The sequence below is a fragment of the Nicotiana tabacum genome, chromosome 8 (assembly GCF_000715075.1).
Source record: "Nicotiana tabacum cultivar K326 chromosome 8, ASM71507v2, whole genome shotgun sequence".
NCBI lineage: Eukaryota > Viridiplantae > Streptophyta > Magnoliopsida > Solanales > Solanaceae > Nicotiana > Nicotiana tabacum.
In genome coordinates this window covers 30,793,502-30,865,590 of record NC_134087.1, presented here as the reverse complement: position 1 = coordinate 30,865,590, position 72,089 = coordinate 30,793,502, and the positions used below count along the sequence as shown (strand labels likewise).

The 72,089-nt window shown below is 39.0% G+C and overlaps 3 protein-coding genes across 6 annotated transcripts; 2 read left to right on the top strand and 1 right to left on the bottom strand.

The window, feature by feature from the left end:
* Window positions 1–10,888: 10,888 nt before the first annotated feature.
* Window positions 10,889–11,836, top strand: LOC107759154 (methyl-CpG-binding domain-containing protein 4). Its single transcript, XM_016577026.2, has 2 exons — window positions 10,889–11,012; window positions 11,175–11,836. Exons 1-2 carry the CDS (start codon window positions 10,983–10,985, stop codon window positions 11,649–11,651), a joined length of 507 nt encoding a protein of 168 aa, XP_016432512.1. The 5' UTR covers window positions 10,889–10,982; the 3' UTR covers window positions 11,652–11,836.
* Window positions 11,837–26,393: 14,557 nt separating this feature from the next.
* LOC107822860 (auxin-binding protein T92) lies at window positions 26,394–34,860 on the top strand. 4 transcript variants are annotated; one of them, XR_001656490.2, is made up of 6 exons: window positions 26,394–26,573; window positions 26,841–26,947; window positions 27,394–27,597; window positions 28,322–28,389; window positions 29,100–29,272; window positions 29,344–29,580. XR_001656490.2 is itself a non-coding variant. In XM_016649435.2 (5 exons), the coding sequence occupies exons 1-5, from the start codon at window positions 26,459–26,461 to the stop codon at window positions 29,206–29,208; spliced, it is 603 nt and encodes a 200-aa protein (XP_016504921.1). In that variant the 5' UTR covers window positions 26,394–26,458; the 3' UTR covers window positions 29,209–29,580. The 4 variants fall into 4 exon arrangements, 3 of the variants coding, with proteins under 3 accessions (XP_016504921.1, XP_075075257.1, XP_075075256.1); XM_016649435.2 differs by having other exon boundaries at window positions 29,100–29,580; XM_075219156.1 differs by lacking the exons at window positions 26,394–26,573; window positions 26,841–26,947; window positions 27,394–27,597; window positions 28,322–28,389 and adding exons at window positions 28,396–28,572; window positions 32,532–34,860 and having other exon boundaries at window positions 29,100–32,436.
* A 386-nt stretch (window positions 34,861–35,246) lies between these two features.
* On the bottom strand, window positions 35,247–40,081 carry LOC107822858 (RNA demethylase ALKBH10B-like). The gene is made up of 7 exons (XM_016649432.2): window positions 39,407–40,081; window positions 37,799–37,923; window positions 37,571–37,688; window positions 37,008–37,118; window positions 36,769–36,884; window positions 36,519–36,673; window positions 35,247–36,199 (listed from the first exon to the last, which is right to left on the bottom strand). Exons 1-7 carry the CDS (start codon window positions 39,939–39,941, stop codon window positions 35,737–35,739), a joined length of 1,623 nt encoding a protein of 540 aa, XP_016504918.1. The 5' UTR covers window positions 39,942–40,081; the 3' UTR covers window positions 35,247–35,736.
* Between the last annotated feature and the right edge of the window lie 32,008 nt (window positions 40,082–72,089).

Sequence of the window (72,089 nt, the reverse complement as noted above, 5' to 3'; positions counted from 1 at the left end):
GGCACCCACTATAGAAATGATTCGGGACATCACATTCCCCACGTTGATGGGGTACCCCTCCATAATGGAAGCAACCAAAACAGCCCTGTAGAGAGGAAGGGTCTGGTCATAGGTAATAGGACCTAACCGGCTGCACACAAATGTCTCCCAACCCCTTGCCTCAAAGTTCAAGGTCCCCCGTAATATTTTGACCCCCACAGTCAACCAATCAGGAACGGTACCCGGGATTGCCAGGTACTGAGCTAAACATGGATGGACCTCCTCGCCCATCTCCATCTTTGCCATATATAGAGTCTCATCCTCCTCGTTGAAGCCCAAATATTCATTTATTGACTTCCCATCGAACAAAACTTTCAAATTACGAACTTTGGTCACTTTGGAGCCCTTTTTGATGTGGGCTACATTGCAATAAAACTCTTTGACCAAATGCTCGTTGGCATCGACACAGTCATCTAAGAAGTGTTCCCAACCCACTCGAGTTCTGAATTGTCTTTGCACATTAGGGTTGAGGGGTAATTGATCTCTGTCAATGAAACTCTGCTCCGGTATCAACTTTCTCACCGGCCACCACTCACTAAACTTGTGGTATGCCACCTGGATCACAAACCTATCCTCCCAAACATTGGGCTTTCTAGTTCGGGCAATGCCTCCAACCTGAGGCTCACCACCCTCAGCTACCTCCTCATCCCCCTGTACCTCCTCCTTACCTCCGCCTGCACCCTCCCCGGATAATGAAGTTGTGGGGGAGGAGGAGTATTCACCATTTCCGGCTGCTGAGCCCTCAGACGACTCAGTAGAAACATGCCCTTGTGCTTGGGCAGTGGGTGATGAGGGAGGGGTGTCTCTATGTCTGGCCCTCTCCGGATACGGGATGTATTCTAGGACTGAGTCTGAAGATATCTCCCGAGAGGGCTCGTACTCACTCCCCGACATGTCAATGGCTCTGTTAGACACTTTTATAGCCTTCCTCATGTTCTTGATGATGTGCCTAGCTTGGGGAGTGAGTTTGACCATTTTCTGTTTTCCACCCCGGGAAGATTCACCTCTTCTGGGTTGTTTTGACCCATTGCCTCGTTGTTTAACCATTATCTACAAACACAATCATCTAGCATTGTTAGTATCAACAGAAGCAGTGGGAACATTGGTGCAGAAAGAATTGCAGAACAGACTTAAAATGTTGCAGACAGGTTGCAGGAATTGCCCAGTGCAGACCGCACAAAATGGAGTGCGGCCTCACTGGGGCCAGTACGGTCCGCACAAAAACTACTGCGGTCCGCACTGGGATGGGGTTCAAACTACCCATCCTTTGAATCTGAGCAGTGCAGCCCGCACAAAATGGTATCGCGGTCGCACTAGGCCAGTGCGGACTGCACAAAGTATAGTGCGGCCGCACTGCCCACGAGTTATCTTTCAGAAGTTCATCAGTGTGGTCCGTACAAAATGGCACTGCGGACTGCACTAGGGCACCGTGGACCGCATAGAAACGACCGTAGTCCGCACTATGTGCCCAGACTTGGCACTGAGTAAGGGTTCATCATATTTTGCTTTTAAGTCCAAATTCGTCCCTAATTTATGTCCCTACATGTTTACCCAGTCCAGTACACTAACTAAGTAGATAAGAATCAAAAATCTAACTACCCTAACCTAAAAAATTAAGACATTACGGGAGAAGGAAGAAATAAAAACTAAGAAAAAATGAAAGTTAAATGCAAGTGACAGAATTAAACAAGTAAAGAGGAAGATTAAAGTACCAGATTGTGAGGTGAATTGAATCAAATGAGTTTCAACAAGTAATTATGTGCAAGTGAGAAGATGAACAGTGTATAATTTCTCAGAGGTTTCAAATTTGCGAAAAGGGTAACAGGGGGTCCTCAGGGTCTATTTATAGAAAAGCCCCTGGGGCCTAGCCTCACCTACCAGTGCGGACCGCACAAAATGGACCGCGGTCCGCACTGCCTTGTTTAGCACAAGTTTGAGAAGGAAACCTTCTGCGGTCCACACAAAACAGACTGCAGCTGCAGAGGTGCACCGCGGACCGCACAAAATGTAGTGCAGCCGCGGTGGCAAACTTCAGAGAAGCTTCATCATACCCATGCCAGTGCGGTCCGCACAGAATGTACTGTGGCCGCACTAGAAACTTCAGAGACCTGCACATTTGCCATCATGCCTTACACTGCATCAACATAACCCTACAACATCTCACAACCAATTATCCTAAAAATCAATCCTATACTACAAAGAAAATCAAAAAAATGACAAGAAGAAAAAGACATGGGTTGCCTCCCAAGAAGCGCCTGATTTAACGTCGCGACAAGACGCATATTACCACCACATCACTTGAGATGAAGGAGCGCCACCACGTGGCTGTCACCAAACTTTCTAAGATAATGCTTTACCCGGTGCCCAAGAAAACTCCTCACCCTTTTGACAAAAGTAGGGGGAGGAAGCCTTGAAATCACCTCTATCTTGGCTTTATCAACTTCAATCCCTCGCTTTGAAATCTTGTGACCCAACACTATAACCTCTTCAACCATGAAATGGCATTTTTCCCAATTGAGTACGAGGTTTGTGTCTTCACATCGGGCCAATACTCTATCCAAATTTCTCAAACATTCTTCAAAGGAATCACCAACCACACTGAAATCATCCATGAATACCTCCAATATATCTTCCACCATGTCGGTGAAAATAGCCATCATGCATCTTTGGAATGTCGCCGGAGCATTACACAACCCGAACGGCATCCTAGAGAAAGCAAATGTGCCATACGGACAAGTGAATGTGGTCTTTTCCTGATCTTCCGGAGCAATCAAGATTTGATTATACCCCGAGTATTCATCCAAAAAGCAATAAAAACACACCTCGCAAGACGATCAAGCATTTGGTCAAGGAATGGCAATGGGAAATGGTCCTTTCAGGTCACTTTGTTTAGCTTCCGGTAGTCCATGCAAACCCTCCAACCTGTGACTATCCGAGTAGGAATAAGTTCATTGTTGTCATTGGTCACCACAGTCATACCACCCTTCTTCGGTACACATTGCACCGGAGAAGTCCATGAGCTATCAGAAATGGGTACACAACCCCAACATCCAACCATTTGATCACTTCTTTCTTCACCACTTCTTTCATAGCCTCATTCAATCTTCTTTGATGCTCAAGGAAGGCTTTGCATCATCTTCCAAGATAATTTTGTGCATACAAAATGCGGGGCTTATTCCCCGAATGTCAGCTAGAGTCCATCCAATTGCCCCTTTTTTGCTTTCGAAGCACCGCCAAAGTGGCCTCAACCTGCATGTTAGTAAGGCAAGAAGAAAGAATAACTGGAAAAGTAGAGTTTGATCCCAAGAATTCATACCTGAGGTGTGGAGGAAGTGGTTTTAACTCCAACACTGGTGGCTCCTCAGTTGATGGTTTTGTTGGTGGAGTTTTCCGGTTTTCAAGATCCAAAGACAATTTTCATTGGTGGAGCCCATCCCATGTAAGGCATTCATGCACTCCACTCTACTTGCATCCTCATTGATATCAAGATTTAATAGCACAGCCTCAATAGGATCCTCCACGTTGATCATAGCATTGGTATCATCAATTATCACTAATGTGACGAGGTCAACAAAAGAGCACACCTCGGTGCTATTGGGTTGTTTCATAGATTTGCAAACATGGAAGATGACCTTTTCATCACCCACTCGGAAAGTGAGCTCACCCGCTTCAACATCAACCAATGCCTTCCCCGTTGCAAGGAAAGGCCTTCCTAAGATAATAGGAACCTCATAGTCCACCTCATAATCCAGAATTACAAAATTGGCCGGCAATATGAATTTGTCCACCCGGACAAGCACATCATCAATAATGCCCAAAGATCGCTTCATCGATCGATCCTCCATTTGAAGTCTCATTGAAGTTGGTCTAGGTTGCCTGATACCCAAAGTTTTGAAAACCGTGTATGGCATCAAATTGATACTAGCTCCCAAGTCACATAGAGCCTCGGCAAAATCCACACTCCCAATGGTGCCAAGAATGGTGAAAGCACCGGGATCTTCAAGCTTCGGGGCCATTGAATGCACTATAGCACTAACTTGGTGAGTCATCTTTATAGTTTCACAATCTATAGAACGCTTCTTTGTAACCAAGTCTTTCATGAATTTTGCATAACCCGACATTTGTTCAAGTGCCTCCACCAAAGGCACATTAATAGATAAGCTCTTCATCATGTCAATGAACTTTTTAAATTGATTATCATTCTTTTGTTTCACGAGCCTTTGAGGATAAGGTGGAGGTGGCCTTGGCAAAGGAGCCTTGGCTTTTGGCACAACCGACTCCGGCATGTCAATGATGTGTTCCCTAGACGGGTTCACATCATTTTGGGTTTCCACCTCGACTTCTTGAATATCAATCCTCACTTCATTGTTCACATTTTCATCAACCACATCTTCAACTACCAAAGGGACTTCGTCATCTTGCAACTCAACATTATCATCCACGACTTGCTTTTGCTTAGAGGCATTGGCATCACCGCCTCTCCCACTTTTTGTTGTGACCGCCATAATATGACCCACCCTTTGGGTTCACTCCCATATCACTTGGTAGAGCACCCTTCGGGCGAGTATTCAATGACTGAGATATTTGACCTAATTGCACATCCAAGTTTCGGATAGAGGTGTTGTGAGAAGCTAATTGTGCATCCGAATCCGCATTCCTCTTCATCATCTGCTCGAACATCATTTTAGCTCTACTCATATCATTACCAGAAGAACTAGGACCTTGAGAAGGGAAAAGGGCTGGATTGTTCGGTTGTTGGTACATTGGAGGCCTTTGAAAGCCTTGCCCCCGGTTGCCTTAGTTTCCATTGTTATTCCACCCGCCTTGATTGTTATTGTTTCCCCAATTGTTGTTATTTCCATTCCAATTGCCTTGGTTGTTGTTTTGATTACCCCAATTGTTATTTTGGTTGTTGTTGTCCCAATTACCACCACCTTGTTGTTGATTGCTCCAATTACCTTAGGGTCGCCATTGTTGGTTTGAAGAGTTGCCTCTATTGCCTTGATAGTTGTTGACATATTGTACCTCTTCACTTTGAACATCATAACCATCATTTTGAAACCCATCACATGTATCATCATATTGCTCAGAATTCCGTTGATTTTGTTGCCTCCTTTGCCTTCTCTTGTTGACAAGCATACTAACACCCTTCATGGCATTCACTTGGCGAGGATTCTGAACTTTTTGCAACTACGCCTTAGCCAATTGGTTCATAGTAGTAGTAAGCTCAGCTATCACTTGCCCGTGATCATGTAATTCCTTGTGCAAATGGATAACCGTAGGGTCACCTTGAGGCACATTTGCTACTCTGCCATGCTGAAGAAGTGTCCGCCATTTCATCAAGTACATCACATGCCTCATCATAAGAAAGCTTCATAAAATTGCCCCTAGCTAATTGGTTAACAATGCATTGATTTGTAGTATTTATGCCCCGGTAGAAGGTTTGTTGGATCATGGCCTTGGTCATATCATTATTTGGGCACTCCTTCACCATCGTTCTATACCGCTCTCAAATCTCATGCAAAGGTTCTGTTAGCTCTTGCTTGAAGGCTAATATTTCATCTCGAAGTGCCGCCATATGACTAGGAGAGAAGAATTTGGTAATAAACTTATCCGCCAACTCATCCCAAGTTGTGATGGAATGGTTGGGGAGTCTCTCGAGCTAGTCTAATTCCTTCCCCCGAAGTGAGAACGGGAAAAGTCTCAAACTCATTGCATCCTCGGATACATTCGTCTGCTTGCTCCCCCAACATGTATCTACGAACCCCTTGAGATGTTTGTAGGCATTTTGATTCGCAGCGCCTGTGAAGTACCCACGCTGCTCAAGTAAGGTCAATATCACATTGGTTATCTAAAAGTTTCCCGCCCGGATTCTGGGTGGGACAATAGCACTTGCATAACCCTGGTTCGGAAGTAGTCTGGGAGCCACTCTTGGAGGTGGCGGAGGAGGGTCTAGAATATTGCCATTTGGATTCGCATTGGCATTGCGGCCTCTACGTTGTCCTTGAGGTGAAAGAGGCACCTCATCTTGCTCAAGATCATCTACCTCCTCCCCCGCTATCACGTTTCCAAGAGGGTCATTAGCGTTGTTTAAAGCCATGTTGGTACCTGAGTAGTGACACAAAAAAGTAAGTAACAAAGAAGGAAAGAAGAACAATACACAAAACTAACTAAATAGATAGCCAAAACCGTTAGATCCCCGGCAACGACGCTAAAAGGTTTATCGCAGCCTACTCCTCACTACTAAAAAGTAGGAAGAGAGGGTCGCAATAGCTTTTACCCGATTTGTGGGTCGGGATCGATTTCCACAGAGAGCTAGGAATGGAGTCGAGTATCTATTTAGGTTGGAATTGCGTATTTGTTCCAAATATCACTTCTAATCATTTTTGGGTTTTCTTTATATTCTACTATTATCAAACTACAAATTACAATTGCTACTAGATTAACTACGAGTAAATTGCTACAAGTTGTATCTAATAGTTTAAAAGGTACTAGAGTAGTGACATCCTCCTAGGTGGCCAATTGACGGGTAATTGAACCTAAGGCACAATTGACATGATTGGGGAATATGCTATAACTGTTGCACAATTTTACCCACTCTCACACCTCTCGGCAGAGAGAGTGATTTTGCCCAATTGACTTTCGCAAGACCAATAGGGTAGGCAAATTTGCTCAAACAACTTGGGTTCAAGTCGGGTATTACTCTCTCGAGGTTTAACTCTTTAGTTGGGACTATCAATTCTCTTGAGTCCATCCCAATTCCTTGTTGGGTCCATTTCAGAGACTTAGGCTCTCTTTCTCAAGAAGAACCCAAGTCAACTTAGCACAAACTAGTATTTGCAACCACTAATTCATAGATTAAACCATGAAATTGACCCAAATAACAAACACCCATAGTCAATCTAACCTTAAATCACAACACCCATCAATTACCCACACTAGGGTTGAGCCACAACCCTAGCTAATGGGTCTAGCTACTCATGCTTGAAGAGAAAAACAGAGAAATAGATGAAGATAAAGACATATTAATTAATTGCTAAGGTAAATACAAAGATTCAATGATAAAAACTAAGTAAAAATGCCCAAAAATTGCTAAGAAAAGTCTTCTCACGAGCGCAGCTAATGTTTGATAATATCTGATACCCTAAAAATGGAAAAAGGTTCTATTTATACTAAGCTAGAAAAACTGGACAAAATTGTCCCTACGGGGTCAGTGCGGCCGCACTAGGCTCTTGACTCTGCAAATTCAACTCTCTGAACCCAGGCTTCGCGGACCGCACAGAATGGACTGCGGCCGCGGAGGCATCTAATGCGGTCCGCACAAACATGACCGCGGACCGCATAGGCTTGATCTTCAGAACTTGGCATCTCTCTGAACTTTGGTTCTGCGGACCGCACAGACTGGTAGTGCGGCCGCGGTGCCTTCAGTGCAGGTCGCACAATATCTACTACGGCCGCACTGCTTTAATGCTTGAAAAATCAACTCTCTGAATCTCCCTAGTGCGGACTGCACAAAGTGTAGTGCGGCCGCACTAGGCCTGTTTCTCCTGAGTTTTGTCTTACCTTTGGTACTTGTGCCGGTTTCACTCTTTTTGAGCCGATCTTTAACATCTCGTCACTTTGTTGATCAAACCTGCAATCAAGCACAACTTATGATCCTTTTGGGACTATTTTGTATGAATTTATAATCAAAACGTAAGCAAGAAGGAGCATGAAATGCGTCAAAATCCCTAGTTATCACCGTCGAACGTTCTTTTGTAAAGGTCGTGATTTATGATGCTATACTTGGCTGCCTGCATTCGAAGCTTTTTGGCTTCCTTTTTATCTTGTTGGAGTGTTCCCTCCTGCAAATAAGTCATGATGCGGTTGCGCCAATCCCAAGTCAAGTTTATAGAATGTACCTCAATTTGGTCTATTGACGAGTGGAGGAGGGTGACCATACTCTCCTTGGTGATATTTTTGGTTGTTGCTACCAGTTTGGCGAGGCCATCCGCTTCGATGTTTTGCGCCTGGGGTATCTAGTCGAGTCGGCATTCATCGAATTCTGGTAGTAGCTTATGGATTTCTACCCGATATTTTTGTAGCCTTTGCTCCTTGATTTGGAAAGTCCCAGTAACTTGGTTAAAGACGAGTTGTGAGTCGCATCTGAGGATGACTCGTCGTGTACCATATTTGAGGGCTAGTTTTAGTCCTGCAATTACGGCCTCATACTCGACCTCGTTGTTAGTCATTCCGGGGCACTGTATGGATTAGCGAATCACTTCGCCTGTTGGGACTTCAAGTATGAGTCCCAGTCCAGACCCCGACGCATTAGATGCGCCGTCGGTGTAGAAGACCCAGAGATCGGGTTGCCCAGGGGAGGTGCGAAGTGCTTCCTGCTCGACCTCGGACAATATTTCTGCACTAAAGTCGGCGACGAAGTTGGCGAGTACCTGCGACTTTATCGTTGTTCGCGACTGATATGTTATATCGGCTCGCTCAATTCTATGTCCCACTTGACTAATCGTCCCGACAATTCGGATTTCTGCAGGATGCTCCTGAGGTGGAAAGTCATCACCACTGATATGGGGTGATATTGAAAATACGGTCTAAGCTTGCTTATCCGTTGCCATGATTGTCAAATTTGGACCCATAGAGTTCTCTCCCTCTTTTATCAATACAAACTAGAATAAATGCAAAATATCATTACCTTCATGATTTTGCAAACTGGGAATCTTAACATGTTAAGTCAATAAATACACGATATTTTCTCATTCGGAAGTCGATAATGCAGACAAATTTGGATATAGCTTTGTTGTCATTAGAAAGATTGTTGATTTAATGGGATTAATTGGTCACTAATTAGTATCTTAATTAGTAACAATGTCAATTTTCGATTTTGTAACAAAGTTATTAATAATTTTAAACTAAAATATGTATAGTGATATGGATTTGGGTGCACCCACGGCCGCACGTCCACCCTATAAACTCGTTGGGTTCTATACGGAGTAAGCAATGCATCCCATCATAACTGCGATCCAAATGATTTCCATCATTGCACTCACTACAAGGAGGCAACAAACTTTGTTTGGTAACAAAGCTAAGGTGGCATTTGTTTTAAGGGAAAAAACCCCAGCTTAATCTTAACACAATGCAAAAAATTAATCCAAATTCCAAACCCCACCAAGAATATAGTATTATTTTTTCTTTCGACGAATCTCCATTTTTTTTTTTCATTTTATGATAATTTTTCGATTTCAGTCTGTGCAAACCTATTTCTTTTTTGTTCGTTTCAAAAAGAATAACTCCTTTTTTAATTTAAAAATAATTTAGCTTAAACTTACAATTCTAACCTTAATGATAAGCTTTTATATCCACACAAATACTCTGGGCCCCTTTTTAACATGTTTAAGACCATAAATTTCAAAAGTTTTCATTTTTTCTTAAACTCTATGTCCAGTCAAACCGGTTCACATAAATTAGTACAGAGGGTTTATATGGTACTTTTTCATTTCTCGAGATTTAAATTATGTATATTTTGATCAATATTTTAAAATATAGTATCTTTTATCACTGACATGAGAAAAATTACAACTTATAGTAATTTTTGTATAATTTTTAAATATCTAAAATTTAATTTTTAAAATATTAAATTGATCTAATCTAACTTAGCTTTAAAGATTAGCTAAAATAATTCTCAAGAAATAAAAAGTAGCACATGAATTAGGACAGTGGGAGCTTCTGTGTTTTGAGACACATTTACTAGCACAACAAAGCTATATCCCAAGCCATATAATATCACCTTATCCCATTAATTTTTTTGTTGTTTTGTATCAAATCTCTTAAGAAATTTTATTTTGAATGAAATTTTTTGAAAATAAAATATTAGATATTTTAACAGAATTACTTTCTTTTGTTCAAATGGTGTGAGCGGTGAGAGGTGTGAGCGACTGGCTGTGGTGGGTACGAGGAGAGGTAGAGGGAGACCTAAGAAGTATTGGGGAGAGGTGATCAGGCAGGATATGGCGCGACTTAGGGTTATTGAGGACATGGCCCTAAACAGGGAATTATGGAGATCGAGCATTAAGGTTGTAGGTTAGGGAAAATTGTGATTTTTTTTCCTACAGCGCACTAGAGTGAGACTAGCCAGTTAGGAATTAGTCTTAGGATGCTATTGATCAGCTACTGATGATGGGCTTTATCTGCTGTTTATTAGTATACCTTACATCTTTCTCGTATTTCCTATATCTCTTATATTGCTGTTATTTTGTTATTTTATGGTATTTATGTTATGTTATGGATTTTATGGTATTTTATGTTATTTTATTATGAGTCTATTGATAGTACTAATATAGTGTCTCTTGTTGCCTTCTTGAGCCGAGGGTCTCCTGGAAACAGCCTCTCTGCCCCTCGGGGTATAGGTAAGGTCTGCGTATATATTACCCTCCCCAGACCCCACTTGTGGGATTACACTGGGTTGTTATTGTTGTTGTTGTTGTTGTTCAAATGGTAAAGAGTTATAGCTTGTTTGGCCAAGTTACTAGAATTATCTTATTTTGAGAAGTGTTATTTCTCAAAGTGCTTTTTTCAAAAATACTTTTGGTGAGAAGCGATTTGTGTTTGGTTAATTAATTTGAAAAATACTTTTGAACAGGAATTAGTGTTTGGCCAAGCTTTTGAAAAGTGATTCTAAGCATTTTTTGGAAAAACTAATTTTTTTTCTCCAAAATTGCTTCTTCTTTTACTTTTTTTTCTTCTAAAAGTTTGTTCAGATATTTTTTTAATATATATTGAATTATTTCATCGAATAAACTATGCTGTAATTTCCATACGTTTGTCCTTTTGCTATTGTTTTTTGTTTTTTTGCCGTATCCGTCTTACCTATTTTGTGTCACTTAAAAAAGAAACAAAGCAGCTCCACTACCAGAGGTAACGGTGGCTTGTCGTTTTGACTACACTCAAAAATGGCGAAAGACTCTCCAAAACCTCCCAAGGTAAATTTCTTATCAATATCTCTGCCGATTTACTGTTTTGGAATAGTAAAAAGTAAACGGGTTCTTCTGGGTTTTGCTGGAATTTTTTCATAAACAGAGATCTGGGATTTCACCATTATCTTTGCATTTTTTAAGGTGATTTTTTTTTTAATTATGTGACAGCCGTCGAATCCATCGGTAAGCATATGGGCAGCACAATGTGGAAAATGCTTCAAATGGAGAATGATTTCAACACAAGAAGAGTTTGAAGAAATCAGAAGTAAATTTATTGAAGAACCCTTTTTCTGCAACAAAAAGCCTAATGTTTCTTGTGAGGATCCAGCAGATATTGAGTACGATTCATCTCGAACTTGGGTTATTGACAAACCCAATACGCCTAAAACCCCAAATGGGTTTAAGCGAAATATGACCCTGAGGAGAGATTATTCTAAAATGGATATTTATTATGTTACTCCTCCAGGGAAAAGAGTAAGATCTTCTACTGAGTTGGGCACTTTTCTTCAGCAAAATCCTGAGTTCAGCGATTTATCAGTTTCAGATTTCAGCTTTACCAGCCCCAAAGTTATGGATGACACTATACCCTCTAGCGCTGTTCTTGCTAACTCCAACAAGAAGGCTGCAACTAGTATCACTAAATGAGGTAGTGGACGTAGTAGGTTTTTTTGTTGTGTTCTGTTGGTGCAGTTTTCACAGTCATGTTATTTGTTTGCTGCCAATTTTTCACAATAGCATAGTTTTCTTGTAGAACATCTTTCACAAATGTGACTGTTCCACTTTTACAATGTTCTTGAATGGTTGGAAGAGCTTATTTTTATTTTGTATAATATTAGTCTGACATGAGTATGGTTAGTGAGGATTGATACCCCAACTTGTTTGGGACTGACCAGAGATAGAGGCTGTGAATTCTTCTCAACAGAAAATGTTTTTTTTTTTTTTCGGTTTTTGGTAGGAAAACCCAAATCTTGGAATATACTAGTCTACTGGATGGTAAAACTCAGACCTGAATAATGACATTCTTAAAAATATTGAAGCAAAATATGTAACTTCGCCTGTGTACTGTTTGCAAGGAGCATAGAAAGAGAATTGCTTGAAGGGGAGCCTTGGCGTAACTGGTAACGTTATTGACACATGTGACTAGGAGATCACCGGTTCGAGTCGTAGAAATAGCCTCTTGCAGAATTGCAGGGTAAGGTTACATACAATAGACCGAGCTTAATGCACCGGGCTACCTTTATAGAGAGAGAACTGCTAGGAACAACATAGAAAGCTAAGATCACAACATGGTTATGGAATGAATCAGGGGCCAAGATTCTCCCAATTTGCAAACTCGTTTCAGTCTTTCAACTCTTGTCAGATTGAAAAAAGAACAATATGACTATATGAGCATTCTTGCATTCTCAAGCTCCATGTCGATCTCTCATAAAATATTCAATTCCCACTCTTCTACTGATGAGAGCTCACTAGAATGGGATCATCTTGTGTGTTGTTCGTAAAGCTCACTTGTATATAGCCTGCTCTCAGAAGGACTAGTTGAGAACACCATCATCGATCACCTATACTGCAGAAAACTTGCAAGTTTTTCTGTAGGTTGGCCTGTTCTTTTCTTCTGTCTGAAAGAGTCATCGCTTGCATCTTCTTCATTTCCAGTTATCTACATACTGGACATTGGATACTTCCAGTTTGACAGGGTTTACACCCTCACAATTTAACTGTGAACATTCCTCTTCCTCCTTAAGCTCACTAGCAGGGGAAGTGTCAGATCAGTTGGCAGCAGAGTTCATACTATGAAGCATGTATCTGCAAGTTTAGCATCTCACATTTCATCTTCTTCACTTGCAGTTTTATGCAGGCATTTCTTATTCTCCTTAAATTTATAAATATGCTGTTTCATACATCAAGTTGTGTATAGAAAGAAAGTTCGTTCTTGTTCAAAGAGATAAAGTCATGCGACCCTTCAAGATAGGGGCTTCGGTCATGTTAGAATCTATGTCAAATCTTCCACTTCCAGGCAGCTTACTTCTCACTCTCAGTAACGTCTGTTCTGCCTCATGATATTGAACTGATCAAGCTCTGCAGATCAAAACATGTAAAGATTGCAGAAGTACTAGTACAAAATTAAATATGATCTCAACCAAAGCACCTCAGTCCAATCACCTTATAACTGTTGTGCTACTTATTGTTTTACGTTTCTCCGTATTAAAATCACCATAAAGGAAACTTATATGCCAGACGGAGATCCACAACAGCAGAACTGCATATCCGAAGATACGTGTATATCTCTTTTTTCTTGCTTAAAATAGGAAGAATCGAAAGAAGACCGAAGCAACGCCAAGTAGTGACGAAGCCAGGAATTTCATTTAGGGTGTTCAAATTTGAAATAAGTAAAAAAAAAAAATTCTCGATAAAGGGTGTTCAATATATGTTATATACTATTAAAATCTAATATTTTACCTATATATACAGTGTAATTTAAGGATTGGAGTTATTATGTGGAATAGTTAAAGGTGTTCAAATACCACTTGTTAAAAGTATCTCATACACAAGTTTGCTCATTATCTGTTGAGTTCCACATCGGGTGGGAGTTAACAAATGGAAGTCTTTATATGGTATTGACCAATCCTCACAACATGAGTTAACTTACGAGGTTAAGTTAGGTCCAAAATCAATTTCGTTGACATAGATTCAACCCAGCACGAGGGTCCAAATGTGTGGTGGAGCATAGGAGTATTGGAAGAAGAACGAGCTTGTCATAAATTCGTTGTTGTCAATGCAAAATTATTCTTGAAGAGGAAAAAACAGTATATTACGCATTAGATAGATGTTTTAGCCTTTTTGGCCATAAGTGTTTTTTTTTTTTTTTTTTGCCAAAAGCATTTTTGGCAAAAAATTGAGGTGTTTGGTCAAGCTTTTGGAAGGAAAAAAATACTTTTGAGGAGAAGCAGAAGTAGTTTTCGAGAAGCAGAAAAAAGTAGCTTCTCTCCAAAAATACTTTTTCCATAAGCACTTTTGAGAAAAATACACTTAGAAGCAGTTTTTTAAAGCTTGGCCAAATACTAATTGCTGCTCAAAAGTGTTTTTCAAACTAATTAGCCAAACACAAACTACTTTTTACCAAAAGTATTTTTGAGAAAAGCATTTTTTGAAAAAAAAAAAGCACTTATCAAAATAATCTGATTTTTGCGTCTTGGCCAAACGGGCTAGAAAGCTCTGTGTAAAGTAAACGATCATGCACCTAAGCAAGATGTTAACAAATTTCTATTTTTTTTCTTCCTGAGGTGGATAATATTTTATGGTATTTTCTCATTTTGATTAGTGAATTATTAATATGTACAAAATTTAGTTCTTATCATTTTAAATAATAATAATAATAATAATACTCACGAGGCTATAAATTTTATTTTCTTTTTTTAGTAAATAACGTCAATTCAAATGTTGTACTTTTTCTGTTCATTTTATATGACACGATTACCTTAGGATGTCAAACATTTTTAACAAATTGGGATTTAATATGTTGATAAAATATAATTTCTAAATCGATGTAAGATATTATTTAAAAATATAAAAAATCAATATATTATTATTTGGGAAATTTTTGTTCCTATACCATATAGGAAACTATATTACCAAATATGTTCATAGTTTGCATATTACCCTTCATGCTAATAGTATTTCTACATAATATATACAATGCATTAAATAAGAAATCATTATAGTTGTAGGATTCCTTATTTATGCGCGTTAAAAATGGGGAATTAAATATTTTCCAGATCTTCCAACGCAAATCACGCACAGTAATCACTATCGTCGACTTCTTTACAAAATTTTCGTTCTCTGTTTTTTGCGCTAAACTCTGTTTCAACATTTTCTCTAATTTCACAAATCAAAATCGACAAAATCTTCTACAATTCTTCTACAACAAAAGCAATTATGACGAAAATACAAAGCAAAGGAAAAGAGAGCAGCAATTCCACCATTGACAACCATTAAAAAGCTTTGAAGCTTTGAATTCAAATTTTGTGTTTTCAAAAATCATTATTTGTTTGGATTGGGTGTTGTTGAAAATAATTAGGAATATGGTTTGAAGTTTATATCTCAATTTTGAGGGGTTTTGGTGAAGATTAGACTTTGTTTTGACTGAATTTCAGATTGAAACTCGAAGAAGAAGAAGAAGAAGAAGAAGAAGAAGAAGAAGAAGAAGAAGAAGAAGAAGAAGAAGAAGAAGAAGAAGAAGAAGAAGAAGAAGAAGAAGAAGAAGAAGAAGAAGAAGAAGAAGAAGAAGAATATGGCAGAAATTGTAGAAAAATTGTAGATAAATTGTAGAAAAATTGTAGACAGATGTTTATTTATTTTTCTTTTATTCATTTACATATTGTATGAAAGTTGAACAACATTGTATAAAAATTGTATTTAAGTGGATGATTTAGTACTGTTTTGGACAAAAATATGTATCAAAAATGTGAAACATACATTTCAGGGGAAGCATTTCGAGTCCAAATATGTACCCAGTTTGTAGATATTTTGTAGATAAATTGTAGATTATTTGTATTCTGATTGTAAATGCTTTATTTTCTGTTTTCACAAATAAAAAGATGACTAAAACTTCTACAAATCTTCTGAAAAAACGCAATTATGTCAAAAATCTCAATTATGCTACAATTGAATGGGAATTAGGATATTAAAATTCAATGTACCCAGTTTGTAGATATTTTGTAGATTATTTGTATTCTGATTGTAGATGCTTTATTTTCTGTTTTCACAAATAAAAAAATGACTAAAACTTCTACAAATCTTCTGAAATAACGCAATTATGTCAAAAATTCCAATTATGCTACAATTGAATGGGAATTGGGATATTAAAATTCAATGTACCCAGTTTGTAGATATTTTGTAGATAAATTATAGATTATTTATATTCTGATTGTAGATGCTTTGTTTTCTGTTTTCACAAATCAAAAATGACTAAAACTTCTACAAATCTTCTACAAAAAATACAATTATGTCGAAAATCCCAATTATGCTACAATTGAATGAGAATTGGGATATTAAAATTCAATGTACCCAGTTTGTAGATATTTTATCGGTAAATTGTAGATTATTTGTATTTTGATTGTAGATGCTTTGTTTTCTGTTTTCATAAATCAAAAACGACTAAAACTTCTACAAATCTTCTGCAAAAAACGCAATTATGTCGAAAATCCCGATTATGCTACAATTCTGTGATTCTCCTATATGCTCTTGTTACTCCTTACGAAACTGCTATGCTAAATATGGAATCCAAAAAAAATATTTCTACAATTTTTCTTTAATTTAACTACAATTTTTCTATAATTTCTGCAATATACGTCTTCCTCTTCTTCTTCTTCTTCCTCTTCTTCTTCTTCTTCTTCTTCTTCTTCGACGAATTTCAATCTGAAATTCAGCCAAAACCAAGTCTAATCTTCATCAAAACCCCTCAAAATTGAGATATAAACTCCAAACCATATTCTCAATTATTTACAACAACACCCAATCCAAACAAATAATGATTTTTGAAAATCCAAATTTGAATTCAAAGCTTCAAAGTTTTTTAATGGCTGTCAATGATGGAATTGCTCTCTTTTCCTTTCCTCTTATATTACTAAAGGAACCCGAAATCATAACCATCAAAAGTTATTGATGTGTATGAAACTTTGAAGATTTGACTTCAATTTTGACTGGTTGTAGAAGAAAAAACCTTGATTTTGGACGTTAATGGTAGAGGGTTTCAATTATTTTTCTGGATTTAGCAGAAGGTTTCAATTGTTTTTTCTGGTTTCTAGGTGTGTGGTGATACGTGGGTAGGGTGTGGGGTTGGGAGAGAGAAACGTAGGGGGATTTGGAGGAATATACGGTACCATAAATGTAGGAGTGATATAAGGTACAATTAATGTACAGTTAAAAAATCTTATGGTATAGAATTGGTAATTAGGTGTTACACCCCAAGTTTTCATACGTGAGAGTATGTCGTAAGTCATTGATGTAAACTCGGAAATGAGATTCTATTTGGAAGCAAATAAAGTAAGTTAATTATGTTACCTTGGAGGTTACAAATATTTAATATTATGAATAACGAGTACCAAGAGGGTTGGAAATCTTAGAAGCTAAACCAATTGAAGAAAATAAGTTTCGTCGAAAGTCGACAAGTTTCGAATGTTATAACATGTACTTTGGGGTGAGACTAGGGTTATTAACATGATAAGGAGGTTATTTTATGAGTTATTTTAGTCGTATGATATTCATTTTCTACATTTTGAAGGCAAGCAAGTTGTGGAACAAGAGTTGGCAAAGGTCATCACAAGTTACATTCATAAATTTGCTGAAATTTAGGTCAAATGTATCTGAAAATTTCTCCAAATATACTTGGAATCATGGGGTGTTATACCTACCAAATTGAAGATCTACAAGTCTAGTTTCTAACGCATTAAACCGTTCATCAATACGACATCGGAGTAGAGACATATTCGCGTTTTCGCGAGACCGCGCAAGCAGCTCCCAATGGGACCCACTTAGGTGGTGGTTGACCTACTTCAATTTATAAACGATTTGGACGCCTATTTTTGCTCATTTTTCAACTAAAATTCGTCTCCAAACCTCTCCTAACCCTCCTAAACATATACCATAAGGGTTTGAAGTGATTCCAAAGTGATTACACCATATTTCAACATCAAAACTTAGTTCTAGTGAAGAACAACACCTCTTTGAGGTGGTGTTGTCATTGAGGATTTTTGTGGGCTGTATTTGGATGAAATTCCAAGTTGTTGTTGCTGTCTAAGGTGAGTATAACAGCCTACTAATTGTGCTTAATCTTGCTTGTATGTTGGTTAAGTTGTTAGGATGTTAAACTACAAGATAATACTTGGACTAGCTTAAGTCACTTCTATGGTGTTGTATTGCTATTAACGGTTGTTGTAAACTGAATATAACTTGGATTTTGACTTGAAGTTACTGTAGGAGGTATTTATATTGTGTTCTTACTTGTTCCTAAGGTTATCTTGATGTTGATTAAGTTAAATGGATGGGCAAGACATGAACTAGTGAATAAAGTTGCTAATTGAGGATAGTTGAAGTTGTGGATTATTTTCGTTGTTATAAATATATGGTTTAAGGCTGGAATCATTGGTTAATGACTTCATTATAATGTTAATGATACTTTTATGTTGAAGTAAGAAGTCTATAAGGATTGATAAGGGGTATACGGATTCCAATCGGAGCTTGCCGCTCGTCGTAATGTAGTTGTGACTTGTTGTTGTTATATGGTGTCTTGATATTGATAATTATGTATTGATGGATTACTCTGGTCATTGTTGTTTGTATATGGTATTGGAGGAGGCCCTTGTTACAAGATAGATGCTGCCCAAATTTACGTAAACGAGCTACTAGCTTAAGTTATAGACTTAGCCTTTGCTCAGCACTGATTTTGAATCTCTTTATACTATGATAGATTGAGTTGACTTGTTTGAAGAGTTACTTGGAAGGGATTAGGGACTCAACAGGTTTAAGGTATGTTAAGGCACTTTCTTCTTTCTTTTGGCATGATCTAAAATGAAATGAACATAAACGATACGCTATTTCATAATGACTCTACTCCTAGCAACTAAGGTTGTCCATGTTGTTCTTTCCTTATAAAATTATTCTAAACAAGTGTGTATGATCCTTAAATCCTACTAAGGTTCATATTGATGGTAGGGATGTCCATAATGTTCTTAAGTCACTCCAAAAGGTTTAGAATATGATTCCATGAGTCGAGCATGCGTTATGTATATGTATCTATTTTACTCTACCGAGCCGCGCTATAGTCGGCCGGGTACAACACATATTATGCAACCACTGATCAATTGGGTTTACTGAGCTCAACGTGGCCGGGTACGATTCTACCGAACCTTATGATGGTCGGGTACGCTTTTACCGAGTCCTCTTTGAGGCCGGGTACAATATGATGATGATGATGCCCATAGAGGCGAATGTTTTAAAAAGTTTATGTATATATATGTATTATGCATTTCATATCAGTAACCCCCAGAGGCACTCAGATGTTACAGGTTGTATCTCCTCTATCTCTCTCTTTACATTACTGTTCTTGTTTATGCTTTCCTGCCTAACATACTCGGTACTTTATTCGTACTGACGTCCCTTTTGCCTGGGGACGCTGCGTTTCATGCCCGCAGGTCCCGATTGATAGGTTGACAGTCCTCATAGTAGGCTATCAGCTCAGCGAAGGTGTTGGTGCACTTCACTTGCTCCGGAGTTGCCTATTTGGTCAGTATGCTTTGGATATATATTGATTGGTATGGCGGAGCCCTGTCCCGACCTTTATGATTTTATGTACTCTTAGAGGCTTGTAGACAAATATCAGGTGTATGGATACTTGTATGGCCTTGTCGGCCTATGTTTCGAGTTTACTAATGGTCATGTCGGCCTTATAGGCCCGTATGTCACATATATAAGTTTGTATATCATGTTGGGTCTTCATATGTTGAGTATTCCCTTATGTTTTATTCTTGTTATCTCATGAGGGGTTTTCTAGCTCATTTACTCATGATAATATGATAAGAAAGATATGTTGCGTTGGTACTCGGTTGAGTAAGGCACCGGGTGCCCGTCGCGGCCCTTCGGTTTGGGTCATGACAGAAGTGGTATCAGAGCAGTTCTATCCTAAAGAGTCTACAAGCCGTGTCTAGTAGAGTCTTGTTTATGGGTGTGTTGTGCACCACACTTATAAGCAGGAGGCTACAGGGCATTTAGGTCTGTCACTCTTTCTTCTTACTCTAGATCGTGCAGTAGAGCTCAGTTGTAAGAATTCAAACTCCTAAATTCGACTTTAGTCGTAATACAACGATACCTACTTCCACAAAGATAGTTGGTAAGAGATTGCATGTGGATGTGAAAGAGTTGAGTCAGAGGAACTCGATTTCACATCATGCTTATGATGAGTAAATATGAGGTCTTCAACAGATCATGTGTGTACTAAGATGTGTATGCTTCTTAATAAGGAGCCTTAAGGCACGGATATCTATTCACGAATATGGTGAAAATCTATGAGGAATTCAGAAGCTAGATACAAGTTTTAACAAGTAAAAGAAGTAAGGTGAAGAGGGGTACGAGGCACCCAGATAATGAAGATTATCAATATTTTCAAATCAGGCAGAGAAATATAAGTATTTTGGTACCTTCATCAATGACAGAGGTAAGTACAATTGGCCACACCCATCTCAGTTATGTTCTATGGGAGCTAACATATATTATTTAAGAGAAAGATGGGATATCAGGATCCAGTTGGAGTTAGAGTAACCCAAAAATTGTGGATAGGTTGTTATCATTAACTAACGTTTCTGAAAGATGGTGCAAATGTGGTAATAGATCTCCTTCTAAGACACCTATATGGTGAACTCTAGAGTAGTACAATCAGATACGAATACTGGAATATTCAAAAATTTCAGAAGATAGGCAGTGGGATCCTAGAAGGGACAAATATTTACCTTAGTATGACTCTAGCCCCGAGTAAAAAAGAAGAATGTTAGGCATTCCCAAGAGCCAGTGAGATGAAGCTAGGGGAGCTTATAGGGAAAGAACTTTTTGTTGAAGTTTTCAGAATAAAGTGATCGACAAAAAAATATTATCCGGAGAATAAGAAGAAAATAAATAAAGCATCATGAGTAAGATGTGATAGGGGTGATAACAGTAAATCAAAATATGACACGATGACAGAGTCTATAGTCAAAGTGAAGGAAAATACAAGAGGTGACAAACCTTAAGGCAATAAAAGAGTATAAGCCATAAAGTCATATTCTTATTTCGAGAAATGAGATGGTGACTTCAACGTGATTACCAGGAGGAAAGGTTAGACCCTAGAGTAATAAAAATCAGTATGGGTTGGTGAACAAGATAAAACCGAACATGAATTAGGGACCGAAGGATTTGATAATGGTCGACATCGTGAGAATTTCAAAGATCGTGCTCCTACAATAATAGAATATACAACAGACGAATAACATTTAAAGGTTATTTAGGAAGTCGCTTACCTAAAGCAAGCACTCTGAGCAGAGTTAATCTTAAGGGACTAAGTGTGCCAGTTACCGTAGGTGTCACCTTCGTGCTTAAGAAATTTAGTTATCCCTGGTATAGAAGGTTACCATAAGGTTATTAAGGTTCATTGATAATGTGAAAAGACGCCAAATATGAAAAGGTAAAACAACTATAGGTAGATCGTCATAGTACTAAATCTTAGTACTCCCCTAAAGGGGGGAATATGGTGTGATATGATATTAAGTCGGAGTTAAGCGGTTCAGTTAACTATGGAATGGTAAAGGAAGAATGTGGTATAAAGGAGAAAGGGATGATGTTGCATTTATACAGTTCCTGCAGATATGTTGCGACTCCAGAACATTATACAAGCACGACACCGGGGAGAGGCAGTAAAAGTTTTCGGCCAGGATGTTATTAATAAATAAGTGTGAATGGACACTTGATACATCGGGAGCTAGTGGCGAGAGATAAGTTAAGACAAAGGATATATCCCAAGAGGGATTATGCAGAATATATATATATATATATATATATATATATATATATATATATATGAGAATGGACCAACGAGTAATTAGTAGTTGATTTAGGAAGAGCCCAGTTATGGCTAGACAAGAGGTCATAGATAAATCAATAGATCATGCAAGATAAATGTAGTGAACCGCAACATAGTGAATTCAGTCTCGCAGATACGAGATCGCAATCATTTGAAAAAAAAAATCAGATAGGAGTTGAGGCAATTAAAGGTACCATTTTTAAGGTTTATAAAAATAAGAGAGAGTGTCACTAAGGAGACAATAAAAATTTGAGCTTAGAAGTAACCCTACGAGCACAAAGGCATAAATTTATGTAACTAAGAATTATTATAGGCGAGTAAGAATAACGAAAATTACCTTCGGGTGTATGATATATCAAGCTCGCAACTTTACAAGAGCCAGAAGGTCTCCCTAAGTACTACAATGAAAGACTAGCTGAGGAAATAAGGAAGAAGGTTTCCACCTAAGCATAGTGAGCTAAAGAGTAAATGATCCTGTAATAACAGTCTCACTACAATATTGTATACACTCCATAAGAAAGTGGCACCTATCATGGCTAATGAATGGTAAAAAAAAGCCATCAAAAGTGATGTTTGAGATCATATGAGGTACAGGAAATATAGTATTCGTGGGCAAAATGACAAGCCAAGTATTCATGCAACAAGTGATAGAACGACCAGCAAAAGTAATTGCTTACATTTAAGGACAACTGAGAAGGCACGAAAGGAAATTTATGGTGCTAGCAAGTTAAAGGAAGGTTGCGAGTAGTATAAATAGATCGGTGTAGGTCCTAAGGTAAAGTATTGTAGAGCAACAAGGTTTTAGGTTGATAGGAGTAAGGATATGAAAAGGTGAGTGAGAAGGTGACGAGAATATGTATGTCCTCGGGATTAAACCCATCAAAACAAGGGAGCTGATGATTTCCATATGTAATAAAAAGCTTGGTACAGCCTGAATGAACACAGAGGAGTCTGAGACTAGGTGCATTTAGAAGAGATGGAATGTTGCCCTGGCGGTAGAATAAGGGTGTAATTGTGATAGATAAGAGGATGATTCTTAGGCCTTTGATTGAGTAATGATTTAACGAGAAAGGGATTTCATTAATTGCACGGGATTAGAATACCCTCATAAGATGAATCGCGTTGGGATGCAATGAAATACGGTTATTGAAGTATAGTATTATCCCTAGGTGGATCAGGAAAATCACTTCATATGTTCCCCGATAAGATGTGAGCCCTAGTGACAATGTATTACGTAAGAGGTTGCAAGTTATCAGTGATAGATTATAGATCAATATTAAGGTGAATAAACAATAGATGGTTACAAGTTCCAAAGTTCGAGATGAGATTTGTTTGTTATTCTTAGATGAATAATAATGAGGAAGCACTAAAGGACTTAGATTTATACAAATAGGATAAGCAGCGAGAGAGTAACCTGGAGTTAGGTAGCAAACCTCGGTAATAATAAACCGAAGTAAGTTTTATGGTATAGTATAACCTACCTAGATGTAGTAAATCCATAAGGATAGATATACAAGGCTATGAAACAAGAGGTAAAAATAGTCTTAAGTTCGATAAAGTACCAAGCGAAAGACATCAGTACACCTATAGATGCCTAGAGGGACAGCTTGTCATAATTTTGTATATGTTCATAAAGTGAGGCTTAGAGATTGGCTAAAAGATGGAGGAAAAAGAGAAGACTAGTCGCTAGGCGCTCATACAAGGACACAGTCGTACATACTGCATGACATAAGGTATCAAATGTTACGATGTTGGAAGGATTCCAACCACATGTCATGGTGTGACAAAGAGGCCTAAAAGGGGAGAATGCCCAAGCGTTTGGATTTATTCACAAAACAGTTGCTTAGATGGAAAGATGAGCATTAAAGTATTCGTAAGAGCCATAGTTTATGAAACTGATAAGTGCATCAGTCAACATTCGAGGACGAATGTTCCAAAGGGGGGAATGATGTTACACCCCAAGTTTTCATATGTGAGAGTATGTCATAAGTCATTGATGTAAGCTCGGAAATGAGATTCTATTTGGAAGAAAATAAAGTAAGTTAATCATGTTACCTTGGAGGTTACAAATATTTAAGATCATGAATAACGAGTACCAAGAGGGTTGGAAATCTTAGAAGCTAAACCAATTGAAGAAAATAAGTTTCGTCGAAAGTCGACAAGTTTCGAATGTAATAATATGTACTTTGGGGTGAGACTAGGGTTATTAACATGATAAGGAGGTTATTCTATGAGTTATTTTAGTCGTATGATATTCATTTTCTACATTTTTAAGGCAAGCAAGTTGTGGAACAAGAGTTGGTAAAGGTCATCACAAGTTACATTCATAAATTTGCTGAAATTTAGGTCAAATGTATCTGAGAATTTCTCCAAATATACTTGGAATCATGGGGTGTTCTACCTACCAAATTGAAGGTCTACGAGTCTACTTTCTAATTCATTAAACCATTTGTCAATACGACATCGGAGTAGAGAGATATTTGCATTTTTGCGAGACTGCGCAAGCAGCTCCCAACGGGACCCACTTAGGCGGTGGTTGACCTACTTCAATTTATAAACGATTTGGACGCCTATTTTTGCTCATTTTTTAACTAAAATTCGTCTCCAAATCTCTACTAACCCTCCTAAACATATACCACAAGGGTTTGAAGTGATTCCAAAGTGATTACACCATATTTTAATATCAAAACTTAGTTATAGTGAAGAACAACACCTCTTTGAGGTGGTGTTGTCATTGAGGATTGTTGTGGGTTGTATTTGGATGAAATTCCAAGTTGTTGCTGCTGTCTAAGGTGAGTATAATAGCCTACTAATTGTGCTTAATCTTTCTTGTATGTTGGTTAAGTTGTTAGGATGATAAACTACAAGATAATACTTGGATTAGCTTAAGTCACTTCTATGGTGTTGTATTGCTATTAAGGGTTGTTGTAAACTGAATATAACTTGGATTTTGACTTGAAGTTACTGTATAAGGTATGTATATTGTGATCTTGCTTGTGCCTAAGGTTATCTTGATGTTGATTAAGTTAAATGGATGGGCTAGACATGAACTAGTGAATAAAGTTGCTAATTGAGGATAGTTGAAGTTGTGGATTATTTTCGTTGTTATAAATATATGGTTTAAGGCTGGAATCATTGGTTAATGAATTCAATATCATGTTAATGATACTTTTATATTGAAGTAAGAAGTCTATAAGGATTGATAAGGGGTATACGGATTCCATCGGAGCTTGCCGCTCGTCGTAATGTTGTTGTGACTTGTTGTTGTTATATGGTGTCTTGATATTGATAATTATGTATTGATGGATTGCTCTGGTAATTGTTGTTGGTATATGGTATTGGAGGAGGCCCTTGTTACAAGGGAGATGCTGCCCAAATTTACGTAAACGAGCTACTAGCTTAAGTTATAGACTTAGCCTTTGCTCAGCACTGATTTTGAATCTCCTTATACTATGATAGATTGAGTTGACTTGTTTGAAGAGTTGCTTGGAAAGGATTAGGGACTCAACGGGTTTAAGGTATATTAAGGCACTTTCTTCTTTCTTTTGGCATGATCTAAAGTGAAATGAACATAAACGATACGCCATTTCATAATGACTCTACTCCTAGCAACTAAGGTTGTTCATGTTGTTCTTTCCTTATAAAATTATTCTAAACAAGTGTGTATGATCCTTAAATCCTACTAAGGTTCATATTTATGGTAGGGATGTCCATAATATTCTTAAGTCACTCCAAAAGGTTTAGAATGTGATTCCATGAGTCGAGCATGCGTTATGTATATGTATCTATTTTACTCTACTGAGTCGCGCTATAGTCGGCCGGGTACGGCACATATTGTGAAACCACTGATCAGTTGGGTTTACCGAGCTCCACGTGGCCGGGTACGATTCAACCGAACCTTATGATGGTCGGGTACGCTTTTACCGAGTCCTCTTTGAGGCCGGGTACGATATGATGATGATGATGCCCACAGAGGCGAATATTTTAAAAAGTTTATGTATATATATGTATTATGCATTTCATATCAGTAACTCCTAGAGGCACTCAGATGTTACAAGTTGTATCTCCTCTATATCTCCCTTTACATTACTGTTCTTGTTTATGCTTTCCTGCCTAACATACTCGGTACTTTATTCGTACTGACGTCCCTTTTGCCTGGGGACGCTGCGTTTCATGCCCGCAGGTCCCGATTGATAGGTTGACAGTCCTCCTAGTAGGCTATCAGCTCAGCGAAGGTGTTGGTGCAGTCCACTTGCTCCGGAGTTGCCTATTTGGTCAGTATGCTTTGGATATATATTGATTGGTATGGCGGAGCCCTGTCCCGACCTTTATGATTTTATGTACTCTTAGAGGCTTGTAGACAGATATCAGGTGTATGGATACTTGTATGGCCTTGTCGGCCTATGTTTCGAGTTTACTAATGGTCATGTCGGCCTTATAGGCCCGTATGTCACATATATAAGTTTGTATATCATGTTGGGTCTTCATATGTTGAGTATTCCCTTATGTTTTATTCTTGTTATCTCATGACGGGTTTTCTGGCTCATTTACTCATGATAATATGATAAGAAAGATATGTTGCGTTGGTACTCGGTTGAGTAAGGCACCGGGTGCCCGTCGCGGCCCTTCGGTTTGGGTCGTGACATTAGGTATACTAAATATAATTATATCAAACCTTAAACATTGAGGGTAATATAGTTTTTATATGGCATAAGAATATAAAAATTCCTTATTATTTTGGTTTTTTAACACAAACTAATGCAAAAAGCCCATCACTCGTCAAGCGGCCCATTTCGAACCCTTTCTACTGGATCTTTCTCGACGTTTTCTCCAAACAACAGGTAAGGTGATGAGAGTGGAGTTTAGTTTGCAGATTTATAGTGTGACAATGGCCCGCCACATCATCATACTAGTTGCTGTTTTCTGGTTCGCGACGGCTGAAGCTTCTCACTGTTCTATTAATGGCAAGTCTTCTCATCATTTCCTGTCTATATGAGAAATTTTTAAAAAAATTAGGTGTATTGTAGGTACGCACCATTATCACAGAGGAGTAGTGGACGCAGTTATATTTAGGTGTAGTTATTGTTGACATGCTGAATTATTTCACATTATTTAGGAATTTAGAACTAGAAATGAAAGGAGTGTGATCAGTCTCCATTTGATTGTTATTATGAGCAAAAATTTCCTACCATGATTAAAGTTTAGAAACCAAGTTTTTAATTGTTATGCAGGATTACCACTTGTGAGGAATATCAGCGAGCTTCCACAGGAAAACTATGGGAGGTCCGGTTTATCTCACACTACAATTGCAGGTTCAGTCTTGCACGGCATGAAAGAGGTTCTTTTTCCAACTACTCATTCCAGAAGATTTTGCTTAGTACTCCCTCATTGGTATAGTTTGACTCGGCACGAATTTTAAAAGATAAAATGAAGATTTTTGAAATTTGTGATCATAAACATGTCATAAAACATTTTTGTGTCTATAGAAACTTGCCATAAAATATTTGTGTGTCTATAAAAGCTTTTCATTTAGGGTAATATGGGAATTTCAAATTCAATTATTCCCAAATATAAAATGTACTAATCTTTTTGGAACGGCTAATAAGGAAATAGTGCCAAACAAATTAGAAAGGAGAGCATATCGATTTGTTGATAGAATGGATTCATATCATCAATCCTAACTAATTTGAGATTGAAATGAAGTTGATTGATTGTGAATATTGGCTATTTGGTTTAGAACTGCTGCTATTTACTTTGGTTTCATCACTATGGTTTCATGTATAGATAGAAGTGTGGCTTCAAACGTTTGCCCCAGGATTTCGCACACCAATACACAGGCACTCATGTGAAGAAATTTTCATCGTCTTGAAGGGTCAAGGCACTCTATATCTCACTCCTAGTTCACATTCAAAGTACCCGGGGAACCCGCAGGAGTTCCATATATTCCCTAATAGCACCTTCCATATCCCTGTTAATGATGTTCACCAGGTAGGCTGTCTGCCTTGTTCTCCTTTTTTCTTTATCTTACCTGAGTTCAAATTTAGTACTGCAAGATGTGAATAGGAGTTCAATAACTTGATCTGCTGAAGAAACACCTAGCTGGTGCCTTTATCAATGTTGCGTCTAATTTTATAGAAACAATACCCACAAATATTTCTAATATTTATGTTTTGAATGGTCATCTATGAGGTAACAAATTAATTATGGAAAGGATCAGTTAATATTTTACCAAGTTTCTAGGAAACTCTTGGTCTCCAAGTCATGTTTTGTTTTTGTGTGAGATATGCCCTAATCTACTTCATGGATAGTATACTTGCTTTTCTTCCCTTACCTTGGAAGTTCACGCGCTCTGCTTATGGCAATATATCTGATAATGGTCTGGTTCTCACTGTTGAAAAATCATGGGAAAAGCCAAGTTCCCTTTTGGAATTCTACTTGCATCCCTTCAAATAATCTATCTTCTATGAGGACTAAGTTATTAGTGTAGCCTGTCTAAAGTCCTATCCAGTGCTGCATCTTGCAGAGTCACAAATCCCAACAGAGATCATATGTCAAGTGAATTACAACTTCTTAAATAGGTTCCATCTCTATGCACATATGACTGCAAATCAGAAAACCCAACAGAGCCCATACGTCAATGAATTACAACTTCATAATTCCATATTTATGCATGTGTGACTGGAAATATACTTTTTACTTTTTTTCATTTCAGGTATGGAACACTGGTGAACAAGAAGATCTACAAGTTTTAGATGTTATTTCTCGTCCTCCAGTGAAGGTGTAAGTAAACTATGCTAAACATTAACTTTTTCATTAACCTTTTCATTTCATACTTTTGTTTCTGTGTTATCCCCATGGTGAAAGAGACTACATATAAATTTCATCTCCTGACAAGGACCAGTACTTGGACCACATTAGACATGAGTTATGAGTTTTTCTGGTGCAGTTACCCCTATGTTGCAGGTGTGTTGCTTCACCATAATTAGTGCAAATTTGTCATTCTCATCAAGATCTACACTGTTGTAACCCCTCTTCGAGAAAAATGATAAACAAAAAGAAAGGGAGGGACGGAACCTCCGTGGTGCCATATTAATAATACACTACTATTACTCGACAAAAGAGAGAGGGAGGGAGATCTTCATGTTTTATTGGAGATTAAATGACTTTGAATAAAAAAAAATAAAAGAATATATTGAAAGCAAAAGTTTCTAAAGACTTCGAGGTCAGCCTTTTTTGTGCATTTGAAAGCAACTTGTGGTTCTAAGTTCATGATGTACTAAATGTGTAAATTCTTATAAGTGCTTTTCTAAAAATACAAACATGTCTAGTTTACCACCAAAGGACGTGCTTGCCATTCGCTTGAGGAATGTTCAGTATTATGCTACTCATCTTTCCTGACTGTGTGCAAATAAAATTTTGCTACAAGTCCATCTTGTGCCAGCCTTTGATGGTTACTTAGCAGAAATTTATTTTCTTGCACTTATTTTCAGGTTTATGTATGATGACTGGTCGATGCCACACACGGCTGCCAAATTGAAGTTTCCCTATTACTGGGATGAGGAATGTTATCAGACAACTTCGAGGAAAGATGAGCTTTAACTATCCAACCCAAAGAAATACACCAAGGCATTTGACTACATAAGCATGGGTTTGATACTTTCAGGTATAATATTGGGATCTAGCTTTACTTGGCCTACAAGTTAAAGATCGACTAAACCAAGAGCAACATAACAGGTCTGGGTGGATTTTATCGGTGTTGCAGTCATACATTGTAGAAAATGTATCTTAAAAGAATATCTGAGCCAACGTTGAGAGAGCTTTAGTTTTTAGTTGCTTCTAGAACATTATTTCTTACATATTTCAATATTGTATATTGAATATATTAAGCAAGGATGACTACATGCAGTTTACTGGTTGTGGTTATACTGCATTTCGACTCTGTATGGTATATGAACCAGAGATTAGTTCTATGTACTCCAACCATCTTCTATATATAAGATCTTTTTAATTAATAGTGGTGTTTGGGTAAGTTTGCCTCCACCTCGACTATTTTACCGGATACTTGCTATCTCTCACCAAGAGGCATCGGATAACACTATTTATCAAGATGTAGGCAGAAACTGACTAATTATCCATGGATTTTGATAATTAGATCACCTATAATGTTTTCTCGCTGTCTTTCAATTTGATTATTGCATTGTTCAAGTACATCAGTGCAACCGTGTGCTGCCTTTGTTAACTGTTTTTTGTTTCGGGTTCTCTTAGAATTTCTTTTTTCATTTTTTCCCTTTTTTATTTGAAACCTTTTGTAACACTCGTTTAATTTGTGAAGTTTCTGCCTCATCGATCAATCTTTGCCATGTTGGATGTTGTTTTTAGTTGCATCAAGCAAAATGCAATCATCATCTTTGTGAGAGACTGTGAAGGAGTGTAACAGCTGGACAAGTTAGTGGGGGGCAATAAGTCTGCTGTCACCAGTTAGTTAGAGTAGTTAAAATAGTTAGCGCTAGTTAATTGGGGATTAAGTTACTGGGATGATTGTGTATATATGTGATGTATATCAGACTTTGCATATGCTTTTCAATATACTAGAAAGTTCTTCACTCATTGTTTTCTCTGATATTCATCCTCTCTTCTGTAGCTCGATTCATTCATTTAAGCCTCCATTAATGGAGGATGAGCTGTGATTGAGATCAGCTCAACTCACATGGTATTAGAGCAATCGATACTGGTTGCTTCTTAGCTGAACAATTCTGTGTTTATGTGGTACAAATTCTCGCTCAAAGTCAGTAATGGCAAAGGAGAAAATTGATCACACTCATCCTTTGTTTCTGCATCCTTCTGATACACCGAGCTCAGTTTTGATTCCAACTCAACTCACCGGGTCTGAAAACTATGGATTATGAGGTAGGACGATGCGAATTGCTCTTCAAGCTAAGCGAAAGCTAGTTTGGGAAGACTTGAAGGAGAGATTTGATAAGGTCAATCGAGTTCGAATTTTTCAATTGCACAGAGAAATTGCAACAATTTCGCAAGGAACTAACTCTGTTGACTCCTATTTCACGAGACTGAAGGAAATGTGGTCGGAGTATGATGCTTTAGTTCCCACGCCAGGTTGTGATTGTGCTAAATCAAAGGACTACATTGAACACCTTTATTGTCAAAGGCTGCTTAAGTTTCTCAGTGGTCTGAATGAGACCTATGAACAAGCAAGGAGGTAGATTTTGATGAAAACTTTTGAACCAACCTTGAACCAAGCTTATGCGTTGATAATTGAGGATGAAAGCCAAAGATCAAATCCATATCCAGCCTTAAGAGTTAGAAGAGATCCTATTGCTATGCATGCTGGATGAGGACAAGGCTACAAAGGAAACAAGCCATTCATGAAATGTGATTACTGTAAGATAGAGCGGTCATTTGAAAGAAAATTGCTACAAGTTGATAGGGTATCCTGCAGATTTCAATGCTAAGAGGAAAGTTGTGGCCAATTATGCAACTGGTAATGCTGAGCATGAGGAATAGGCACACATAGCTGGAGGAAAAGCACACAATGATGGTCCTACATGAGGGCACTTCTTTACTGAGAATCAATATAAAGAAATTCTGGATATGCTGAATAAAGATACCACAGTTCCACAAGTCAACATGGCAGGTATTGCTACTGCACTAATGACTGATAATCCTAGTAAAGAATGGATAGTTGATTCTGGTACGACTCATCACTTAGCTGCTTCCCTAGATATACTACATTCTAAGACTGAGTTGAAAATTGGTAGGGATCAAGTTCATTTACCTACTGGTGAGAAGATAAATATATCTCATATTGGTAGTGCAACATTTCTTAAGGACGTGAAGATTAAGAATGTGCTATATGTTCCTAACTTCAAATTTAATTTGTTATCTGTGTCAAAACTTACAAAGGAACTCAGTTGCTCTGTTCACCTTTATCCTGACTTCTGTGTGTTTCAGGACCTTTGGAGTGGCAGGGTGAGGGGGATTGGTAAGGAAAGAGGAGGCCTATATGTGGTGAAGGATGAGCACATTGCTAGAAGTTTGAGGCAAACATCGGTTGCAGTAGTCCAGAAACCAGAAGTAGATGGCATTCTTTGGCACAAAAGATTAGGTCACACCTCTGTTAATACAATGAAAAAAACAGATTCCTTACAGCTTAAAGATCTTGATGAAAATAAAGACTGTTCTGTATGTCCATTAGCTAAGTAGAGCAGACTAGTTTTTCCTAGAAGTGTTACAAGAAGTAGTAATCCTTTACAGCTTTTACACATGGATGTTTGGGGACCATACAAGTTTCCCACACATGATAGAAAATATTACTTTCTAACAGTAGTGGATGATTGTTCCAGGTATACTTGGGTACATTTGCTACAGTTGAAAAGTGATATAATTGTTGTGTTACAAAAGTTTCTCTCTATGCTAAGAACACAATTTGGTGTAGCTATTAAGATTGTTAGAACTGATAATGGAGGAGAGTTCTTTAGCAAATAATGCATTGATTTGTTTGAACATTATGGCATTATACATCAAAGTAGTTGTGCATACACACCTCAACAGAAGGGGTAGTTTGAGAGAAAACATAGACATATATTAGATACAGCAAGGGCCCTAAAATTCCAGGCAAATATACCAACTAAATACTGGGGAGAATGTATTATTACTGTTGTTTACATCATAAATAGTTTGCCTTCTATCATTTTGCAAGGGAAATCACCATATGAACTCTTACATCATCAGAAGCCTTCTCTTGAGCACTTAAGAGTCTTTGGCTGCTTATGCTATGCCACAACTATGTTACATGATAACAAGTTCTCAGTAAGAGCCAAACCTGCTGTGCATTTGGGCTATTCAGATACACAAAAGGGCTACAAGCTCTTGGACCTTGCAACTAATCATTTTTTTGTATGCAGGGATATTGTTTTCAAAGAGCATCTGTTCCCATTTGCTAAGTCTTCCTCATTGCATCCTTTTAATATTCCTGCTAGGGGGAGTATATCATTTGAGCATGAACCATTATACGGACATGCAGATCATACACTTGAACCATTGCAGACACCAGTTGCAGATCATGCATCTAAATGTGAAGTTGATACAACTACTGCAATCCATGAAGCTCATGAAAATGATGAGGTTGATGCAGTCTGTGAAGAGGGCAACATTGTTGATGCTGTAGTATCTGAAGAGGGCAACATTGCTGATGCTGTAATATCTGAAGAAGCATCTGAACCTCAACAAGCTACATATGATGAGCATACAGAAAATGTTGTACCTGAATGTGTTTCCTCAGGAATCAGAAGTCAAGAACCAAGAAGATCTGGCAGAAGTACTAAAGAACACATATGGTTACAAGATTATGTTACCAAGAAAAAGGCACATAATGTGGCATTATATCCTATTTCAGACTATCTGTGTTATGATCAGCTTTCACAGGCATGCAAAAGCTTTGTAGCAAAGGTTTCAGCACTCACAGAACCACATAACTTTACATAAGCATCAAGAGACAAGAGATGGATTGAGGCAATAAAGCAAGAAATTAAGGCTTTGGAAGACAACAAAACATGGGAAATAGTAGACTTTCCCAAGGGAAAGAACACAATTGGATCAAAATGGGTGTAAAAAATAAAGTATAAAGCTAACGGAGATGTTGAAAGATTTAAGGCCAAGCTAGTAGCAAAAGGATACAGCCAAAAAGAGGGGTTAGACTACCATGAGACCTTCTCACCAGTTTCCAAAATGGTAACTGTAAGGTCAGTTATTGCAGTAGCAACATCAAAAGGATGGAATATGTATCAAATGGATGTGTATAATGCACTTTTGCAGGGAGATTTATATGAAGAAGTATATATGGAGATGCATCAAGGTTTTAGAAGACAGGGGGAGACCAAAGTATGCACGCTAGTGAAGTCATTATATGGTCTAAAGCAAGCTTCAAGACAATGGAACATCAAACTTACAGAGGCACTCCTTGAGGCAGGATATAAATAAAGTCTATATGACAATTCACTATTTACCAAGAAGAAAGGAGCAGATTTTGTGGTTGTTCTTGTGTATGTGGATGATTTGCTCATCACAGAAAACAATGGGCAGTTCATCCAAGAAACTAAAGATGTTCTAAATCACAAGTTCAAAGTGAAAGATTTGGGGGAACTGAAATATTTCTTGGGAATTGAAGTCATGAGATCCAACAAAGGGATCTTGTTAAACCAAAGGAAGTATGCATTGCAACTGATTTCTGATTTGGGGTTAGGAGCTACTAAACCTGCGGCCACTCCAATAGATATGAATCAAAAATTCACTTCAGCAGAGTTTGATGCACATGTTGGGGTATCTGGAAATGAGCTGACGAAGGATGCTACAAGCTATCAGAGGTTGATTGGGATTAATATATCTGACAATCACAAGGCCAGATATAATATTTGTTGTCCAAACACTTAGTCAATTTATGCAGTCACCTAAGCAGTCTCACTGGGAAGCAACATTAAGAGTTGTGAAATATATCAAATTAAATCCAGGAATGAGCATTCTACTAAGCAGCAAAAGTGGAAACAGTCTGACTTGCTTCTGTGATGCAGACTGGGCTACATGTCCTAATACCAGAAGGTCAGTAACTGGTTACTTTGTGAAGTATGGGGATTCATTGGTGTCATGGAAATCTAAGAAGCAACATATAGTGTCTAGAAGCTCAGCAGAGGTAGAATATAGAAGCCTTGCAACAACTACTGCTAAGATAGTATGGCTACTTAGGTTGTTTACAGAGCTTGGCATTTCAGTTGAACAACTTGTGAATATGTTTTGTGATAGCAAAACAACTCTACAGATTGCACCCAATCCTATATTTCACGAAAGGACTAAGCATATAGAGATTGATTGTCACTTTGTGAGAGACAAGATCAAAGATGGCAAAATTAAGACACATCATATAGGGACAAATGAGCAACAGGCGGATCTATTGACCAAAGGACTTGGGAGAATATAATACGAATATTTGTTGAGCAAGCTTGGAGTGCTTAATTAACATTCTACACCCTCCAGCTTGAGGGGGAGTGTGAGAGACTGTGAAGGAGTGTGACAGCTGGACAAGTTAGTGGGGGCAGTAAGCTAGCTGTCACCACTTAGTTACAGTAGTTAAAATAGTTAGCACTAGTTAATTAGGGATTAACTTAGTGGGGTGATTGTGTATATATATGTGATGTATATCAAACTTTGCATATGCTTTTCAATATACTAGAAAGTTCTTCACTCATTGTTCTCTCTGATATTCATCCTCTTTTCCGTAGCTCGATTCACTCATTTGAGCCTCCATTAATGGAGGATGAGCTGTGATTGAAATAAGCTCAACTCACAATCTTAACGCCAAGTGATATTTTATTCAATTTAGTAACGAAATATGATCGACCTTTAGCTAATGAAACAAGGCGGATCACTGCATATATGAATCCTGACAATATAGAGATCATAAATAGTTTACAAAAATCATAGTCTGTAGCTTCAACAATTAATCATCAGATGAACAACAGCAGTAAGCTCCAATCTCTTGTCATCAAACATTGTAATATTAAACGGAGCTTCAGATAGAGTATAATACCAAAATTTCCTGGACATTTACAACAAAAGGATCCAAAGTGTTGATGAATTTCAAAGTATCTCGACATGCTATTTCACTTAGATATGGAGAAATTAGATTCGTCCCGAGGCTCAACAAGCCAATTAAGATCAAATACAATTCAAGAAGCATTTGGTAACAGTAAACACTCGATCCCTCAAAAAATGTAATAAATAAAGAAGAGAAACCGACTGTAATCATCTAAAATCAACCTCTACTAGCCTTGAAGAAATTGAGAGAAAAACGAAAAGCTGAGTACAAAATTCAACTTTCTGCACAGGCTAATACACACTCAACTAAGCACAACATATGTAAGCCTCTCATGGTTAGCATTCAGTGGAAAAGTATAGCAGCCAACACCTAACTAAAAGATGGAAAATCTTTGGAGGTATAAAAAGAGAGAAGATCCACACTCAGCACATGAGCTCCGTGTACATACGCAAAAAAGGATGTCGGATTACTTTTGACTGCAGCGCTTATGGTGTTCTCAGAGTGTCTTGATAATTCAGGCACTAGACATCCATACTTGCTTCTGAAGTGCTCTCTGATTTAGGCGAATCACCTGGGGAAGGTAGCTCAAGAAACCGCCTTTTCTGGGCACGTGGTGGAAGGTGTTTTGCAGGTTTTCTTGATAACGGAAGAAAGACCCCAGTACCATTATGTGGTATCCTTTGGGGGTTCAGAACCATTGGACGAATAGGAGGTAGCATAATTTCTGGAGCTCGAAGGAAACCCCATTTAGGAATCACATCCATTATCTTATAGCCATTAGCTGCGCCATTTGTAGTTGAATATTGTGTTGGGACACCAGGTTGCCATAAGGTCATTGCTCTAGTCAGAGGAGGGACTTCTGAGAAAAAGCTATCCATTTCTGTTCTTACTTTGAAGAATGTAATTGCAACTCTTTTGCTAGCAGATGAGCACAACGCATGCCTAGCCATATCGGCACTATTTCCTCTCATGACTAACAGAGACCTGCGAAATATACAAAGAAAGGTAGAATGTCAACCATAAAAAGAATAGTTGTTTGATAAGGAAATTGCTAACGGACTCAAACCCCACTAGTATTCGCGAATCTGTCATGTAAAAGAGAAAGACTTGCTACAGGAAGAAAATCGAAATACACCATAATTAGAGGAATGCAGGACATAGTCTATATTCTCTCTCAGTCTCATACTTTACCAGGATATAGACAGACTTTCTAAATTGATACAGACTCTATGATCGCTGAGACCACAAATATATGAAGAAAGCTTTATATTGTGAACCCCCTCAGATTTGTGAAGATACATACCCTTCTTTTAGAGAAAGCATGCACGATCCTTTGTAGTTCCCATCACTGTCACATACAAGAGTTCTACCAAATGCCATCATCGATTCAGAGAGGAGAAGGGTAGACACAGGCTGGTCTAAATGAGGTGGTTTCAAGAAAGGCTGTGAATACTCTCCCTACATATAGGCCAGGAAATAAGCTTTTGGGCTTCAATTTTACCAATCAAAATGTACAAAGGCTAAGATGAATCTTGCATAAATGTTTCACAAACCTCATCAAAGAAGTTGATGATGCAGCTGTTAGGTCTTCTAGTATCTGATATTAGATGCCACTGAATCAAGTGGTCTATGACACCTTGTAGAAGAGCTGGAATAGGTTCAATGTTACCTGAAGGTTGAAATTTTGCAGTTAGGCTTGAAGCGAAGTGTAGAGGGTCGTAAAGTTGAGAAGTATTCAGAAGTTTTATTGCAGCAAACAATAGATACGCATTAAGACACGGCTTTCACTTACTCTTTTGACATGTGGCCTCCTCTTTTATATGCCTGAAAATTGGGGTGCCAAGCTGAATCAGCTCTCTTTTGTTGCCCTTCACTTGCTGGTTGAATAAAACAAAAGTTTCACCTATAAGGAAATCACGTGCAATTCAGGGTGGATATCCAAGATAAACAGGTGATTTTGAAGAACACTGTTCAAAAGATAGACAGTAGTCAAAAGCATTTATGAGCTATGACTTCCTTTTAAGAAGTATGATGTCTAAAATGCAAGCAGTGAAAAACTCGTCAACAAAAGCTACAAAATAGAAGAATGCATTGAGCTTTTGATGATTGTATAATTCACAATAGAGGCAATGTAGTAATCAGCATCGACCTTAAGCGCCAAGAAAATTTTCACTTGGAAGAAAGTATTCATGGAAAAGCCTATCATAGTAAGCTAAGGCAGCTATAATGAGACAAGAAAATGAATTCCCAAACCTGCTTGAGCAAAAGTATAGGAGTTGTCCTTTACTATCTCAAACTTCGCCCCAAAAAGGAAACAACACTAACTATAAAAGTGTCATGAATCACAGGATCCACCTGAGAGATCACCATTCTGGCCAGCAGCTCGAAGTTCATTTGCGCAGTCATTTAATTTAGAGATTTCATTTGGAGTAAATACGTCTTCGAATAACTTCAAACCTCTTACTACATTCACCTGCCAGTCACAGATTATGGAAGCTTAAGACCTTCACAACATGGATCAACATAGGATTTAGAACCATCCTTCACAGAAAACATACAAAATAATTGTGATTGAGGACTCACCATACGCCCTTTAACTGGCTCCTTCGATACAAACCCCTTTGTCATCTTGATGTGGGCATGCGTTGTCTCGCAATTCTCATGGTTTGAGCAGAATTCAACACTTTCTATCGAAGGCTCTACAGACCCTGTAAATTGAAAGAAAGCAAACATGTATACATTTAGAATGATCGTAGTGTGAGTAAAACGTGATTAGTTAAGCCAAAGGACAACTCACACGCATATGATTGCTTGAGCTGAATCAATGGGAATAATATGAAATCATTTACATTGGAGATAAATACCACAGAAAGATGGTCGACACCACTCGCCATTGTGAATATATCGAAATAAAGTAACTTTTCTAGCAAAAAAATAATCTGAGACAGACAACTGAACTGCGTATAATATTGCTACTTCATTAGTTTAGTTGCTGCCCTCATTTGCGATTACTGTCATAAGACTGTCGCCTCTATTTTTAACGATGTTATTCTACTCTATTAGTAGTACTTTTTTATAATATGGAGTCTCAAATATTGAATTTAGCTGTCACTTTAGTTAACAAGCTTTCCCAACCAGACAACCTGCGAAGAAGAAGCTAACAAGACAGAGCATGACACTCGTAAAAGAATCAAACGGTTGAGACCACCAAATAAAGTAAGTAACCTACGAAGGGATAGCTAACAGAGCCGCCCAACCTCACACTGTCACACCCACAGGGCATTTGCCACACAACTCACTGAGCTATTCTGATTCTTGGACTAACAACTGAATCATAACATTCATTTCTTCCCATCTCGGTTGTCTCAAACCTCGGGAATTTATCCAATACTTCTCAGTCCCAATAACAAAGGGCATAAAACAGAGAGGACTGGAATGGCAAAGTTACTTATTTTTTTCTTACTTCAAAAATTCGATATCTAAAATCTGAATATCTCGGATGAATTTGACTAGCTTCACTTACGAATTCGCCTTCATTCCGAGAGTAGAAAAGTGAGAACTTTACCAATCGTTCAACTATATTTTGGCCGGTTATTTATTATAGTAGTAGACTAATTTAGCTGACGATTAACTTACAGTAACCCTTTTTCTTTAACCCACACAAGTTATTCTGTGAAACAAATATTATAGCTGAGTTAAACGTGACATTAATTAATACTAGTATAAATTAAGTTTCAATAGACAAAGTCAAAGATAAGCTGAACATTGTTGACTCTCTTAAAGTGGGATGGGGTAAAAAAAAAAAATTTAAATTCAACACTCAAGCAATTAGACATCAGTGATCGAACGTCAAACAAAATTTCCATTGCACAAATTCAAAACTCGAGGCATAACTTTTGTTTGAGATCTGCTATTTTTTAGGAATGAATTTGACTTAATTAAGCGTCTATTTCTTTTATAGAAATAGTGAGAAAATAGTTCAACACCACACTTTAAAATTCCAATGGAAGAAAATGATCCTACAAAAATTTCTTATATTTTATTTCAAATATCTAAAAGTAAATTGACATTAAATAGCAAAAAATAACAATAGCCACAAAACCAATTTACCCCAAAATAATACATTATGCTCTAAATATTTGCACTTTTTATTGAATACTGCACCAACCATAATTAACTATAACTACTTACCTGTATCAGTGATCTCACTTTCAGGAGAATCATGTGATTCATCTTCATCCACCACTTCACTTCCTCCATTTTCGGAGCTCTCCACGGAATGACTGATTTCCTTTTCAGCCAAAGAACCGTTCCCTTCCGCATCACTCTGTTTCGCGTCAGTCAACTCCTCCTCCTCTCTCTCCTTTAATTTTCTGTCAGCGACTTTCCGGAGCTCAACGGTAACCTCAGCAATGGAACAGTACTTTTGCATCTGAAGAATCGGGATCCAATTCAGCCTCCGGCGATGAACGGCGGCGAACACCGATTCATACTCCGATGATCTCCCGCCTTCAAGCTGAGTAATATGGTTGCATAACGCATCAATTATTGCATTTGCAGCTGCGAATTCCCCTCTGAACCAAGCTAATATTGCGTCCTTAGCAAATGTCTCAGACACTACGGTCGGAGGTGGTGGTTTCACCACCGGACTAGCTGCCGCCGGCGTAGCCGTAGGTGCTAACGGTACTACACGGTGGTGTCCAACAGCAGCGACAGCTGGCGGCATTTTAATCAATAAATTACGCCTTAATCTCAAACTAGTTAGAGTCAGAATAATAAAAATATAGAGGAAGTGTTTAATTAGCTAGTAGTTGGATAAGTATTTTTTGAATGCTTAAAATATTTGGCAAGGATTTTCTGGTTTAGTAAAGAGAGGGAAATGTACCGAAAAAAATGAAATAAAGAACAGAATGATTAAACACGAATAATTGATTAAAAAGGGAGGGTTTTGTTAGAGGTTTTGGTGAAGGGGTTTTGAGTATTTAAAGGCACGTCCATGGCGACTTTTGCGATAGTGACAGTCCGTACAGCGTGTACCCAGGTGTCACAATATGGAAATTCTAATTATATATTAAATATTAATTTAAATTATGTATACTAACAGTAAAAGTAATTTATACATTATCAGAGCAATTTTTATTGGTCATGGTTACATTTTTTTTTCGATATAACTATATCAAACTTGTTTGTTACGAAAGGTTACTTGATATTCGATATAACTTGATAGTTTAAAAGTTTCATACACCGTAAATTGAATTTAGATCTCAATTTTATTTATTTTTTTGAATAAAATTTACAGCTTATATTAAAAAAAGTATTAGTATTAGCTATCATTTTTTATAAGAAAGGAATATTAAATGTTATAGAAAACTGTTTGACTTTTTTTAAAATGATAAGAGTAATAGAAATATTATTTTTTTAGCAGTGAAATTGTAGCAATACAAATTAAAGCACACTAGATTGGTGTTTGCACACTAATAACTTCACCCTATGTTATTCATGTACAAGGTCAAATCTCATCATAAGAAAGAAAAAACAATTCTCCTTTTCACGTTTTCTTCAAATTTGGCTGGCCGCATAACATAACAAATGTGATTATTTTACAAAAAGGTGTCATTATGGTGAAATTAAAAATATAAAAACGATAAAGTTTATTATATGTATTGCACATGAAACATCTGGTTAATAGGGAAGCTAATGCTAGTGTGGGCCAAAACCAATAATTAGCTGGATACTGGCACTTTCACATACTGTATTACTGTATAATATAAATCTTATTTAACCTTTAAAACAAAGAAGAAACCCTTTGTTAGTGTTAATTGCAAGGTTCTAATTCATCTGCTTAATTCCTTTTACACAGTTAACAAAAGCAGTAAGACTTAATTTTGCGCATGATCACTAGAATTCTGAGTAGTTTCCTATTAAGATATAAATTAATCTTTGTCGTTATATATTTCCCTGTAAGTAAAGTTTACATAAAATAACAAGCATGTTTAAAACAAAGGAATAATTAATAATCCTTAATTTTTCCTGTTTTATTGACAAAAATAAAAACTTTTTTTAAGTTTATTATTCAACTTTGGGAACAAACGTGATGGTAAAAAAAATGTTACTAGTAGAAGTATGTACGAGATTGTTTTAGTTTAAGCAGAAATTTGAATCAAGCGAAGGGCAACTGAAAAAGGGGCAATTAAGATATGAAAATAAGGTCACTGGAAAACGAAACAACAATTAGGAGCCCCCATTTATGAAGTCAAAATAACAACACTTAATTTTATTATTTAAATAGTTTTTGCAAATTCCAAACCAGCTATCAATTTAAAACAAACGAGGCCAATTTTATAATTCCTCTAAATGCATAAATATTAATTGTTCCCAAAGGCCAGAGGGTGCATTGATTGCGATGTGGTTCGAAACGCATTTTCACGACGTTGCAATTCTAAAAATAATAATAATAATAATAATAATAATAATAATAATAATAATAATAATAATAATAATAATAATAATAATAATAATAATAATAATAGAATTTCTCTTTCAATAATTGGATTCTTTATTCTTCAGAGCATGAATCTGCATTAGAGAAAAGTAGTTAATTAGGTGTGAAAGAGAAGTTTCTTAAGAAATGTTTGTCAATGCTAAAGGGAGGGGTTGATTAGACAACTAATAGCTGTTTAATTAAGTTTTAAATGTTTAGCATATCTTATCTCATATCCATGAGTATATATGATTAAATAATTCTACCATGTGTTTTAGAGGATCCTAGGTGACACAGTGTCCCCTTAATTACAAATACAAATTATGTTTATACATGTTAATTATGTTGCACACTGCCAACTAATTGCAGCTGTTTCTATAATGTTTATATCACATAAAAATCGTACCATGATTGTCAAAATCAAAGCGTTTAATTTGTCGATAAAAATATTAATCTAATGAGGTGGATTCAGAATTTTAACTTTATGATTTCAGAATTCTCCACGCTCGTAAAAAGCTGTCTGTTATAGACAACTTCCTTTAGGACGTGAGAATGTCAAGTCTCGAGTGCTTAATAGTAGAATTTATACACTTTAAAAGATTATCCATATTGTTCAAAATGTTGTTGTATATGTTTGGACCTTATGTTGCTGGACTTTACTCTTCTCCCCGGGCTCGCGCCGCTCTATACCCAAAGCTTCAACCCAATCACTTGGACAGAGGGATTTGACCTACAAATTGCAGGCTTGGATGCGAGAACGGTATCCATTGCATTGCCTGCTGCCCCTTCCCAATAATACGTGTTTATCAACCACCAGCTTACTACAAGAATGTATCACGATGAGAGTCAAAACAGTTAGTAATAACTTTCTTTTTTGTTGTGTCAACGTTACCTTTATATCTCCCTCGTCTAGTCGAGATTCCGTAAGAGAAAGGGATTCCGCATACAGAATCAAAAGACACCATCAAGTGACCAAATAGGCATGCATGTCTATGGGACTCTTACCACTTCCACTCATTCCAAAAGACACTTTCAATAATTTATTACTCCCTCTATCTTATTTTATGTGGTACAGTTTGATTAGATACAAAGTTTAGTAAAGAAAGAAATTTGTTTTGTAACGTGTTAAATAAAACAAATTAAAGATATTTGTGTCTTTATAAATTATCTCATTAAGGATAAAATAATAAGTTCAAAGCTAAGTTGTTTCTAAATATAGAAAGCTACCGCATAAATTGGGATGATAGATTATAGTCGTCGGAGTATTTGTCAAACATGTCAAACATCCAGCTTATCTGACTAGACAATACTTGACACGTGTCCTTTCTTGAATGGTATACATGTTAAGTCCATTTTCACTAATATATTTTTCTTTATAAAAGTTGTGGTTTACTATTTTGTAAGATTTTGAAAATCAATCTCTGAACTCGCACAAAAGATTGAGAATTTTTTACCCTCATCTGTATGAGACGAATGAAGTGGTATTAAATAACAATGAGAGACGATGACTGACCTTTGCCAAATAAAATGCAAGAAAATTATGCTACTCCTAACTATGTTTTCTTTTTAAATGGAATCGATATATTTAAATGTACTGAGTTCTTTGCTCTTCAAATAATGTAACAGACACTGTTGACATTTTGAGAATATATATTGCTACTGCTTGGCTCCTTGGATTGCTCTATGGGTGCAAATTCAGTCAATTGTTACCTCATACTTCAACGCACACGAGAAGCCACATAAAGTACAGAGAAGCAGTGGACTTGTCATTGTTTATTCAATTTTTTTCATTTAACAAGCAGCTAAAATAAATAAATAACAAAATAATGACTTTAATAATTTTTAAAAAAATTGAAAGTTTTTTTGTTTTTGTTTTGTAGATTCAGATGGATTGATCTTTGCTGTCATGCTCCTTCTTGTGCTAGTTAATGCTAAGACGATGTGTAATTAATACTCCCTCTATTTTAATTTATGTGAACTCATTTGACTGAGCACAAAGTTTAAGAAAAGAGAGAAGACTTTTAAACTTGTGGTGTAAAATGAGGCACATACATTTTGTTTGACTATAAATTATTGCATAAAGGTAAATTGTTTCCAACTGGGGAAATGAGTCATTTTTTTGGCACGGATTAAAAAGGAAATAAGTTCACATAAATTGAAACATATGAATAGGGAGGGGAGTTTTAGTTTTCTTTGCCTCAAATAGTTTTGAAGTTCCTATCAAATCGACGATACATGTATATTCGTGTCAATAGATATATTATAATTATAAATATTATAGAATGAATTATGTTGAATCCAGATTGGCTGATTTCTTGAGCACTTTTCCAGATTTAATCTGAAACAGAATGTGGAGAATCAAAGTTGGGAACGTCCCAAATGCCACAAAACTCAAAAGGTCAAACGTAGTCGTGCCCCCATCTCATTCGTTATCTTTTACCAAACTATGATCACAATAAGAAAATATACTTTTGAAAGTTTCAAATGCCACCAATACCAAATACGATTATTGATACATCACAGTTGAATGCAATTGATAAATTAAATTTACTGAATGCGATTATGAGAAAACGACTTATAAAGTTGAATGCGTTTATAAATTGCATTAATTGAATGCCATTTATTAATGCATTTATTGAATGTGATTTATAAATCGCATGTAAAGAAAACGACATATGAATTGACTTAGAAATCACATTGATCCCTTTTTAAAAGGAGAAATTAAAAATAGCCAGATTTACAAATGGTCGTTCAAAAATAGTCCAGTTTCAAAAGTAATCGAAATTTAGCCACTTTTCATGTAAAGATAAATCTGAACGGAAACAATGTTCAAAATCCGAAAAAATATTCCTGCATAATATACTGGAGTTTCAGTATATTATGTTGGAGCCAACAAAGTATACCGGTCCAGTATAATATGCTGGAAGTTTATATACAAGTGCACCGAACTCCAGTATATTATGCTGGACCGGTCTCTGTTGCAGCAAAATAATGACTATTTTTCATTGACTTGGTAAATGCTGGCTATTTTTGAATGACCAGTCTGAAAACTGGCTAGACTGTGCTATTTTTACCTTTTTAAAGGATACCTTTTCATGTAGAAATTGCACGGGGCGCCCTATTTGGTCGCCCCCATTTAACCTATACCCATTTTTTAAAAAACTTTTAACTTGTACCCACTTTTTAAACAACTTCAGCCCTTTTTTCCTCCTCATTCGTTTTCTTCTTGTTCTTCTATTAACAACTGAAAATTAAGACTTGGTCAAGTTTTTTTATAAATACAGACGACAATCTCAAGAAAGGAAGTTTCTTTTACTTGTCTGTTGCTTATGGTATTTTGTTCCCGACTTCTCACTAAGGAAAAGACAATCTTCAACTGCCAAATGACTCATTGCTTTGGATCAAGCAGGCCTTTAATAAAAAACAATTTCTCCTTAAACACTTAGTATTTGCAGTTTTGGACTCAACTGGTTGATGATATTCCCTAATTAATTTTTTTTCTGTTTTGTTTTATAGCTAATCTTAGAAGGAAACACATATTCCCATTGTAAGCGTGAGCCATGGTTTTATATGTTCTTTCTTTTATGTTTTGGTTAGAGTCGCAAAAGTGAAAGAAACAAATACCTATGAACAAGGGGAGGATTACACTCATGGTGTAAATAGGTTAAAACTTCAGCTCTAGAGCTGAAGTTCGCCAGTTACAAACAAAAACTTCAGCTCTAGAGCTGAAGTTTGACAGTTACAAAACAAAAACTTCAGCTCTAGACCTGAAGTTCGCCAGTTACAAACAAAAACTTCAGCTCTAGAGCTGAAGTTCGATAGTTACAAAACAAAAACTTCAGCTCTAGAGCTGAACTTCAGGTCCGGCTACTAGAATGCTGAAGTTTTGCGTGATTGCCTTTGCTACTTCAGCCCCGCACGCTGAAGTTATGCGAAAAAGCGGGTACGCTTGCAATTTTTTTTGCAAAGCGAGCACAAGTTAAAACGTGACACAAAAAGCGAGTATAGATGCAAATGCCCCCTTTCCTAACTTACTTCAACGGCCCAAATCTTTGCGAAATTGTGCAAGTACCCACCTTTAACAGTTTTTTCTTTGTTAAACTTTTGCAGACAACGACAGTTTTACACTTCATTAGCAATTACTCGTAATAAGTAAAATTGGTAACATGAAAAGTAAGATAAGTGACCACCTATAGAACAACTTAACTCCATTGATAGTTTAAAATTTCTATTAACTTCTTAGTGAGTATAAGTAAAATTCTTTTTTATGCTGTTATGGTGACACAAATGTCGATTAGCAACATGACTAGCAAGAATCGTATTGATAGTAGTTGGTGCTGTACTATACTACACTACTTTGCCCTCGGGTTTCAAGCCTACAAGCTTTATTTGGGCTAAGAAGTTGGAGTTGTAGCCCATCTCATTAGCCTATCATAATAATGGATTTTAGCTTACATAAGAATCAACTGAAAAACACCTGTGTTCTACCAAGTTAGCCCGTCCTCTCTATGGGGCCTATTTGTGTCTACGACTGGTAGAAATGACACCAAGTAGCCATTTAAATAGGAATTTTTTCCTTCTTATATAATATTTGAAATTTATTTATCAAAATTATCCTAGTTTTATATATTACCCGCTCTAAACAGGGATTACTTACAAATTATATACAATCAATTATTAGTGTCTTAAATTAGGGGATTCAATTACACTTTTTTCCTTTTTTCTCTCTTCTTCTCTTTCCCTATTCACTGCCACCTCTCTCCATATACAAATCCATTATTCGTGCCTTAAATTAGGGATTCAGTTATACCTTTTTTTTCTTTTTTTCTCTCCTCTCCTCTTTTCCTATTCTCTGTTACCTCTCTCCATATACAACAGTTTGAGGGAGCTAATGCATAAATAATCTAATTACCAGACGTGTTAACTCATCAAGTAACTCCATAATTACTTCATAAGTTGTACATAAACTATATTCGTAACTCCATTGTTTGGATTTAGTGCTCATTCTATTCAGTACTTCATTATATTCATATACAGTAAATAATCCTATAGAGTGGAATCTATCAAGAAGTGATATTCTAGATTCAACGCCCATTGACCAAAAATTTGTGTTTATCCCTCAGCACCAAACCAAAACAATAGAGACATTGACGATAGACAACCCCTAAACCAGACAAGTAATTGTCGGAATATTCAAATTTGATATATCTACAACAAATAAACTATAAATAAATGTTGGACTTTAAGCCATTGGGCTTTAAAGTAGAAGAAGTGTGAATTGGAAATGGAGGAAAATAAAATGGAGGGAAAATGAAAATTTGAAGAAGTGAACTTTTGTCTTGCACTTTGTCCCTCATTGGTGAGGGACAATCACATTTATGTGCTTATATATAGATTCACTTCTTAAAGCTCTTAAAAGGAGTTGAAGAGAATGAACCCTCGCGCCGTCGTCGTCGCTCGCTCGGCTTCGGCTTCGGCTTCGGATTTGTCAAATGATCGATAAGATTATTTTTGGACAAAATTTATTTAATTATTTAATAAATAATTAAATGTCAAACTGAAAATACGCCAGAACACTGCTGAAAGTTCAGAGGGCCTCGCTGGCCGCGGTTCTGCCGCGACCGCGGTAGAATCGCGGTAGTCAGATTCAGAGAGGCTCTCTGGCCGCGGTTCGGCCGCGATCGCGGTAGAACCGCGGCAGACCACTTATTTTCTGAAAAGGCACCTTTCCAGACACCTCTTCTGATATTTGCCTATAAATTCTGAGGCAAGGCTGTATCTTCCAGAATACGAAAAACACTCTAGAACTTCTTTCTTTCAGAATATACTGCATCCTAATTCGCAGTCTCTCTCTCTCAAATTCGTAAGTGTGATTTTGCTCCGTTCTTTGAGTTTATTGGTATCCTGCAGTTTGTATTGCCACTGTTGCAGGAAGGTTTATTCCATTTTATCCTGGGAGGATTTAATCCACTACCTTGGCAACGTGTGAGGGGGTTAAAATTCCTTAAGGACGCACAAGAAAATTGTGGACTAGGAATATTTCTGATTCTTTACTATTTTATACATTTCTTTATTCTTCTAACAGTTTTCTGATTTTTTGTTTTAACACAGTAACGTTCACAAGCTTAAGGAATTTTAATTTACTAACGTTTCTGTGTTGATTATTAAACTGTTTTCTTAATACTTTGTTGGAGACTAAAGTTTTGTTGCTTTCTACTCCTATAATTGTTTCTGTCCGGTTTAAAGTACATAAAAACTTTGCCGGAATAATAAACGTACGGGTTTGAAGTATATAAAAACTTCACCATTGTTACGTGTTGTATGGTTGGTTTGGTATTCAGTTTGAAGATATCAAAAACTTCACTGATTAACAAGTTCTGTATTGTTTTCAACTTTACAGAAATATGACGAATGAAAACCAAACTAATGGAAGTGTTGCGGGAACGGTTGCTGCTGTTACAAGCCGTTCTACTCCTGCTCATGCTATGGCACCGGCAGAAAAACCCGAAAAGTTTTCCGGGATTGACTTCAAACGATGGCGAAAGCCTACAACAAGAAGGTGCGCCTGTAAGCACGTGATTTTTGCCTCACGGACGATCGCTCCAAAAGAAAATAAAAATAGTGACAAATGGTTTCGCTGTACAATTTTTCGATCTTTCCGTAACATGTGTTGTTGGTCATTTGTGGGTCTGTCCATTTTGCATCTAGTCATTATCAAACAAAAATACAAAAATATGTGTCAGTAAAAGAAAATTCAAAAAAAATATATATATATAGGTGTGCATCGTTCGTTCTAGGCTTTTAGTTAACTTACTTGAATATTTGGTGATAATTGTGTTAAAATGTTCCATTGTTGTTTAGTTTTAATTTCATTATTTTATTGTCTATTATTTTATTTTTTGTTTTAAAAGAAAAATGAAACTAGAAAAACAAAAAGGGAAGAAAATCGGTTGGGCCCAAAATAAATGAAACAAAAACAGGCCCAAACCAGCACTCAACCCAGTCCAAACCAGGCCTGCCCTGACTACCTCCCGAAACGACGCCGCATCATGCGTCTGATCTGGGCCGTTCAAACTCTCGATCCAACGGCTCAGGACCTCTATCAGTAACCCGTTTCAAAACCCGACCCAGGAACCAATCCGATCCAACCCCTCACTTAAACCAAACGACCCCGTTTAACTACCAAACGACCCCGTCTCATTTCTCAGCATCAGATCCAAGCCGTTGAGATCATCTGATCTAACGGCTCAGATCCAATCAGCCTCCCCATATATAAACTCAACCCTTCACCCCACGCCCCCTATCCGAACCCCACCCCTCACTCGTCTCCTTCCCCGAGCTGAAACCCCAAACCCTAGCAAGCCGCCCTAGCTTCCCCTCCACCAAAACCCGGCGGCACGAACGCCGGTGACCACCCCCTTCACACCCCTAAAGCATCCAACCACCCTGAACACGAATCCACTAACCACGAACCTCGAATCACCTCCTATCGTCTCGAATCTGGATTTGAAGATTCGAGACAAAACGCGATCTATGCCAAACCACCCCATCTTCATACCAGACACTCCCCTGACCTTTCTCGTGACCAAACCAAGCTTGGTTTGGTCCGAATCTACCCACAACTCCCTAAAAATCAGATCTGGAAATCCATACCTTAGAACACATGCACCTGGGGAATCTGGCCGGCCTTGACAAGGGTTTGAGGTCTAATAGACCTTAATCAAGGTGTTCTCATGTGAGAACACCCTGATTAAAGTTTGTTCGGCTTCAAGAGTTCGAAGTTGAGTCAGATTTGGGTCATTTTGATTTCAAACTCTTTTTGGTAAGTTTTCCTTTCTTTTGTTTTATTTCTAATTAAGTTGTCAGCATATTTCTTTGTGTTTGTTTGTTATTTTGTTATTTTTCATTCGGATTTCTTCCATCTCTGTTAAAGGCCTTTTTATTTGGCCAATTGTCTTCTGTTTGTGTTCTGAATATACCCTGTGATATACGTTCTCATCAATTAGATTAGTCGTCAAACGAGTTTAATTCACATAAGTTCCCAGTGTTTGAACAAATTTGTCTGAAGTCATTCGGGACTCTATACGTGTTGTTTATATGAACGATTGATTGTTATGTGTTACGATTAATATAGTCGAGTCGATATATGTCGTCAATTAGTTTCAATCGTTAATGGTAACAACTTGATTCGTATTGCTTATTTCTGCTGTGATCGTATTTGAGTCCCATTAGGAACTGAATTGTATTGCCTATTGATTTTGTTCAAATCGAATTAAAGAACATCTAGGGGAAAGGTTATAATGGCAGATTCAGACTTTGATTTTAAAACACGATGCCATTTGGTTTAGACCGTGGGCAGCATGTGTATGGTTAGCTTTAAGGAATTAAAATAATTGGACAGCATGTGCTGTCAGATTATATTCCTACTGCCCATACTTTGGTTAAATAAACAAGTGATCAGTACACTTTAACAACCAAAAAGAGAGAGGGGCTGTCAGGGATTTCATGGGAGCTTGGTTATTTAAAACAAGTGAGTGGAAAAACAACAGGGGGGCAATTTTGAGTTGTAAAACAGACTGTAAAGTGTTAAGGTTAGGCTATAAAAGAGGAGACCTTCCATTAGAAAAGGGGTTCATTTTTTGAGTCTTGAGAGATTCTGTGAGTAAGAAAACTGAAAAGGAAAAACAGGAATAAATTTCAAAACATTGTGAATGAGTATTGTCTAGAAGAAACTGTGTAAGAGTCGAGTTTGATCAGGTTGTCTTCGTGGTTTTTGCTTTTCTGTCGTTTGCCAAGCTTTCTTGTGGTCATTGGATTTCTGTTGCTGTTACATTCAACATTCTGGGCTGTTATTTCCTACTCTGTTTTTCTGGGATTGTTTATTTGTTGCTCGACTCCTTGCTGAGCTTCATCATTGTTGGCTGGTCGTTGTTGCTGTGAATCTGCTGTGCTGTTGTTTGCTGTGTACTATTCAGCTGATCCTTTTCCTTCTTCTTTTGTTCCTCTATACCAGGTACACAACTAATACTGTCCATGTAATTTGAAAGTCGAGCATGAATACAAAAGGGAAGATTTGAAGACATCTATGTCCACATGTAGTTGCTATATAGATGATTATGTAGTGTGTAATGGTTTACAATCTTGTTTGGGTATTGGAGTTGGTCCTTTCATATAGTGAATACAAAAAATGTAGTATGGTTTAATATCATATGTTGGTTAGGTTAACAGACAAAAGGATTGGCAGTATACTAGGCTATGTCTTGGAAATTAGTTGTGTTTTGTAATTAGCATTCTCTTTTAATGCATGTCAAAGAATAAAACTATCCGCCTTAGTTAATTTTCATTCTCTTTTGATAAACTGCCTCGTTATAATTATCAAGCTACACCCTTATAACAATTAGCACAAGTCCGCGCCCCTCAACCTAATGAAGGTCGAGCCCAGGTCAAAACAGACCAAACAGACCCGCCTCGGATAAACAGTGGCCCAGGTCTGGCCCATCCCGCATGAGCTGGATTTGGGCCCATAATGTTCGATCAGCTGTCCGTATGCATGGTCATGTTTCCTTATTCTGTAAAAGCATTTCGGATCCTGCTGTAAATAATCTGCAAGCATGTAAATAATTAAGAGATTTTCTTTTATTTTAGAGACGAACTTAATAGGAAATATAGTCATTATAGGTTTATCCTTTAAAATAAAAATGAGACGAGCCTCGACAAACAAAAATGTAGAAGCTGCGGGGCCCTCTAAATGTATATATTAAATACTTAGATTCCGGGACGGGCCGTTTAGCAAATTTCACGGCCCTTCCTAAAATAATAACACGATAGTCTCTTTAGGTGCGTGTTTAATAATCTACTTTCTTAAAACTTGGGGTGTGCATTTCATGCGACCCAGATCCAAATCCCAAAACATCAAATAAAATATGTTCCAGATTGTGGGTGCATTTCATGTGACGCAGTCCAAGGACATGTTTTAAGCGATGTTCACATCCTTTTGAAATAATAACAATAAAGCGGTAAAAAGTTAAAATTGGCACATTGGTTCATAATGGTATTTAAAATCAGATAAATAAGCCGAATATGACAGTTGAGCGACCGTGCTAGAACCACGGAACTCGGGAATGCCTAACACCTTCTCCCGGGTTAACAGAATTCCTTATCCGGATTTCTGGTGCGCAGACTGTAATATGGAGTCATTCTTTTCCTCGATTCGGGATTAAAACTGGTGACTTGGGACACCCTAAATCTCCCAAGTGGCGACTCTGAAATAAATAAACCAATCCCGTTTCGATTGTCCTTCAATTGGAAAAAACTCCGTGTACCCTCTCTGGTGAGAAAAAAGGAGGTGTGACAGCTCTGGCGACTCCGCTGGGGATGGTAACCCAGAACCACTGGTTCAGGGTTAGAAATTCGAGCTTAGATAAATTGTTATATTTGGCTTTATCTGATTTTTACATGTTTTGAGCCTAATGTGCTAAATGTTGCTTTTACTGCTTTGATATTATGTGAACTGTATATAAATTGTGCCGAAACCTATACTTTCTGAGTCTTCTAAATCATGAAGAAGGGCATACTTCGTATGACTTCTTTACTGTATAGTGTCAAATCCCAATTTAGAACGAGGTTCGGATAAGTTGCTAAGCCGGTGAAGCTTCTGTATTCCCGGTACGCTGCCCCCCCTTGGCTCGAGCTGTCCGCTCGGGTAAGCCAGGTCTAGAACAAACACCCAGGTTCTAAACCTAGTATAACAAAGCCACATGCCGGATCCCTAGTAGGAACGTTTATTTGCATCATGTGCATTTGACTTAGGGGACTCAACACAGGGGTTGGGTCCGTCTAGGAATAGCAACCTGAAATAGAAAAGGCCATCCTGATGCATCCTACTCACTGCTTGTGCATTTATTTGCTTCAAACATGCATGATGACCGGTTTTGAATGTTAGGAAATTTTTACAAAAAAAAATATATATATAAAAAAAAAATAGAAATAAACAAACCAGTTAGTTTATCACCCGAACTACATCGGTTTGATTCTCACCGGATGTGAGATACGTAGGCAACCCTCATCGGGTCCAACTCTTTTTCCATTTTTACCAAAAATGATATACCATAAAGCATATATGTATATATGTATACACATGTATATAAATAAATTTTTTTTGTTTTTGTCCAAAGATTTTTGGTTAGAGTCAAAATAAAGGGTTTTGTTTTCACCTAAAAGGTCACCCTAATAAATGTGCAGGATGAACACAGAGCAAAATGAACCATTCTCAGCCCTCAGCGAGGTCCCTCTACAACTCCACATGTGGTGGAATGACTTGGAAGCCGATAGCAAAGGGGTAATAGGAAGAATATTGGGAGGTTTTGTAAATTTGTTGGGTGTTGAGCCGAGGACAGATATTCTTGAAGCTCTAATACCATTTTGGGACCCCACCTGCAATGTATTCCGTTTTGTTGACTTTGAACTTTCACCGACACTTGAGGAAGTTGCCGGATATGCGGGACTGAATGAGAAGTTAAGAGGGCAATATTTGCTTTCGCCAAGGCCAGTGTCCCCGCATGCGTTTCTGGATCTACTAAGCATTAGTCGGAAGGTACAACATGACGATTTATCGAGAGGGTGTTGTGATCTCCATTTCTTGTATCAGCGGTACGGGACCCCGCAGGGTTTCGAGGAACCGAACCTTGGGCTAACTCACGGCGGGAACAGAAACAAATGGGAAGCAAGACGTACTTTGGCTTTTATCACAGCATTCTTGGGAGTCATGGTCTGCCCAAGGAAGGACAAAAAGATAGAGATAGGTCTGGTAGGGATGGCCGACGTGGCAATCAAAAGAACCAATAGTACTGTGGTTCCTTTGATTTTGTCCGAAATCTACCGGGCTCTAACTATATGCCGAGAAGGAGGTACGTTCTTCCAAGGTTGCAACCTGTTACTTCAGCTATGGATGCAGGAACACCTCCATCACCGAGTAGGATACATGAACCACGGGTTGACCGAGAGGAATTGTATCAGCGGATTCAAGAAGCGCATGACAGGCGCCAGATTTCCTGAAGGTGTCGAAGAATGGTTTACACGGTTAAGGTCAACAACATCTGACCAAATTGAATGGGCATTTGGTTGGTTGACTGATACTGAGGTTATCTACATGTCGGCTGAAGAATGTCATGTTCTCTTAATGGGGCTTCGCAGCATCCAGCCATATGCCCCTCATCGGGTATTACGACAACTGGGCAGGTTTCAAGTAGTCCCTAATGATGAAAATCTGAGCAAGCATGCCTTGGAATTGAGCCCGGGAGTCATATTCCCCGAGGGGAAGATTAGAAAACTGTGGCATGAATGTAGATTCTTGGAGCCCAAAACCATGGTACGAGAGCTAGCTAAAGGTGAGGTAGACCCAAAGTACGGTGCTTGGTTCGAAAGAAGGTTTCAGACTCGGCAAAGACCTGCTAAAAGGGCCCACGTCCAACACTTCACCAATGATTCACAAGAGCAATGGGGATGGTTAAAAAGGGAGAAAGGTTACCGGGTCGAAATCGGGAAGCTAAAGCAACAAGTTGAAAGGCTTGTATTTGAGAACAATGTGCAAGTCGCCTCGGAGCAGGCTGAAAGAAACAAGTTAGCCCAAGAAAACCAAACCTTGAAGGCCCGCCTTCGCCAAGCCAGTAAGAGTAACGTTGACCGACAGAAGCGTCGCTCTGATGAAAGATTGATAGCAAGATTGAGAAATCAGGTCGGCCAAAGCCAAGAAGAATTAGAACAATCAAAAGCTTGCATAACAAGGATGAAGGTCAGATGGGCAAAGTACGCAATGGCCCGGAAGCAGCGTTTGCAACAGGTCATAAGTGATTATGAAATGAGCGTCAGAATATTAAGGGAGACGAGCTCCACTCTACATGATCGGATCGTCAAACAAGCACGAGACGCCCAGGCTGACAGAAGACAGTGCTACGATGCAATGGCCTGCATGGAAAGACAAATGGAGTTGTTTCAGGATCGACTTGCCGACGATGCTCAGGCACTGGGGTTGAAAAACCAACAAATCAGGCAGTTGCTCAGTGAAAGAGATGACATCCGAGCAAGGATTGATGAAATAGGGCATTACATCTACATGAAATGCTTGGCATGTGAGCAAACACCTCGGAAGACCCTCCTTGTTTCCATCATTGGCTGCGTCCGCCGGATTATGAACGAGTTGAAGAGCCTGCAAAGAGACCTTACACCTAGAGCCGCGAAAAGGCCGAATGATGCCTCGCGGGCCCTTAAATTGGAGAATTAGTTTTGGTCAAGTCCTGTTTATTTGGCTTTGGTTGTTTTTCCATATGTTGTTTTCTTTTCATTAAACCAAGTTTAAAACCGTGGAGTCTGTACTTCTGCTATTTTTATTTTAAGTACTGTGCAATAGCAAATTTTGATAATGAAATTAAGTGACTCCAGAAGAATTACTGTGTGTCTTTGCTTTGAGGCAAAACTACGCCTGGTCTGATTCGCGCGGGGACGTGATACGTAGGCAATCCCCATAAGATTCGACCGCTTTTAATAAATAAAGAAAAAAAAATGTAAATAGAATAAAACGCAGGGTTTCGCAAAATACTTTAAAGAGACAAATGAGCAAACCGGGATGACGCATGTTGTTTGAAGCAAAGCATGTAGAAACGGTTAACTGCCTAGGTGCATTGCATCCTCTATGTGTTATGATCAAATCTGTTAAGCTCTAACACTAACAAAGTTTGTTGTTGTCTGATACCAGACAGTTAGTTGTTAAAGAATTCTGGCAACACATTCATACCAAACCAGATCCAAAGGACCGATAGCATCAAGCATGACTACTTCGGAGAATAGTAATGAGGAAGAAAGGCCGATGAGCCAGTTGCTAAAAGAGGCAATGGAAAAGATTGAAAGGATGGGACTAGAGATGCATGCAATGCAGCTAGCCCTGGCCAAAACACAAAAGAGCCCTGAGACACTGGGACACATGCCGGAATACCCTCACTCTGGCCCTTCCACAAGCCGCCCAAATCCCCTCTATCATCAAGAAAGAAGCCCTCACGATTCCCAAGCTCCACCACCCCATCAACCTCTCCCAACACCCAACATTCCCATTTTTGTGGGACCTACATCAGCTCCTTTGCAGCGAACGACTAGTGAGCCATTGTTTCAGGATCACGACACCCAATACTATCCCCCTGAGCCTATATTCCACGCACCGGAACCACAGGCTTACAATCCCCATTTGGAAGTACCGGCAGAGGTTGAGAAGCCGGTTAAGGCCCCTGAACAGGAAGAAGTGTTGAGAAAGTTCAAAAGCCTGGAGCAATCCTTCAGGAACTTGCACGGGCTGGGCAGTCAAGTCAGCGTGGCATACAAAGATCTGTGCCCTTTCCCAGATGTCCAACTCCCGGCTGGGTTCAAGATGCCCAAGTTTGATTTATATGAAGGGCACGGTGATCCAATGGTACATTTGCGGGGATTCTGTAGCAAAATGAGAGGGGAAGGAGGCAAGGATGAGCTTTTGATAGCTTATTTCGGCCAAAGTCTGAGCGGATCTGCACTGGAATGGTATACCAGGCAGGATTTCAGCAGGTGGTACACGTGGGATGATCTGGCACAGGCTTTTGCAGGTCATTTCCAGTACAATCTAGAGATAGTCCCTGACCGTCTCACGTTATTGAGAACTGGGAAGAAACCCGGGGAAAGTTTTCGCGAGTTCGGATTCCGCTGGAGAGAACAAGCAGCTAGAGTCGATCCTCCCATGAGAGAGGGAGAGATGGTGGACTATTTTTTGCAGACATTGGATCCAACCTACTTTGGTCACTTGGTGACGACGGTTGGAAAATCTTTCAACGAGGTGGTCAAAATTGGGGTCATGATAGAAGAAGGTTTGAGGTCGGACAAGATCTTGAATTATTCGGCGCTTAAGGCCACAACCCAGGCTATTCAAAGCGGCACGGGAGGTGCGCTGAGAAGAAAGAAAGAAGAGGTTGCCACGATCGAGGCAGGCAGTTGGTCCAGGGCTGGCAGGCCGCACTACAACCAACCCAGGCCTCACAGGTCAAACTACCCATACAACCCACCACAAAATTTCTATCCACCTCGAGAACCACATTGTTCCGTACACCAAGCCCAGGTATACACTCAGCCTCTGGTTCGCCCACAATGGCGCGCACCGGCTCCCCAGAACATATATGCACCACCACAAAACACCTACCCTCCACCAAGGGCATATAGAAATCCTTCAGGGGCAGGTTTCCGGGGAAATCCAGATGCCAGGAATGACAGGTTGCGGAAGCAAAGAACCTTCACCGAACTGGGAGAAACCTACACCGCTGTGTTCCACAAGCTGCGGCAATTGGGTTTGGTTAGTCCTGTCCATACTCGGGAACCAAATCCCCCGCCTCAGAATTTGGATCGTTCAATCAGTTGTGAATACTGTTCAGGGATGCTCGGGCACGATACCGAGAAGTGTTGGACGTTAAGGCATGCCATACAGGATCTTATTGACACCAATAAGATCGAGGTCCAGACACCGGAGGCCCCTAACATCAACCAAAACCCACTGCCAGCGCACCACGAAGGTCACTTGATTGAGTTGGTGTGTGAGGGAGGAGAATTAAGAAAACCCTCACAAACAGTGATGATGATCCAAGCCGCCCCGAAAGAAGTCTTAACCAGTGGAGCAACGAGTATACAGCCGCAGGGTGAAGGCGTCAAGCCGGTAGTGATATTGGGGAAGAGCCCGTCCGTCATAGCAAGCAAACCCGAGCCAAGCAAGTTGGTAATACCAGGGATCCTGCCCACACCGGCAGTCATGTTGAAAGGGGTATGTAGAGAACGGGTGACCATAAAGCCGGTGGTCCATCTGCCGATGATTGACAGCAGGGCTGTGCCCTGGAAATATGAAAAGGCAGTGGTGACGTACCAAGGAAAACAGGTGGAAGAAGTCAGTTGTGAAGCGCAAGGGCTGACTCGATCAGGTCGATGTTTTGCTCCGGTGGAGTTAAGAAAAACCAACCCAGTGGCAACCAAGAAGCCAGTGTCAGAAGAAGAGGCTGAAGAATTCCTGAGGAAGATGTAAGTACAAGACTATTCTGTGGTTGAGCAGCTGAGAAAAACACCTGCCCAGATCTCACTATTGTCATTACTCCTCCATTCCGAGGAACATCGTCGGGCCCTGTTAAAGATATTGAACGAGGCCCATGTACCCAGTGAGATTTCTGTAAACCACCTGGAAACCATTGCCAGCAAGATTTTCGAGGTGAACAGAGTGACATTCTCAGATGATGACCTGCCGGTGGAAGGAACGGAGCACAATAAAGCTTTATACCTAGCTGTCAAATGTGAAGACTCGGTGGTAACCCGAGTATTGGTGGATAACGGCTCAAGCGCCAATATTTGTCCATTATCCACCCTGGACCAGTTAAAGATTGACCGTGGAAGAATCCGGGAGAATAGCATCTGTGTCCGGGGGTTTGACGGAAACGGAACAGCCACTGTGGGGGATGTTGTACTTGAACTGACCATTGGTCCGGTCCTGTTTACCATGGAATTCCAGGTATTGGACGCCACGGTATCTTACAACTTGCTGTTAGGACAACCTTGGATTCATGCAGCTAAAGCGGTGCCTTCCACCCTACATCAGACAGTGAAGTTCGAGTGGGAAAGACAAGAGGTCGTGTTGCACGGCGAGGATACAACATGCACCATGAGCGGAACCATTGTGCCTTTCATAGAGACCACTGATGACAAAGGTCCTTGGGTCTACCAGATTTTCAATACAGGGTCGGCCAACAAAATTTCTGAAGGAGAAATCATCCCGCGCCCTAGGGTAGCTGCCGCAACAGTCATGATGGTATCAGAAATGCTGGGTAATGGATTTGTGCCGGGAAAAGGCCTGGGAGTTGAACTTCAAGGGATAGTCCAACCTGTTACCCTTCCTAAGAATCTGGAAACCTTCGGGTTGGGGTTCAAACCAACCGCAGCAGACAGGAAGGAGGCGCGAAGAATGAAGAAGAGGGTCTGGTTTCGGCCTAAACCAGTGCCACGCCTCTCAAGGTCTTTTGTTAAAGCAAGTGCCAAGGGGTCAGTGATCCCAAAGATTCGAGGACCTTTGACCGGTATAAATGAAGACCTAAATCAGAGTTTTGAGAGGCTGTTCGCGGATGTCAGTATGGTGGAAGCTGGAGAAGGTTCCAGCAGAGCAGAGATACAATTTGTGGGGCCTGAGGCCAAGACCAACAATTGGACGGTTACTCCTCTTCCTGTCCGAGGGGAGTCTTGGTAGTAGGCTTTGATTAATGTTTTTTTTGTTTATTTGTTTGATCGGATTATTCAAGGGTGTAATCCAAATTTTACTTTCGTTTTTGTAAAAGTGTGAACCCTTTTATCCCGCAAATTTAATAAAGTTCTCTTCTTCGGTCTCATTTTAATTTTTGTCTTGTTCTTTTTCCTTCTGAACAGTTCTCTTTTTACTGGTTCTAATGACATGGCATGCACAACGGATCTTCGACCTAGTCTAATAAATCAATCTGAAACCGACTCAATGATGCAAAAGGTCGTTTGTGACGATGAATCTGAATGTGACGAAGGTGAAGCCTTCGAAGAAATAAACAGAGAACTGTGCCAGTTTGAAGAGAAACCCAAGCCTAACTTAAATGACACCAAGGCGATGAATCTAGGAGACGCTGATAACGTCCAAGAGACCAAAATTAGCATCCACATTGAGCCGAATGTCAGAGCAGAATTGATCAAAACTCTCAGAGAATTCAAAGACGTTTTTGCCTGGTCATATGATGATATGCCTGGATTAAGCACCAATTTAGTGGTTCACAAATTACCCACTGACCCGGCATACCCTCCGGTCAAGCAAAAACTAAGGAAATTTAAAACAGAAATGAGTGTAAAGATCAAGGAAGAAGTGATTAAGCAGTTACAAGCGAAGGTCATTCGGGTCACTCGATATCCCGAGTGGTTGGCCAATGTGGTACCAGTCCCAAAGAAGGATGGAAAAATCAGGGTGTGCATTGATTACCGCAACCTCAACAAAGCAAGTCCCAAGGACAATTTTCCGCTGCCCAACATTCATATCTTAATCGACAATTGCGCAGGGCGCGAGATCGGATCCTTTGTGGATTGCTATGCAGGTTATCATCAGATCCTAATGGATGAGGAGGATGCTGAGAAGACAGCGTTTATTACGCCATGGGGAACCTACTGCTATCGGGTAATGCCGTTCGGGTTAAAGAACGCTGGGGCAACATACATGCGAGCAATGACTGCGGTGTTTCATGACATGATACACAAGGAAATTGAGGTGTACGTCGATGATGTGATCATCAAATCTTGGCGTCAGGAGAACCATGTGGCAGACCTAAGGAGATTTTTCCAAAGACTCCGGAGGTATGATATCAAGCTTAACCCGGCCAAATGCGCATTCGGGGTTCCATCAGGAAAGTTGCTAGGATTCATCGTCAGTCGACGGGGGATTGAGTTAGACCCATCCAAAATTGAATCCATCCGAGATTTGCCACCGCCAAGGAACAAAACAGAGGTAATGAGTTTGCTGGGTAGACTCAATTATATCAGCAGGTTCATCGCTCAACTCACAGCAACTTGTGAGCCCATATTTCGGCTGCTGAGAAAGGACGCTGCAGTAGGTTGGACAGCAGAGTGTCAGGAGGCCTTCGACCAAATCAAAGGGTATCTGTCTAATCCACCCGTATTGGTCCCGCCTAAGCCCGGGAAACCCCTAATCCTTTACCTGACGGTCTTGGAAAATTCATTTGGTTGTGTACTGGGGCAACATGATGACACAGGAAGGAAGGAGCAGGTCATCTACTATCTTAGCAAGAAATTCACAGTGCATGAGGTCAAGTACACTCAACTCGAGAAAACGTGCTGCGCCCTAACTTGGGTAGCTCAGAAGTTGAAGCACTACCTGTCTTCATATACTACTTATCTCATATCCCGCTTGGACCCATTGAAGTATATCTTTCAGAAACCTATGCCCACGGGAAGGTTGGCAAAATGGCAAATTCTGCTCACAGAGTTTGATATCATCTATGTGACGAGGACGGCCATGAAAGCCCAGGCGCTGGCAGACCATTTGGCCGAGAATCCCGTTGATGAAAAATACGAGCCCTTAAGAACGTATTTTCCTGACGAAGAGGTGATGCATACGAATGAGTTGGAATTACCCGAGGAACCAGGTTGGAAGCTTTTCTTCGATGGAGCTGCAAACGCAAAAGGGGTTGGAATAGGAGCAGTACTCATTTCTGAAACAGGACGACATTATCCTGTTACGGCTCAACTACGCTTCTATTGTACCAACAATATGGCCGAATATGAGGCTTGCATTCTGGGTCTGCGCTTGGCTGCCGACATGGATGTCCAAGACGTCTTGGTCTTGGGAGACTCGGACCTCTTGGTACATCAAATTCAGGGTGAATGGGAAACACGAGATCTAAAGCTCATACCATACCGACAATGCTTGCATGATCTGAGCAAGAAATTTTGATCGGTAAAGTTCAAACACATCCCGAGAGTTCACAATGAGGTTGCGGATGCCTTGGCCACCTTGGCATCAATGCTGCACCACCCTGACAAAATTTATGTTGATCCTCTACACATCCAGGTCCGTGATCAGCACGCCTACTACAATGCCATAGAAGAAGAAGCAGATGGCGAACCCTGGTTTCATGATATCAAGGAATACCTCAGGATGGGGATATATCCAGAACATGCCTCTGGAGACCAAAAAAGAGCCCTCCGGCGGTTGTCGAATGGTTTCTTCCTCAGTGGGGGAATATTGTACAAAAGAACCCCGGATCTGGGATTGTTGAGATGCATAGATGCCGGGCAGGCAACGTTGGTTATGGCAGAAGTACATGCTGGAGTTTGTGGGACACACATGAGCGGATATGTATTGGCAAGAAAAATCCTTCGAACAGGGTGTTATTGGCTCACCATGGAACACGACTGTATCACTTTCGTGAGGAAATGCCATCAGTGCCAGATACATGGAGACTTGATTCATTCTCCGCCAACAGAGTTACATACGATGTCAGCACCCTGGCCGTTTGTAGCATGGGGCATGGATGTCATTGGGCCCATCGAGCCAACAGCGTCCAACGGTCATAGGTTCATTCTAGTGACCATTGATTACTTCACCAATTGGGTTGAGGCTAAAACCTTCAAATCAGTAACCAAGAAGGCAGTGGTGGACTTTGTTCACTCCCATATCATCTGCAGATTTGGGATCCCAAAAGTGATCATCACGGACAATGGTGCGAATCTTAATAGCAGCTTGATGAGAGAGGTATGCCAACAATTCAAGATTACACACCGCAATTCCACCCCATATCGTCCTAAGGCGAATGGAGCAGTCGAAGCAGCTAATAAGAATATCAAGAAGATACTGCGAAAAATGGTGGAAGGGTCCAGACAATGGCACGAGAAGTTACCCTTTGCCTTGTTGGGTTACCGCACTACCGTCCGGACTTCCATAGGCACAACTCCTTATTTGTTGGTGTATGGAACTGAGGCCGTGATACCAGTGGAGGTCGAAATTCCGTCCCTCCGAATTGTCGCTGAAGCCGGGATTGATGATGATGAATGGGTCAAGGCTCGATTGGAACAGTTGAGCCTGATAGATGAGAAAAGATTGGCAGCAGTGTGCCATGGTCAGCTGTACCAAAAGAGAATGGCAAGAGCGTATAATAAGAAGGTGCGCCCCAGGAAGTTTGAAGTAGGGCAGCAAGTATTGAAGAAGATCCTCCCACATCAGGTCGAGGCAAAGGGCAAATTCGCCCCAAATTGGCAAGGGCCTTATATCGTGACCAGAATATTGTCCAACGGTGCTTTGTGTTTGACAGATGTCGAAGGTAGATGTGTCGACATGGCTATCAATTCAGATGCAGTCAAGAGATATTATGCGTAATTTCTTTAATTATGGCAATTTTTGGTTTATTTGTTTGTATTTGGCATTTGTTGAATAATGAGATGACGGAGGCAATTCTTTCTTATACCCAAACACTGTTTAACCCTTGCTTCCCCCTTTTGAGCCTTAAGTTATTATTTCATACCCCTCTTTTGGAATCACTAATGGGAAAGATATGAAAAAGAAAAGAGAAGAAAAGAAAGGAAAAGAAAAGGGAAAAGAAAAGAAAAGAAAATGAAAAGAAAGAAAAGAAAAATCAAGGAATATAAAACCGTGGGAACTACGTTTGACCTGATTCCTCAAAGAGGATACGTAGGCGCCTCACGGCTCGGTCATAGTATGCATCATAGCAAATATAGGATGCATAATGTACATAGTGGGCACAATATAGCACAATATGCGTAACGCCCGTAGCTCAACATAAGCGTAAAAAAAATAAATTCCCCAAGTAAGAAAACTGGGGCAGAGGTTATGTTTTAAGTTCCAACAAAGGTTTGATTCCAAAAGTTGTAGCACATCACCCTTCAAGTTGTTTTCATTTTTATAGCCTTTCTTCAAACCTACACCAAAACCAACATCAACATCCAAAAGACCTCCCGATCAATGTTCGAGAGATGCCAAGTCCGGCAAATAAGGCCGAGAATAATACACTGATCCCCAGCAAAGTAGAGGATCGTAAGACTGGGAATGAGTTGATAGTCAAAAGAATCCCCGGAAGAGAGGGTCGTATCTACAACACCCCGGATTCTCGAAAGAAATAAAATGAGAGAGTCTTATCGGTGAAAACCTTCACAGGCACCGAAAGGCGATGTAAGATGAGGGATATGAAATGAGAGAGTCTTATTGGTGAAAACCTTCACAGGCACCATAAGGCGCCGGGAGATGAGAGAAAAGAGAGAGTCTCATTAGTGAAAACCCCTCGAAGGGCACTATGAGGCCACAAGACAGATCAGCAAAGCTACCACATTCGAAACGAAATGAACACTCCTTTATCATCCCCAGCAAGTCAAACCATCGAGCAGATCAATTGATACAAATAGACTGGGTCGGAATCTATGGTGCACGCCATGATCACGGGGACCAGTTGTGTCCTCCAGATAAGTTCTTTGGATTGTCTCCTCCCACAAAATATTGGTTCAGAAAGTTTTTCTCTTTTCCATATCTTTATTTCTTTTCCTAAAATGTGTCTTGAAAGGATTTTTCAAAGCTTACTACCAGAAACCGAAGGGGAATTCATCCCAATGCAGGATAATACAAACAGTCTTAAGGGCCGGTCCCAGGCAATGCAGTGATTGTGCCCGGAAATTTTGGAAGAAGTAAGCTCCAAAAGGGAGTGGTTCCGGGAGTTAGAAGCAGACTCCCACATCATGTGTTTAAAGAAAAAGCAGAAAAGGGGATAAATTGAAAACCAATCCCCAGCAAGCTAGAGACCCCCAACAGGCAACTTTGCCCGCCAACCAATTATGGGGACAAAGAGCAAGAAAGGGGGAAGAGAGAAAGACGGCTCGCCAGAAAGGCACCCTCTACCACCACGATTAAAACTGATTAAATCCTTTTGTCTGCTGCAGGAAAACAAAGGATTGATGATGGCAGCAAGATGCACCGCCATGGAAGTCACCAAAAACCGGGGCAGAAAATTTTCTGCCAATTGTCGAAAATTTTCTCGGAAGAACGGGAAAGCAATTTCAATACTTTTAAGTTCTAGGTCGCCCACCAGTATAATGCGGGAATACTTTTAAGTTCTAGGTCGCCCACCAGTATAATGCGGGAATACTTTAAGTTCTAGGTCGCCCACCAGTATAATGCGGGAATACTTTTAAGTTCTAGGTCGCCCACCAGTATAATGCGGGAATACATTTAAGTTCTAGGTCGCCCACCAGTATAATGCGGGAATACTTTTAAGTTCTAGGTCGCCCACCAGTATAATGCAGGAATACATTTAAGTTCTAGGTCGCCCACCAGTATAATGCGGGAAAACATTTAAGTTCTAGGTCGCCCACCAGTATAATGCGGGAATACATTTAAGTTCTAGGTCGCCCACCAGTATAATGCGGGAATACATTTAAGTTCTAGGTCGCCCACCAGTATAATGCAGGAATACATTTAAGTTCTAGGTCGCCTACCAGTATAATGCGGGAATACTTTTAAGTTCTAGGTCGCCCACCAGTATAATGCGGGAATACTTTTAAGTTCTAGGTCGCCCACCAGTATAATGCGGGAATACTTTTAAGTTCTAGGTCGCCCACCAGTATAATGCGGGAACACTTTTAGCTCTAGAGTTTGGAGTCAGTAGCCCCACCTGAAGACGGAAGGTTACAACAGAGAGCCCCAAGCAGGAAAAACAATAAAATCCCCAGCGCCAAGAAGCAGAAGTCTGCCAAAGCAAGCGCACATTCAAAAGGAAGGAAGAACGCGTCTCAGAAGAAGCAGTTCAGAAACATTATGGCATGCCCAACATAACAATTCTGATGAAAAACCATACCGCTGAAGAAACCATTGAAAGATTTAAGGAAGAAAGCCATGTTCCCAGCAAATCAAGCAAAGTGATGAGAACTGACATTCAGAAAAGGTGAAGGACCAGCATCATCTCCAAGTTCACAAAATAAAGGCGTCAGAGGAAAGCGTTAGCCGACAAGAAAGCAAGGCAACAAGAACAAGTGGAAGATGGATAAGATCTCATGATCCTCAGTCTAGCTTAGCTTCTTGTTTTCCTTTTAGAGCAATGTAACAGGGAGATCGGTTGAGCAGTAGCAGCATACAACAGCGCACAACAACAGCAAGCATTACAGCCACACGGTAGTCCCAGCTACCAAAATTTCCCGAACTACATTGACCTGATTCCTGTTCAGCCCAGGATATGTAGGAAACCTCTGAAACAAAGGTTCGGTCAAATCTTTTTCAAAAAATGCTTCACACGGAGTATTCGGACGGGCAAAAATCGCTCGCTTATCTTTGCGCGAAAACCCTTCGTGTCTTCGTGCAAAGAGGGGCAGCTGTAAGCACGTGATTTTTGCCTCACGGACGATCGCTCCAAAAGAAAATAAAAATAGTGACAAATGGTTTCGCTGTACAATTTTTCGATCTTTCCGTAACATGTGTTGTTGGTCATTTGTGGGTCTGTCCATTTTGCATCTAGTCATTATCAAACAAAAATACAAAAATATGTGTCAGTAAAAGAAAATTCAAAAAATATATATATATATATAGGTGTGCATCGTTCGTTCTAGGCTTTTAGTTAACTTACTTGAATATTTGGTGATAATTGTGTTAAAATGTTCCATTGTTGTTTAGTTTTAATTTCATTATTTTATTGTCTATTATTTTATTTTTTGTTTTAAAAGAAAAATGAAACTAGAAAAACAAAAAGGGAAGAAAATCGGTTGGGCCCAAAATAAATGAAACAAAAACAGGCCCAAACCAGCACTCAACCCAGTCCAAACCAGGCCTGCCCTGACCACCTCCCGAAACGACGCCGCATCATGCGTCTGATCTGGGCCGTTCAAACTCTCGATCCAACGGCTCAGGACCTCTATCAGTAACCCGTTTCAAAACCCGACCCAGGAACCAATCCGATCCAACCCCTCACTTAAACCAAACGACCCCGTTTAACTACCAAACGACCCCGTCTCATTTCTCAGCATCAGATCCAAGCCGTTGAGATCATCTGATCTAACGGCTCAGATCCAATCAGCCTCCCCATATATAAACTCAACCCTTCACCCCACGCCCCCTATCCGAACCCCACCCCTCACTCGTCTCCTTCCCCGAGCTGAAACCCCAAACCCTAGCAAGCCGCCCTAGCTTCCCCTCCACCAAAACCCGGCGGCACGAACGCCGGTGACCACCCCCTTCACACCCCTAAAGCATCCAACCACCCTGAACACGAATCCACTAACCACGAACCTCGAATCACCTCCTATCGTCTCGAATCTGGATTTGAAGATTCGAGACAAAACTCGATCTATGCCAAACCACCCCATCTTCATACCAGACACTCCCCTGACCTTCCTCGTGACCAAACCAAGCTTGGTTTGGTCCGAATCTACCCACAACTCCCTAAAAATCAGATCTGGAAATCCATACCTTAGAACACATGCACCTGGGGAATCTGGCCGGCCTTGACAAGGGTTTGAGGTCTAATAGACCTTAATCAAGGTGTTCTCATGTGAGAACACCCTGATTAAAGTTTGTTCGGCTTCAAGAGTTCGAAGTTGAGTCAGATTTGGGTCATTTTGATTTCAAACTCTTTTTGGTAAGTTTTCCTTTCTTTTGTTTTATTTCTAATTAAGTTGTCAGCATATTTCTTTGTGTTTGTTTGTTATTTTGTTATTTTTCATTCGGATTTCTTCCATCTCTGTTAAAGGCCTTTTTATTTGGCCAATTGTCTTCTGTTTGTGTTCTGAATATACCCTGTGATATACGTTCTCATCAATTAGATTAGTCGTCAAACGAGTTTAATTCACATAAGTTCCCAGTGTTTGAACAAATTTGTCTGAAGTCATTCGGGACTCTATACGTGTTGTTTATATGAACGATTGATTGTTATGTGTTACGATTAATATAGTCGAGTCGATATATGTCGTCAATTAGTTTCAATCGTTAATGGTAACAACTTGATTCGTATTGCTTATTTCTGCTGTGATCGTTTTTGAGTCCCATTAGGAACTGAATTGTATTGCCTATTGATTTTGTTCAAATCGAATTAAAGAACATCTAGGGGAAAGGTTATAATGGCATATTCAGACTTTGATTTTAAAACACGATGCCATTTGGTTTAGACCGTGGGCAGCATGTGTATGGTTAGCTTTAAGGAATTAAAATAATTGGACAGCATGTGCTGTCAGATTATATTCCTACTGCCCATACTTTGGTTAAATAAACAAGTGATCAGTACACTTTAACAACCAAAAAGAGAGAGGGGCTGTCAGGGATTTCATGGGAGCTTGGTTATTTAAAACAAGTGAGTGGAAAAACAACAGGGGGGCAATTTTGAGTTGTAAAACAGACTGTAAAGTGTTAAGGTTAGGCTATAAAAGAGGAGACCTTCCATTAGAAAAGGGGTTCATTTTTTTGAGTCTTGAGAGATTCTGTGAGTAAGAAAACTGAAAAGGAAAAACAGGAATAAATTTCAAAACATTGTGAATGAGTATTGTCTAGAAGAAACTGTGTAAGAGTCCAGTTTGATCAGGTTGTCTTCGTGGTTTTTGCTTTTCTGTCATTTGCCAAGCTTTCTTGTGGTCATTGGATTTCTGTTGCTGTTACATTCAACATTCTGGGCTGTTATTTCCTACTCTGTTTTTCTGGGATTGTTTATTTGTTGCTCGACTCCTTGCTGAGCTTCATCATTGTTGGCTGGTCGTTGTTGCTGTGAATCTGCTGTGCTGTTGTTTGCTGTGTACTATTCAGCTGATCCTTTTCCTTCTTCTTTTGTTCCTCTATACCAGGTACACAACTAATACTGTCCATGTAATTTGAAAGTCGAGCATGAATACAAAAGGGAAGATTTGAAGACATCTATGTCCACATGTAGTTGCTATATAGATGATTATGTAGTGTGTAATGGTTTACAATCTTGTTTGGGTATTGGAGTTGGTCCTTTCATATAGTGAATACAAAAAATGTAGTATGGTTTAATATCATATGTTGGTTAGGTTAACAGACAAAAGGATTGGCAGTATACTAGGCTATGTCTTGGAAATTAGTTGTGTTTTGTAATTAGCATTCTCTTTTAATGCATGTCAAAGAATAAAACTATCCGCCTTAGTTAATTTTCATTCTCTTTTGATAAACTGCCTCGTTATAATTATCAAGCCACACCCTTATAACAATTAGCACAAGTCCGCGCCCCTCAACCTTATGAAGGTCGAGCCCAGGTCAAAACAGACCAAACAGACCCGCCTCGGATAAACAGTGGCCCAGGTCTGGCCCATCCCGCATGAGCTGGATTTGGGCCCATAATGTTCGATCAGCTGTCCGTATGCATGGTCATGTTTCCTTATTCTGTAAAAGCATTTCGGATCCTGCTGTAAATAATCTGCAAGCATGTAAATAATTAAGAGATTTTCTTTTATTTTAGAGACGAACTTAATAGGAAATATAGTCATTATAGGTTTATCCTTTAAAATAAAAATGAGACGAGCCTCGACAAGCAAAAATGTAGAAGCTGCGGGGCCCTCTAAATGTATATATTAAATACTTAGATTCCGGGATGGGCCGTTTAGCAAATTTCACGGCCCTTCCTAAAATAATAACACGATAGTCTCTTTAGGTGCGTGTTTAATAATCTACTTTCTTAAAACTTGGGGTGTGCATTTCATGCGACCCAGATCCAAATCCCAAAACATCAAATAAAATATGTTCCAGATTGTGGGTGCATTTCATGTGACGCAGTCCAAGGACATGTTTTAAGCGATGTTCACATCCTTTTGAAATAATAACAATAAAGCGGTAAAAAGTTAAAATTGGCACATTGGTTCATAATGGTATTTAAAATCAGATAAATAAGCCGAATATGACAGTTGAGCGACCGTGCTAGAACCACGGAACTCGGGAATGCCTAACACCTTCTCCCGGGTTAACAGAATTCCTTATCCGGATTTCTGGTGTGCAGACTGTAATATGGAGTCATTCTTTTCCTCGATTCGGGATTAAAACTGGTGACTTGGGACACCCTAAATCTCCCAAGTGGCGACTCTGAAATTAATAAACCAATCCCATTTCGATTGTCCTTTAATTGGAAAAACTCCCTTGCACCCTCTCTGGTGCGAAAAAAGGAGGTGTGACAACGTTGAGTTTGCAACGTTTCATCAAGGAGGATCCTCCAGTCATGGCTGAAAATACTCCGGATGATGAACGACTTGTTGTAACTGAAGCATGGAAACATTCTGATTTCTTGTGCAAAAACTACATATTGAGTTGTTTGGAAGATGGCTTGTACAATGTCTATAGTGTCATGGAAACTTCAAAAGCGTTATGGAATGCACTTGAGAAGAAGTACAAGACTGAGGATGCCGGACTTAAGAAGTTCGTGGCTGCAAGGTTTTTGGATTTCAAGATGATTGACACTAGGTCAGTCATAACCCAAGTCCAAGAATTACAAGTCATTGTGCATGACCTCCTTGCTGAAGGTATGACCCGAGTCAATAATTTTATTAATAAGATTTATCTTATTATTAATTATGAATTTGTTATGAAGGTATGGTCATAAATGAGGCCTTTCAAGTCGCTGCTTTCATTGAAAAGTTACCTTCGTTGTGGAAGGATTTTAAGAACTATCTTAAACACAAGCGGAAGGAGATGACACTAGAAGACTTGATTGTTCGTCTGAGGATAGAAGAAGACAACAAAAATGCTGAAAAGAAGTCACGTGGAAACTCAACAATAATGGGGGCAAACGTTGTTGAGGAGGCGCCACAAAATAAGAAGAGGAAGAAGGCTTCCGGACCAAAGAATTACCCAAGCAAGAAAAAATTCAAGGGTAATTGCCACAACTGTGGAAGATCTGGGCATAAGGTCGTGGATTGTCGTGCGCCCAAGAATGATAAGAAGAAAAAGAATCAAGCTAACATGGTTGAAGATGAAATGGAGGACTTATGTGCCATGTTGTCTGAATGCAATTTTGTAGGAAATCCAAAAGAATGGTGGATAGATTCTGGAGCCACCCGCCATATTTGTGCTAACAAGGAGTTATTTTCTTCTTATGCCCCCGCAGGACCCGACGAGACAATCTTCATGGGAAATTCATCTATGGCCAAAATTGAAGGAGTTGGCAAGATTGTGTTGAAGATGACGTCGGGAAAAATAGTGACTCTAAATCAAGTCCTCCATGTTCCATAAATTCGCAAGAATCTTGTGTCTACCTCACTTCTTGTCAAGAATGGATTCAAATGTATTTTTGTTTCTAATAGTGTTGTACTTAGTAAGAACGATGTATATGTAGGAAAAAGTTACCTAAATGAGGGCCTTTTTAAGCTAAATGTAATAGCAGTTCCTATCAATAAAGTGAATGTTTCTTCTTACTTACTTGAGTCAAACACTTTATGGCATTCGCGTTTAGGTCACGTAAACTTCAAAACATTGCGGAAGATGATAAATCTAGAAGTATTGCCAAAATTTGATTGCATTAATTCCAAATGTCAAATATGTGTGGAATCAAAGTATGCTAAGCATCCTTATAAGTCTGTTGAAAGGAATTCAAGTCCTTTAGACTTAATTCACACAGATATTTGCGACATGAAGTCAACACCATCTCGCGGTGGGAAAAAGTATTTTATTACTTTTATTGACGATAGCACGAGATACTGCTATGTTTATTTACTTAATAGTAAAGATGAGGCAATTAATGCTTTCAAGCAATACAAGAGTGAAGTTGAAACGCAACTAAACAAAAAGATCAAAATGATAAGAAGTGATAGGGGTGGCGAATATGAATCTCCTTTTGAAGAAATTTGTTTGGAAAATGGCATTATTCACCAAACAACTGCCCCTTACTCTCCACAATCTAATGGAATTGCGGAGAGGAAGAATCGAACATTGAAGGAGATGATGAATGCATTGCTAATAAGTTCTGGCTTACCACAAAACTTGTGGGGGGAAGCTATACTTACAACTAACCGGATAATCAACCGTGTACCTCATAGTAAAACACAGTCCATTCCTTATGAAAAGTGGAAAGGAAGGAAGCCTAGCTTGAAATACTTCAAAGTGTGGGGGTGTTTAGCTAAGGTACAAGTTCCTAAACCTAAAAGGGTTAAGATAGGTCCAAAAACGGTTGATTGTGTGTTTATTGGATATGTAACCAATAGCAAGGCATATCGTTTTCTAGTTCATAAATCAGAAAATCCTGAGATTCACATTAATACGATAATAGAATCAGATAATGCTGAATTCTTTGAAACTATTTATCCGTATAAAAAGGAAAGTGAAGTGACCTGCCAAAAGTCAAAACGACCTCGGGAGGAAATAACAGATGGTATGCCTAATGAAGAAAATCCAAGAAGAAGTAAACGTCAAAGGATATCTACTTCATTCGGTCCAGATTTTCTGACTTTCCTGTTAGAAAATGAGCCTCGTACCTTCAAGGATGCAATGTCTTCCTCAGAGGCACAATATTAAAAAGAAGCTGTCAATAGTGAAATAGAATCCATATTGAGCAACCATACCTGAGAATTGGTTGATCTTCCTCCAGGTAACAAAACGTTGGGTTCTAAATGGATTTTCAAGAAGAAAATGAAGGACGATGGTACTATTGACAAATACAAGGCAAGACTTGTTGTCCAAGGATTTATACAACGAGAAAGTCTTGACTATTTTGACACATACTCGCCGGTAACAAGAATTACATCCATTTGGATGCTAATAGCGTTAGCCGCCTTGTATGGTCTTCAAATCCATCAAATGGATGTAAAAACAAGATTCTTAAATGGTGATCTTGAGGAAGAAATTTACATGAACCAACC

Coding starts and splice junctions, on each gene's coding strand:
- LOC107759154 (XM_016577026.2), top strand. CDS start 10,983: ATGGCGAAAGACTCTCCAAAACCTCCCAAG. Junction 11,013..11,174: donor ACTCTCCAAAACCTCCCAAG/GTAAATTTCTTA, acceptor ATTATGTGACAG/CCGTCGAATCCATCGGTAAG.
- LOC107822860 (XM_075219155.1), top strand. CDS start 32,413: ATGTTACATGATAACAAGTTCTCAGTAAGAGCCAAACCTGCTGTGCAT.
- LOC107822858 (XM_016649432.2), bottom strand. CDS start 39,941: ATGCCGCCAGCTGTCGCTGCTGTTGGACACCACCGTGTAGTACCGTTA. Junction 36,885..37,007: donor GGAGGCCACATGTCAAAAGA/GTAAGTGAAAGC, acceptor TTCAACCTTCAG/GTAACATTGAACCTATTCCA. Junction 36,674..36,768: donor TCATCAACTTCTTTGATGAG/GTTTGTGAAACA, acceptor GCCTATATGTAG/GGAGAGTATTCACAGCCTTT.